The sequence below is a fragment of the Phocoena phocoena genome, chromosome 6 (assembly GCF_963924675.1).
Source record: "Phocoena phocoena chromosome 6, mPhoPho1.1, whole genome shotgun sequence".
Classification (NCBI taxonomy): Eukaryota; Metazoa; Chordata; class Mammalia; order Artiodactyla; family Phocoenidae; genus Phocoena; species Phocoena phocoena.
This window is the reverse complement of record NC_089224.1, coordinates 85,410,459-85,482,547: the sequence shown is the minus strand read 5'-3', so window position 1 is coordinate 85,482,547 and position 72,089 is coordinate 85,410,459.

Sequence of the window (72,089 nt, the reverse complement as noted above, 5' to 3'; positions counted from 1 at the left end):
GAGAGGCAGTCATTTGAATTGTTCTTCCTTTGTTGAGTTGTAACAACTTTTTGTGAAATTAAAACAACATTTACAAAAGTGCATTAAACATGAGCATACAATAATTATTGTAACAATTCTAATGTAAATGCCTTCCAAATTAAGGTACAGCACATTGCTAGAACCCAGAAACTCTGTATGTACATTTTTGATCTACCTTACCTCTTTCCTCTTGTCTGGATATAGCCACTATTTTGTGATGAAAATATATTTTCTTTTTTGTTTTTTTGCATTATCACTTACCTATATCTCCCTAAATAGTACAGTTTAACTCTATGTATTTTTTAATTTTAATAATTAATGAAATCGTACTATATGTATTCTTGTCTTGCTTTATGTGTGTGCATCTATAATCTTCTTTTCCCCTAAACATTATGTTTGTAAGAGTCATCCATATTGTAACTTCTTCTCCTGGTTACTCTAGTTGATGGACATTTGGAATGTTTCTCAGTTTTGGTTACTATAAATTATGCTCTGAACATTCCAGTACATGCCTCTTGGACACACATGTGCATGCATTCCTCTTGTGTATACCTTGAATTGGAATTGTTGGACCATATGATAAACATATTTTCATATTTAGAGGATAATGGAAAATACTTTTTTGAAATAGTTGTAACATTATATTCACATTAGTGGCTTATGAAAAAAAAATTAAAAGAACAGAATTGAAACCTACCAAAATAAACCAGCTAGGGAACCAGATAGGAATTTTTATGATTTATGTGAATGTTTGCTCCCCTGATCACTGCTTTTGTCCAGTATTTAAATATATCATATCAGTACCTTGTATATTTCCAGAGGCTCTTCTCTTTCCTAGACTGGCTGTGACAAAGGAAAAGATGTACTCAGTGCCTTCCTTCCCAGCTGTACTGTTTGTTCAATTATCTCAATTCTTTGAAATAAAATATACAGAAGAGATGTTAAAAAAGGAGGGGGCTTCCCTGGTGGCGCAGTGGTTGAGAGTCCGCCTGCCGATGCAGGGGACGTGGGTTCGTGCCCCGGTCTGGGAAGATCCCACATGCCGCGGAGCGGCTGGGCCCGTGAACCATGGCCGCTGAGCCTGCGCATCCCGAGCCTGTGCTCTGCAACGGGAGAGGCCACAACAGCGAGAGGCCCGCATACCGCAAAAAAAAAAAAAAAAAAAAAAAAGGAGGAATGGGGTAAGGAAGAGACATGAGGACGGAATTCTTTTTGGTTTCAAAGGTTTTCCTGCTAATCACAAGTAGGTAATAAGATATAAGCATGTCCAAAGTTTTCAGTTTTGACAGTTATCTTACCAGGTCTATGGTGTCTTACTTTTTCCACTATAGAAACTTGGAGCCCCATTTGACTTTTAGTGTCCTCATTTATGCCTAAGAGAAAAGCCACTGCTGTAACAAACCAAGCTTCACATTTTAGTGTCTCAGTTATGTGGCTTGCATTTCTGAGAACCTGCAACTGGGTGACATCCATGTCACTAAGTATTTACCCCATTTGAGAAGACCCCAATTTTAATTTCTCACAATTTTCTCCAATATTTTGAGGTCTCTCTTGTATTTAGACCCACTTTTAGAAAATCTAGAAAATTCTAACTAGAGATCTAAGTTTCCAGGCTGCAAAGGTTGTTTATTCTATTCATTGTAATGTACCCTTTGTATACTGAGCAACTTACTCATGCACTTGTTGAAACATGATTGTGTACCTCCTTCACATGTGTATCACCAAGTTCTAGACACTTGGTATATAGAGGGTAAGTTATAATGAATAGAACCAACATCCTCTATTGGCTGAAAGCTCCCACCCCAAACTAAAGCAATAGAGTGGTTTTATTCTTTTCAAAAGAAATAAAAGTATACAGAAATTCAGGCAATAAAAGGTTAGTCAGGGCTTCCCTGGTGGCGCAGTGGTTAGGAATCTGCCTGCCAATGCAGGGGACACAGGTTCGAGCCCTGGTTCAGGAAGATCCCACATGCTGCAGAGCAGCTAGGCCTGTGCGCCACAACTACTGAGCCTGCACTCTAGAGCCCGCACGCCTAGAGCCGGTGCTCCGCGACGAGAGAGGCCACCACAATGAGAGGCCCGCACACGGCAATGAAGAGTAGCCCCCGCTCACTGCAACTAGAAAAAGAAAGCCCATGCGCAGCAACGAAGACCCAAAGCAGCCAAAAATAAATAATTAAAAAAAAAAAAGAAGAAATAGTGTTTGCACGGCAAATGAAACTATAAACAAAATGAAAAGACAACCTAAAGAATAGGAGAAAATATGTGCAAATGATGCAACAAAAAGGGATTGATTTCCAAAATATACAAAAATATACAAAAAGCTCATACAGCTCAATATGAAATAAACCCAATCAAAAAATGGGCAACAGGCCTAAACAGACATTTCTCCAAAGAAGACATACAGATGGCCTCATATCAGAATGGCCATCAGCAAAGAGTCTACAAATAATAAACGCTGGAGAGGTTATGGAGAAAGGGGAAACCTCCTACACTATTGGTGGGAATGCAAACTGGTGTAGCCACTATGGAGAACAGTATGGAGGTTCCTTAAAAAACTAAAAATAAAGTTACCATATGATCCAGCAATCCCACTCCTGGGCATACATTCAGAAAAGATGAAAATTCATATCAAAAAGATACATGCATCCCAATGTTCACAGCAGCACTACTTACAACAGCCAAGACATGGAAGCAACCTAAATGTCTACTGACAGATAAATGGATAAAGAAGATGTGGTATATGTATGTATACAATGGAATATTGCTCAGCCATAAAAGGAAGGAAATAATGCCATCCGCAGGAACATGGATGGACCCAGACATTATCATACTGAGTGAAGTTAGTCAGACAAAGACAAATATCACATGATATCACTTATATGTGGAATCTGAAAAGAAAATGATACAAATGAACTTATTTACAAAACAGAAGTAGACTCACAGACACAGAAAACAAACTATGGTTACCAGAGGGGAAAGTGGGAGAAGGTAGGAGGGATAAATTAGGAGTTTGGTATTAACAGATACACACTACTGTGTATAACATAGATAAACAACAAGGACCTACTGTATAGCACAGGGAACCATATTCAATATCTTATAATAACCTATAATGGAAAAACTCTGAAAAAGAATATATATATATGTATAGCTGAATCTCTTTGCTGTATACCTGAAACTAACACATTGTAAATCAACTACACTTCAATAAAAAAAAAAAAGTAACCCTCTCCGCTTCCCCCCAAAAAAAATGAAATAGTGGAGGGGGAAATTTATCAGTGTCTAGAAAAACTAATGGGAAAAAGTTTGATGAGTAAGAGGATATTTGCATACTCTCAAAGAATCTCTCCACAAGTTATTTATTAGCTACAAAGAGAAATATCGTAAAGCTACAATGGAGAAATCTGGCAGTTACCATCTTAACCAAGTGAACAAAGCTGACACAACCAATTTTAGGATAACTCAATATGATGTGGCTCCTGAATATGATAAACTGAGAAGGATACAATACTGTTTTTGATATCCCTACAAAAAAATGCAGAATCTGAATTTAATCGTGAGAAAACATAAAGATACAAACACACACACACACGCACACACAGGTTTGTATTCTTCAAAAATGTTAAGATGGAGAAAGACTTAGAAAGGTTGAGAAACTGTTTCAGACTAAAGGAGACTAAGGAGAGACAACAAATAAATGTAAGATGTGATCCTGAACTACACGTAGAACCAGGAAAAATGTAGTTATAAAGGACATGACTGAGGCAACTGACAAAATTTGAACATGAACTTCAGATTAGATGACAGTACTGTGTCACTGTTACAATTCTTGATTTTGGTAATTGTACTGCAATTATGTAAGAAAATTTCTTATTCTTATAAATTATTCACTGAAGCATATAGAAAAAAGAATAGATTTGAAAGTTACAACATGAAATATACAAGAAAAAGAGGCATAACTATAGTGAAATTGTTAATATTTAATAGATTAAACAGAAATGTAATTAATTAGGTTTATATAAATAATTAAAAATATCTATATTGCAAACTTCAGGAGAAGAATATTTTTTTTCAGTTGCACATGGGACATTTATAAAAATTAAAATATGTTAAAAGTCATGAGGATCTGAGCAAATTCCAAATGAGAAAAACAGGGACTGTATCTTCTGACAACAATAGGAAAATGCTAGAATTAAAAGCTCTTTAATATATGTACTCAGAGGAGAAGTAATGTGCCTTAAATGCATTACTTACTAGACAGGAAATGAAATATCAGTTAAGTACTAATTTAAAAGTTAGAATCAGAGCAAAATAAACCTTAGGAAGCAGAAGTAAGAAATAGTAAAAGATGAACTTAGAAATGAGTGACAAAATAAAAACAGAAAACAATTCAGAATCATGAAAGAAAAGTTGTATATTTCACTATAAATCTATTTGAAACCTTCAACATTAAAACATTTAGGCGGCTACCTTGGATACTGAGAAACCAAAACAAAAAAATTGTAGTGTAATCCCTAAACAATTACAAAAAATTAGTAAGGATATATAGCATTCACGCACATTGGGAGAAAATAATGGCATCAATTGTGCATAAATGCTAGGAAACATAAAATGAGACACATCAGTCCCAGGGCATGTTCTTCATTAAGCCTATTAGATTTGTCAGATCATTCAATCCAGGAATTTGCCTCCAGTAACAACAAATAGTGGAGCAAGCCATAATCATCAGTACTCTCCCTCTACCCTATGAGAAATGGGACATTTATATGCAACAGCTGATCACGTCAATAGCAGAAACTGTGTAGGAGAGATAATGGGATCTATCCCAGTATCTCTAATTAGTGTTCATATGAGCTTAACTCTGCCAAGAAACCCCAGGAGAGGGCACAGCTGGTAGTACTAATTACAGTTAAGGATCAAGCAATTAAAATAAAATGATCAGGGACTTCCCGGTGGTGCAGTGGTTAAGAATCTGCCTGCCAAGGCAGGGGACACGGGTTCGGCCTCTGGTCCGGGAAGATCCCACATGCCGTGGAGCAACTAAGCCCATACGCCACAATTACTGAGCCTGCGCTCTAGAGCTTGCGAGCCACAACTACTGAGCCCACGTGGCACACCTACAGAAGCCCGCGCACCTAGAGCTCATGCTCTGCAACAAGAGAAGCCACCGCAATGAGAAGCCTGCTCACCGCAACAAAGAGTAGCCCCCGCTCACCGCAAATAGAGAAAGCCCACGCCCAGCAACAAAGACCCAACGCAGCCAAAAATCAATTAATTAATTAATTTTAAAAAATGATCAGACTTGTAGAGGCCAGAGTGTAAAGATAACAGGAAACGAGCAAAGTATCTTTGCTGTAACATTTGAGAGTGTTTCTTGTGAAGAATAGAGGTAGGATCTAGGCATGCTTCTGTTGAGGGCTCAGAGAAGTGATTCATAAAATATTGTTTATTTGATTTTTGAACTTTTTGGGGATGCAACATTTGGGAATTGATCTTGGACAAAGGGATGTAAGCATCTTACAAAGAAATGAGACATATTATATATGTTTTAATAAATTACCTTTTGATAATTTATTTTCTCTCTTTACATTTGGTCTAATACCAGTTTGGGTAAAGGATTCTGTATTAAAATTTGACTAGGAATTTCAGGCTTCAGAGCTAAGGCCCTTGACTTATAATTTGAAGTTCAACTGATTATTTCTGCCCCTCCTAAAATCTCACCCATAAATATAAGATTAAAGTCACAAGATAGCCTATAAAAATCTTGGGATACTCATTTTTACTATTTCTAGATTCAGGCAAATGTACAAGTTCTATAGTGCAATAAGCTAAAACTTATTTATCTTCACTAATATAAAGCATACGAAGCTTTAGTGATGCACACCAATGAGAAGAATATGAGATGCAAAATATGGAAGTCAATGTAGTCCTGGAATACAGTTTGAACATTTTTTTACATGTTTCCTCTCTGGGAGTCCTGAGATGGTGCCGATACACCCGAGAGGTCTTTTGTCACTGGGCAGAGCCTTTGAGAAAAACTACTAAAAAGTATAGCCAAGTTCCTATATATGGAGTAAGATACTCTAAAAAATATAGTAAATTAAATTGACCATTTTACTGAAGAATTGACAGTGAGTCAAGTATTGTTCTGGATGATTTTCATACATTATCAGTAATTCTGATGACAATCCTGCCACATAAGATCCATGTTAATATTTCACAAGCATCAAAATAGGTTAAATGACCTAACTTCAAAAGGCAGCAGAGTAAGATTGGGTCCCAGGTTGATTTGATTCCAGCCATCATACCATGAGAGATCTCTACTGCTGGCCTCATTGGGACCACTTGGAAGAAAAAAAAGTAATCGTGTCCAAGACAAGGGAGAGAGATTGCAGGAAGGGGATGGTCAGTGAGCATGTTCACTGAGTCGTGGCCAGGAAGAGTGTTCTGTAAAAATGTCACTTCCCATTGAATTAGTCTCCATTTCAGACTCCTGAGAACGCGCCTAGTTCCTTAACAGAAGAAGAGGTAACTGTGTAATTGCATTTGTTGTTAACCTTAAGCTGGACTTTAGTTCACTTTTTGTCCTCCCTCAGATAAAGGATTCTCAATCAGAGTGGACTTATAGGAAGCCAAAGTCTTGAGCTGCCAGCAGTGACCACCATCTACAGGAGCTACAGCCTAGAGGCAGAAAGACTGACTCTAGCCCAAGGTATTGACACAAACTCAGGAGTGACACAAACAGAAGGCTACAGTTGCCGACCTGAAGCAGAGGCAGGTTGGGGAGGGGTTAGACTTCAGTAGAGATGAAGCCAAGAACATCTAAAACTAGTGTGAAATTAGCACAGAGGAGGAGGGGTGCATAGACCTTTGAATGGATTTCTCTGCAAAGACACTGCAGCTCCCAGAGCATTGGAGGCAAAGATCTGCCTACGTTAAATAAGCTGAGAATTAAAAAAAGGGGCTTTTCCTCCTGGCTACACGTCACCTAAACACAGGGAGAAAGACACATGGCTGCTGGGAGTTGGGTTTAAATAAAAGTCCCAGGGGATAACATCTCTTTCAAAGCTCGGTTCATGAAAGGCTTCTGCTTCTTGTTGTGCTAATCAATCCTTCAAGTTAGTGTCCATATATCATTATAATAGAGCTTTTCTAAACTGAATTCAATATGGTGACATGTTTACGATAATTTTATTTACTTTAAAGAGCATTATGGAAGATGTGTTTATTTTATACTGCTATTAGCAAACTGTATTGCCACAAATCTTTAGATAATTCTTTCTAAGCAAGACAGGGAACTCACTGGAAGGATTGGCTCAAGATGGTGGAGTAGAAGGATGTGCACTCACTGCCTCTTTTGACAGCACCAGAATCGCAACTAACTGCTGAACAATCATCGACAGGAAGACACTGGAACTCACCAAAAAAGACACACCACATCCAAAGACAAAGGAGAAGCCACAGTGAGATGGCAGGAGGGGTGCAATCACAATAAAATCAAATCCCATAACCGCTGGGTGGACGACTCACAAACAGGAGAACAATTATACCACAGAAGTCCACCCACTGAAATGAAGGTTCTGAGCCCCAGGTCAGGCTTCGCAACCTGGAGGTCAGCAAGAGGAGGAGGAATTCCCAGAGAATCAGACTTTGAAGGCTAGCAGGATTTGATGGCAAGACTTTGACAGGACTGGGGGAAACAGAGACTCCACTCTTGAAGGACACACACAAAGTAGTGTGCACATCAGGATCCAAGGCGAAGGAGCAGTGACCTATAGGAGACTGAACCAGACCTACCTGCTAGTGTTGGAGGGTCTCCTGCATTGGCGAGGGCAGCTGTGGCTCACCAAGAGGACAAGGACACTGGCAGCAGAAGTTCTAGGAAGTACTCCTTGGCATGAGCCCTCCCAGAGTGCACCATTAGCCCCACCAAAGAGCCTGTAGCTTCCAGTGCTGGGTCACCTTAGGCCAAACAACCAACAGGGTGGGAACTCAGACGCACCCATCAGCAGACAAGCTGGTTAAAGGTTTTACTGAGCTCTGCCTTAAAAAACTAAAAATAGAATTACCATATGACCCAGCAATCCCACTACTGGGCATATACCCAGAGAAAACTATAATTCAAAAAGACACATGCACCCCAATGTTCACTGCAGTACTTTTTACAATAGCCAGGTCATGGAAGCAACCTAAATGCCCATCAACAGACAAATGGATAAAGAAGATGTGGTATATACATACAATGGAGAATTACTCAGCCATAAAAAGGAACTAAATTGGGTCATTTGTAGAGATGTGGATAGACCTAGAGACTGTCATACAGGGTGAAGTAAGTCAGAAAGAGAAAAACAAATATCGTATATTAATGGAATATACGTGGAATCTAGAAGAATGGTACAGATGAACCGGTTTGCAAGGCAGAAATAGAGACACAGATGTAGAGAACAAACGTATGGACAGCAAGGGAGGAAAGTGGGGGTGGGGTGTGTGTGATGAATTGGGAGATTGGGATTCACATATATATACCAATAAGTTGAAATAGATAACAAATAAGAACATGCTGTAAAAAAAAAATAAAATAAAATTCAAAAAAAAAAAAGAACTCGAGGGCTTCCCTGGTGGCAAAGTGCTTGAAAGTCCGCCTGCCGATGCAGGAGACACGGGTTCATGCCCCAGTCTGGGAAGATCCCACATGCCACGGAGCAGCTGGGCCCATGAGCCATGGCCGCTGAGCCTGCGTGTCCAGACCCTGTGCTCCGCAACGGGAGAGGCCACAACAGTGAGAGGCCCGCGTACCGCAAAAAAAAAAAAAGAGAACTCGAAAGCTATAAAGGGGGGAAATGAACAAATTTGACTATACTAATATTTTTTATATTCCGTACATCAAAATATACCGTAAACCAAATGAAAGTGGTTACAAGTAGGAAGAAAATATTCATAAAACATATAATAACAATGTCCCTAATAGGCAAGGATATCTGACAAATTTTTAAAAACTCAACCAAAAAATAGACAAAGAATTAAAACAGCTAAATCTCTGAAGAAAATCAAATGGTAAATAGGCATATTAAAGGAAACTCAGAATAATAGTTAAGAACATACAAATTAAAACAACAGTGAGAAGACATGTTTTACCCATTAAGTAGTTTACCCATTACCATTAAGTAGTTTCGACCAATAGAGTACAGTAGAAGAAACACAAAGCCAATTTCTAGCCTAGTCTGTAAGAGGATGGGGTATTAGTCAGGGTTTTCCAGAGAAACAGAACCAGTAAAATATCCTCAAATATAAAGAGATTTATTATGAGGGATTGACTCATGATTATAGAAACAAAGAAGTCCCACAAGATGCCAAGGCTGGTGATACAGATCCAGTCCAAACCTGAAGGCCTGAGAACCAGAGGAGTCAATGGTGTAAGTCCCAGTCTGAAGCCAAAGGTTAGTGAACCTGGAGCACCAATGCCCAAGGACAGGAGAAGATGGATGTCCCATCTCAACCAGAGAGAGCAATTTACCCTTCCTTCATCTTTTTTGTTCTACTCAGGCCCTCAGTGGATTAGATGATGCCCACCCACACCGTGAGGGTGGATGGGCATCCCTGGTGGTGCAGTGGTTAAGAATCCGCCTGCCAATGCAGGGGACGTGGGTTTGAGCTCTGGTCCGGGAGGATCCCACACATCGCAGAGAAACTATGCCTGTGCACCACAACTACTGAGCCTGTGCTCTAGAGTCCGCAAGCCACAACTACTGAGCCTGCGTGTCACAACTACTGAAGCCTAAAGCCCGTGCTCCATTTTTTTAAAATAAATTTTATTTATTCATTTATTTATTTTGGCTGCACTGGGTCTTCGTTGCTGTGCACGGGCCTTCTCTAGTTGCAGTGAGCGGGTGCTACTCTTCATTGCGGTGCGCGGGCTTCTCATTGTGGTAACTTCTCTTGTTACAGAGCACAGGGAAGTGGAGGGTGAATAGGTCATGGTGGCCTTTACTCAGTCTACTGATGCAAATGCTAGTTTCTTCCAGAAACACTCTTACAGACGTACCCAGAAATCATGTTTTACCCCTTACCTGGGCATCCCTTAGCCCAGTCAAGTTGACACATAAAATTAACCATCAATGATGGGCAGATTATACCTTAGTCTCTTTGAACCCTGAGCCACCAGATAAGAAATCCATCCCTCTGCTTGAGAGATCAGGGCTTGATGGGGAAGCCCTGAAGGGGAAAGACCTGACTGAGTCAGCCTTCTGCCATTCCCACCAAAAAGTCAGGCATTTGAGTAAAGAAGGCCCACCAGACTCAGTCAGTCACTACCAAGTGACCCCAGCCAATGTGCTGCAGAAAAATTACCCAGTCAAGCACCGCCTAAAATTTTTGATCAACAAAACAAATCTATATATACAATGGAATAATACTGAGCCATAAAACAATGAAGTCTTGCCATCTGTGACAATATGGATGGATCTTGAGGGCTAAGTGAAATAAGTCAGACAGAAAAAGACAACTACTGCATGATCTCACTTATATGTGGAATCTAAAACAAAACAAAACAAGCAAAACAAAACGAAAACAAACTCACAGATACAGAGAACAGGTGGTTACCAGAAGGAGGGAGGGTGGGGGTGTTGGTGAAATAGGTGAAGGGGATTAAGAAGTACAAACCTCCAGTTATATAAGTAAGTCCCAGGGATACAGTATACCACATAAGAAGTATGGTCAATAACTTTACAATAATTTTGTATGGGGACAGATGGTTACTAGGCTTATCATGGTGACCATTTCATAATGTATGCAAATGTCAAATCACTATGTAGTACATCTGAAACTAACCTAATACTGTATGTTAACTATATTTCAATAAAAAATAAAATTAAAAATCTATCTATATAGCTTCATATATAGATATATTCACACATATACATATATATTTATATATAAAATATATAACTGGAGATAGAAAATATATCTCCAAGTTACTATAAACATATATGTGTTTGTGTGTGTGTGTGTATATACATATCGCCATTCAGTTTTCGGAAAAATTTGTTACACAACAATAAATAACCAGAGTAGATGCTGACCACTAAATAGCAGGACAGCTCTCTAAATTAAGAAAGCCTTTTAAGATATCTGAGATTCTGAGATAAAACAGGCAAGAGAGGTCAAAGGAAAATCAAGAACAAATGATACCAAAGTCAAGAAAGTAAAGAATATCAAGAAGGAGAGAGGGCCAATAATATCCGTAATATGAGACATAGAGGAAAAAATGCCCATTGCATATTGTAATTAGAAACTCATGAGCAACTTTAGTGAGAAGAGTTTTACTGGAGGAATAGTAGCCAGCTTATGAGTGCATAAAATCCCAGCAATTCCATTCCTAGGTATGTATCAAAGACAAATTGTCTACACACAGAATGTACATAGTAGTGATGTTTGTGGACATAGGAGGAAAACAACAGAAACAACTCACATGTCCATTGCCAGAAGAGTAGATATATAATTAGCAAAATGGAATAACTAGCCACATGCAACACTGTGGATGAATCTCAAGCACTCAGGCAAGTCTCAGAAGACTGTGCATGATAAAATCTTTTTATAAAGCTAAGAAACAAAACTAAACATATCATACATATGTGTGTATGTGTGTATATAATATATATGTTTGAATGTATGTATGTATGTATGAATGTATGTATATAATTTAAAAAGCCAAAGAATGAAACTGAAGTTGCTAACAGTGAATGGTTATTCTTTGGCTACTATTTTTTACTATTTTCCTATATCAACTTTTGGTTTAATAAATTTGCAGATTCTTTAAAAAGAAAAGGCATTTTGCCATTCTGCTATACCTGATAGGAAAATACTAAGCATGCACTATTTACAAATCCATATTTAACTTCTGATGAACAGGCAGAAATTTTCTGAATATATATCAAATGAAACAGTATGTGGAAAAGAAAATGGATTGTTTTGCATATAGAATTTCATTCAAATATTTACTAAGGAGACTCACTGTTGTCAATCCACATGAGTACCCTTCAGCTTTTAAGAGTACTCCAAAGTTTTCCACCTTCAGGAACAGCTGGAAAAGCTCTTTAGCAGAAATCAAGACTTTCCCCCAAAATCTGATGTGAAAATGTATCTGATATCTATCTTGATCTTTATGGCAGTATGTGGACCAAAAATAATTTGCCTGGCTTTTGGGGACTGAGCCATCATCCTTGCAGCAACTCTTATTACCCTGGAATTGAAAGCAAAACTTTAGAAGCAATTATATGTATTTTAATGAACCTTAGCATCAGTATATTTTAGAATTTGTTCAGTGTCTGTCCTGTCCTTTGTGCTTTGCTAGATACAGAGCAACATGTCCTTAAATAGGGCATTCATATTCAAGGAGAGATGGCTCTAACAATGTAACCAGCAATTGAAGCAACAGCTGAAGAGGAGGTCAACACTCAGAAGCCTGAGGTTAGGAATTCTCTTTTATCTGCACTTTCTATTATCTACCTATTCCTTTTTTCTTTTGAAAAGGATAGATTTTTTTTCTCCTGAGGTTTGAAATAATGGGAAAGGGCAGCTTATGCCTTGATAATAGACCAGCGAGAAAAATTTCATTTATTTCTACTCATTCCCTTGAGTCTAAGACCAAAAGAGAGCTGCTGCTTCTATTTGGGGGCATGAAGCATACTGGGTTATCTGCTGAGATGCCTGGGTGTGTGACTGGCCAGGAAAAAGGCAGGCAACGTCAATATGACAATTATAATGAAGTAAACCATGGGTACAGTATCAGTAGGTCAAAAGGCACAAAATCAAGGCTAATAACATATGAACAAGAATCTAAGAAGAGTTTTTCTCACAAAACCATAATTCAGGTTAATTTTTTTTAAATGAAGATTTACAAACACGCACTCAAGAATAAAAATGCCAGGCTGCAAAATCAGCAGTGAGGTGAGTTGACTATGTGCCAGAGTGATGTTCCTGCACTCTTGGATTCTCATGCTGTTGGGATTCAAACATAAGTGAGTCATAAAAAGCCTCCTGTTTCTTATATCAGGGTTTTTCCTATATTATTTTTAATTGCATATATGTCGATGATAGCATCAAGACTTAATCCAATTTGAGTTCAGGAGTTTGCAGGGGCATAAGCTTTCAGCTATTTTTTCTTTTTTTTTTTTTTTTTTTTTTTTTTTGCGATACGCGGGCCTCTCACTGTTGTGGCCTCTTCCGTTGCGGAGCACAGGCTCCGGATGCGCAGGCTCAGCGGTCATGGCTCACGGGCCCAGCCGCTCCATGGCATGTGGGATCTTCCCGGACCAGGGCACAAACCCGTGTCCCCTGCATCGGCACGTGGGCTCTCAACCACTGCGCCACCAGGGAAGCCCGCTTTCAGCTTTCTTAATCAGCCACAATATTGTTGGCAAGACAAAAATAACTGCCTGCATCTCTGCTCGAGCAATATCCAGAGAACGTAGAGATATGAACCACAGCCTAAGAAGATGCTCTACTTTATTAGCAACTTTATGTCATACCTAGCATTTGTAAACCATTCATAACATATACCAGAAAAAAGAACTCATTCTTCAAGATTTAAGATCTGTGCCTGAAATTGGAATAAATAGCTCTCTAGCATGCTCCCAAACATGTCCTTACATTTATAACAAAATTATTCGAGTTGGTTCAACCTCCTGGGAGCTCACCTCTGTATGGAGCAGCTCCTGATCCTCCTCTCCTTCAGCTTCCATTCCTGTCACTTTAGTGGAGAGAAGGACCCTAAGAATAGCAAGGGCTTTACTCAGACTTGAAGTCTGATTGTAAACAAGGTCTGTCTTCAGTTGACTTGTTTAATAAGCTTGGAACTACTACCTTTCTCAGAAATGTTCTAAAGCCTAATTTTTGTAACTGAAAAGATAACATCTAAACAAGCATAGCTCATCAATTTTAAAGTATAATTTCTACTTCCACATCTTAATATAGGATATGACCTAAAGATTGAAAAGCAGCCCTAGATTTATGATGCGGGAGTGGAGAGAAGTACAAGATTCATCCAGGGAGAAAACAGGTCTATTGTGATTAAAACCTAATCAGGTTCATGCCCTTTTAAAAATATAGAAATTTAGTATACAGGAAAAACTATTTTTTTCTTCCATCCAGAGTAAGAAATTTTTTTACCATGATTTAGAAAGTAATTTTTAAAAAGAGAAAAAATAAGAGATCTTTCAAAAACATCTGCACCTCAAGAATTAGCCTGACTTTCTAGAATTTAAGAAATGTCCTACTAAGAAAATTCTCTTTATTTTGATATTATTTTCATTTTCTTTGTCTTTTCCCCATAGCAGTAAAAAACTGCACAATTCATATAGATGACTAAAGTCTCTTCAGGTCTGTTTTCAACCACAAAGTCTCATCCAAAGTCCTGTCTTATTCAACATTGTATCACCATGTGGCAGCAGTGTGTCAGGTATCGATTCACTGCCTCTCTGCTATGAATGCACTCTTTATTATATTCTCTGTGATAAGCAATGGGATTCCTCTAAGCATTTCTCCTTCAAAGTGAGCATGATGTTAAGCTCATATAGAAGGTTCTTGAGGGACTTTGAAAACAATATGATTGATAAGGGGTTAATATCCAAAATATATAAACAGCACATACAACTCAATATAAAAAAAAAACCCGATTAAAAAATGAGCAGAAGACCTGAACAGACATTTTTCCAAAGAAGACATAAAGATGGCCAACAAGCACATGAAAAGATCCTCAATATCACTAATCATCAGGGAAACACAAATTGAAACCACAAGATATCACCTCACCATTGTCAAATGGCTATGATCAGAAAGACAACAAAGAACAACTGTTGGTGAGGATATAAAGAAAAGGGATCCCTCAAAACTGTTAGTGGGATTGTAAAGTGGTACAGGCACTATGGAAAACAGTATGGAGGTTCCTAAAAAAATAAAATAAAACTGCCTTATGATGCAGCAATTCCACTTCTGGGTATTTTTCAGAAGAAAGCAAAAACACTAATTTGAAGAGCTATATACACTCTACTGGAGGACATTAGGAATGAAATGTATCCACCAAACTGAGAAAGCACCTGGAGACTGAAAAACAAGGCAGACAGCTCCATACAATCAATGGATCAGTTTATCATAGGATAACTTACCCACAGGGTGGGATCGGGATCGGGTGGACAATAATCTGGAAGCATTAAGAGCTGCACTCCACACCACCGAGGGGCCACTGGGACAATTTTACTGTTAACCTAGGGTAGGGGGTAAGTGCTTGGAAACATGCTTAGGACATGCATTCCTAAGTCAAGATTTATAAATGGGTAAGTCTTGTGGGCTCCAGGAACACATCAAGGAAGGTCTTCATCATTGTTTGGGGACTAACAGAGCATAGAGAATATCTGGTCCTAATGATTATTAAACAATATCTATTAACTACAAAGCCCCTGACAAAAGAGAAGTGATTTACTGTACAGTACAGTCCTAGATAGAGCCAGAGAAAGGACAGGAGAAATTGTAAGGGACCAAGATGGTGTCAGTTATGCTAACAGCCATACACACACCTATGTTCACTGCAACATCATTTTCAATAGTTGAGATATGGAAGCAACCTAAGTGTCTATTGATAGATGAATGAATTAAGAAAATGTGGTGTATATATATATATATATATTACTCATCCATGAAAAATAATATAAATTTTGTCATTTGTGGCAACATGGATGGATCCAGAGGATATTAGGCTAACTGAAATAAGCCAAAGACAGACAAATACTGTATGATCTCGCTTATATGTGAAATCTAAGAAACAAAACAAATGAAAACAGACCCACAGATACAGAGAAAAATTGGGTGATTGCCAGAGGGGAGGGATGGAGAGAGTTGGGCAAAAATAGGGGAAGGTGATTAAGAGGTACAAACTTTCACTTATAAATGCCATGAGGATGTATATATATAGCATATGTATATATATATATGTATATATATAGCATAAGGAACATGATCAATAATATTATAATAACTTTGTATGAGGACAGATGATTACTAGATCTATTGTGGTAATCATTTCATAATGTATTTTATTGTCAAATCACTATGTAGTATGCCTGAAAATAACATGATTTTGTACATCAACTATACTTCATTAAAATGTTATAAACAAACAAACTTCCCCTGCTAAACTTACTGTGTGGTTTCTATCTTCCAATTGGACCCTGACCTCTACATGCATAATACATAAGACTCTTATATGTGAAATTGTATAATATCACTCAAAGATAGACTATACTATAAAATATAAAACAAACAGTGATATAGCAGAAAGTAATTATAAGTAATAAAGTCAAATACAGAGATAAAATTGAATCATTAAAAAATACTCAGTACAGGGCTTCCCTGGTGGCGCAGTGGTTGAGAGTCTGCCTGCCGATGCAGGGGACATGGGTTCATGCCCCGGTCCAGGAAGATCCCATATGCCGCAGAGCGGCTGGGCCTGTGAGCCATGGCAGCTGAGCCTGCGTGTCTGGAGCCTGTGCTCCGCAATGGGAGAGGCCACAACAGTGAGAGGCTTGCGTACCGCAAAAAACAAAACAAAAAAAATAGTACAAAATAAGGCAGAGAAAGAAGAAAAAAGAAACAAAAAACAGAAGAGAAAGATAGAAACCCAGAACAAATTCATTGGTTTAAACTTAACCATTGCTGACTCTTTAAGACCAGGAACAAGTAGTTTGTTCTAAACACTTCTATTCAACATTGTACTGGAAATTCTAGCCAATGCAATACAGCAGGAAAATGAAATAAAACCCATCCATATTGCAATTGCTTTTAATGACTGAAAACATGATCATTTTTGTGTAAAATCTGATTAATATATAAAAAGTTAACTAGAACTAATAAATAAGTTAGCAAGGTTGAAGGATATAAGATCAATATGCAAAAATAAATTGTATTTCTATACAATAGCAATTTAGAATTGGAAAATGATAATAATACAATACCATTTATAATAGAATCAAAACTATGAAATACTAAGGATAGATCTGACAAAATATGTGAATTACTTGTATACTGGATATAGAACAAAAATCAAAGGAAGACTTAAAAATTATAGAGAGATATACTGTGTTCATGGATCAGAAGACTTAAAACTGTGAAGATGTCAATTTTCCTCAAATTGATCTATAGACTCAATAAGTGCTAAATCAAAATCTCAGCCTGCTTTTTAAAAATTACTAGCTGATCCTAAATTGAATATAGAAATGTAAAGACTAAGAGTAATCTAAACAACTTCGTAAAGAAAAAAGTTGGAGGACAAACACTACCTGACTTCAAGTCTTATTATAAAACTACATTAATCAAGACAGTGTAGTATGAACAAAAATATAGAAAAAAACTATCAATGACATAGAATATAGATTCAAGAAATACACTCACACTGTATAGATAACTGATTTTCAACAAGGGTGCAGAGGCAATTCAGCAGAGAAGATGGTCTTTTTCAACAAAAGTTGCTGAAACAATTGGATATTCATATGCAAATGCATGAACTTTGAACCATACCTCACACCATGCCCCTAAATTAACACAAAATAGAGCATAGAGCTAAATGAAAAATCTAAAACTATGGAAGTTCTAGAAAAAATATACAAGAAAAATCTATGAGCATGGGTTCAACAAAGATTTCATAGATATGACACCAAAAACACAATTCATAAAATAAAAACACAGTTCATAAGATAAAAATTAAATTTGACTTCAATGAAATTAAAAACTTCTGCTCGTATTGTATGTAAATTAAATCTCAGTAAAGCTGTTTAAAATAATTTAGAAAAATAGCATAAGATTACCAACTTTTTATTATATCAAATAAAGGTATGAAAAGAAAATAACTATTGGGTTGGCCAAAACGTTCATTCAGGTTTTTTTGTAAGATAGATACGACAGAAAAACCCAAACGAACTTTTTGGCCATCCCAATATTACGCTACTACTATTACTTCATAACAGAGGATATGTAAAACAAAAAAGTAAGAATAATCTCATAGTAATAAATAAAAGTCCTTCATTTACTTGCTACCTTGTATGTATTTTTCTCAGTTTTCAAGGACTAGTGAAAAGCATTTCATTAAATAGTAAATTTCCCTGGCATTGGCAAACTACTGCCCTTCAAAATAAGTTACATAGCATAACCCTTAGCCTACCTTTATTAAACATCATTTGTTGTAACAAGAGATTTTACATTGGCTGGAAAATAAACATTTCAAGGTTTTTGTTGTTTTTTTTTTTTTTTTTTTGAGAACCTTAATGCTGACACTAGTATTGTTCCTTGCTATAATAGATGCTTAACATTTACAAATTGTTGAATCAAATTGTTGGTAAAAAAGCAAACCATCCCACAAAAGAGGCCAATATAAATTGTTCTAAAGAAATAAAATATCTTTCTATAATCTATACCCTTGGTAATGCATTCCCGATATACTTTTTCTAGCATTGCTTAGTGTGTGTCAATTAAAAAGATAAAAAATGACCTTCTGCTGATTGAAACTTAAGTATAATCCTATGGACAAGAGACATGCTAGGAACAATTTGTCATTATATATCCCAAAATAAACTTGTTGGTTTGCCATTTAGAAAAACTTATGAATAAGCTTGACAAGATTCCAAGTCTGCACACTGTTACCTTGCTCTGATTTTCCTATTAAAATTTAAAAGCCTAAAAATAGAGCCTTCGGCTGATTTCTTTTTGGTGAAACCATGGTAACTGGATATCTAACGCAGCAGCTTAAACCATGACGATGATAAAATTTGAATATTTTCTTTATGTTCTCTAGACACAGATTTTTCCAAAAAATTGCCCCAGGGGTGCTTCGGGTGAGTCTTTGAGATCTCACTTTAAGAAAGCACTTTTAGGGACTTCCCTGGTGGTGCAGTGGATAAGACTCCGTGCTCCCAATGCAGGGGGCCCGGTTCGATCCTTGGTCAGGGAACTAGATCCCACATGCATGCCGCAACTAAGAGTTCTCACACCAAAACTGAGGAACCCGCCTGCAGCAACTAAGACCCAGCACAACCAAATAAATAAATAAATGTTAAAAAAGAAAGCACTTTTAAAGTGGTCTCTGGGAAACACATATCAGAACCAAGCTGAAAACTCTACAGAGCTATCTCAGCTCCCAGTTACATGGTCAAGGCTTCTCCATAAACTTAAAGAACTAAAAGCAGCTTTTGAGCAATGGAGCAGAGACCTGAGTCAACTTGCAGTTTTAAAACAGACGAATAGAGTGAAGAGAAAACTAATAAAGAAAAATCTAAGTTCAGCAAAGCTCCTGATTTACTCCCAATGTGATGCATATGGGCTGTGAGAATAACAGCAGTAATTCATTAATAGTCTGTAGCTTCAAGTTTATATGCTACATTCCGAAAGAAAAGTGAAGAGAAAAAAAATTTCCTTGAAGGATGAGGACATTCTGATTAGAATTGGAGAACTAGAAGAACAGAACATTATTCTAGATTTTGTTAATTCTCTGTGGACATGAATACACGTCATGGATTGAAGCACAGCTAATTAAAATGTAAGTTAAGTTTTATCATAAAAAATAGGCCCAATTTAGCACTCTTTTACTGAACCAAGATTTAAGTTTCTGAAGACAAATTCTGAGATTGTGAAAGTATATTTGAATACTCTGCTCATTACAATGACTACTCTTCTCACAAAATCACATGAATATTTACACTTAAGGAGAATAAATCCACTATACAAGAAGATGTATGTGTAACATACCATATACTCTTTGAGGAACACAATGACTCCTAGAGGTCCCTTCTTATGGCTCTTTTCGTCTGTGCCCTTTTCTCTGTTATCAACTACCAGTAGAAAATGCCACTTGTTTCAATAATTTAGCCAACTCTAAAATTCATGATTGGCCAGCATGAAGCACTAAGGTAGTAGAGACTACAGCAACACTGCGTGTGAATATGAATTTTTAAATATTTAACATACAATATAAATGTTTATAATGAAATATTCATATACCAAAACAGCAATTCTAAGATTTAAAGAGAAAAAATACATAATCTCAATTTGTTTTACATTGTGCTACTCTTGTATATATGTTCAAAGCTATATTTTAAGAATTTTCATTATAAAAACATATTTACTAATTGCTTTATTGTGGACTTATTCCTATTTTATTCGTTGTAAGGGACATGATCTATACAGTTCAAATGTTTGCATGAATATCCATATTCTTATTTTTGCGGGGAGGGGGAACAAGAAAAAAAGGACCTACACAGTAAATAACAGACGACATAGTACTCAGGGTGTAGAAAAAGAACTATTTTGCATTCAGAATACATTTCCAAAAAATTATGGCATGAAAGACAACAGATATGGAAGTCAGAGTATGGTGATACAACATTCAGATGTGTTCCTAAAATGATGTCTGATAAATACATCAGAGTCAAAGATACGATAGCTATTCCACAGAGTATGAAAAGAAATATATTCTATGCAGGGCAAATATTAGGAATTTATCAACTAATCAACTTTATCGTAATACAGAAATTTACTTGAAATTTTAACAGAAGTGTCAAAACTTCCAACAGCAATTTTGCACTTGTCCACTTCTAACAGTCTTATATTGATTTTGCTTTATGGTTTTGATGTTATAATAATTGTGTAATAGTTTAACAACAATACAATATTTCTTTATCTTTTATCACTCTAAAATAAACTTCATTTTGTCGACTTCATGTAATGACTTCACTTTTCATACATGTTTGATTTCATCCAAATAGAAAAATAAAACACTAAATACCATGCAAAATACCATTTGACTATAAGATCATTTTCTACCTTTACGTTCTTTTTAAATTTAATTGCCATAAATAGATGCATATATGTGAAACACATAAAAATAAAATACAGTACAAAATTACAAGAGTGTTAAAACAGAAAAAAGTCTTAAGAGTCTGACGATAGCTACAGTGATTAGAAAACGTAACATAAGAAAGAAAAGACTCAAGTGTAGATTTGAAATAGAGACGAGTGGAGAAGCATTCTAAGAGAGAAGCACAATAATAAAAGCCTGGGTATGGAAAAAACTGTCCATCATCAAACATCTATTGAGAACCTATTATGTGACAAGCACTGTACTTACAAGGTGGAAAAACAGGAATCATTAAGACAAAGTTCTTGCTCTATAGGAACCTATAATCTATTAGTAGTGAAAATCTGATATTTTTACCTTCTGCCTTTTCTGAGTATAGAACCTCAGTTTTGGAGAGGGATCCATTTTCTGCTGCTTTCAGATCATGTGATTCAAGCTGGTTTGAAATCCCTTCACCTCCAATTCCTGGGATAACCATGACCAAGTCAAGAATTTTCATTATAAATCATGGGATTGTTGTTAAAACACTGGAAAGAAAGAACTCTCCTACAGGAATTGCTAAGTTGGGAGGATATAAATTCCTAGTGGCCAGTTTTCCTATGTGAAGAGGGAATTGGCCTGTAAACAAAGCCTACAAAGAAAAAAGCAGAGCCAAAACACAACAGAAGATTTTTTATATCACTTGAAGACCTAGATCCATCTGTGCCTGAAAATCTACCCTTGATTTTTTTCATCATATGATCTATTATTACAGTTCCTTGTTTTCCCCTTTGCAAAATTTAAATTGGAAAGTCTGGTTTCTGATACTGAAAAGTTCTGATAACTTACTATCATATTAGTCTAAGGAACAGAAGGAAATGGGTCTGGCTGGAACAGGTTTGTGTTAGAGAAAAAAGGAAATTTACCTTGGAAAGGCAGACAGCAAACAGAGGTATTAAGAAATTATCCTTCATGAGTTTGGACCCACTGAAAATTTAACAGAATTAAAGGATCATTTTAATAACACAGCCTAATAACAGTGTGTAAAAATAATTGAAGAGGAAGAAATCAACAAGGATGCTTAAGCTATATTCAGGAAGGAATCAACAGTTACTTTGCCAGCTGATTGTAACTGGAGGTGGTGGAGAGGGAGGACTCAAAGATGATTCCAAACTTTAATAACAGAGAGAATAGTACAGCATTCACAGAAACAGGGAGGTCAAAAAGGAAGACATATTAGGGGAAAAGGTAAAGTATGATAGGAAAATAAAATGTCTGATTGGAAACATCTACATGAAAGATATACGTGTAGCACTGCAGCTTTGTTAAAAGTCATTTATGAAAGATATATTTGAAGTGATATTTGAAGCAAAGATTATGTTTATATTCCCGGCAGGAAATGTGGAGAGAGATGAGCAGTATAATAGGGTTATAGCATAATTTATTTTCAAACTAGGGTACTTTTGAGGGTAAAGTGAGGCTCTCAAAAACTATACCAGGAAAATAGAAATAAATCAGAGTGTCCCTGAAAAACTGGGACATACAGTAATTCTAACTTTAGTAGAATTAAAGTGGATGGACACTTCTGTTTCCTGCAAAGATAGAACAGTTCCACTTCTCCCAGGTATTCTTTCTTAAAACCAAAAGCCCATAGATACAACAGACCGAACAAACATAGAAAGACTGAAAGGCAGAAAGAAGACAATCAGCCTAGTAACCTCAGGATCTGAAGAATCAACATGGCAGTGAGCCTCTTGGTTTCCTTATTACATCCCATACGTCTGTGACAGAGTACCAGGCACAAATCAAAACAAAACAAACAAACAAACCAAACTTCAAGAAAAGCCTGCTTCCCTAGAAAGGACGTGGGAAAGGATGAACCTAACAACAGAAGAACTTCTTGGAAATTCTTGTCCAAATCCAGCCAACACAATGGATAAAATCATGCTGTCCCAGTGCTGTGATCAGGGAACTTAGCTTCCACTCCATCCTCCTGCCCCACAGGAGCAAGCAACGTGCCCTGATTCCCCAGCCCAGTGTCTGAGCAGAGAGCTAATCTCCCATCCTCTGCCTGGAAGAACCAGTCTGTGCTCCAGTTCTCTGCCTGGATGGTGTCCACAACCTGAGTAAAGAGCTGAGGACAGAGCTCACCCATTCCCTGCTTGGTGAACGCAGGCAACTCTGATTCTCTGCCAGGGAAGTATTGGTGGTCTGAGCCGGGACTGACCTCCCATCCCCCATTCATCAAAAGTAGGCAGTGATTAGACTTTCCTGCCAGGTTGGTGGCAGCAGGGTCCAGCAACATGGTCACTGTAAAATTCTACTAATGGAAGACAAAAAAGGAAACCACAGAGTCAGAAAACCTGTTTTCTTCAAGATGAAGACATATGCAAGAATAAACACAGAAATGAAAAAGTTAGGCAATATGAAAATAATGAAGGCAGCATAGAAAAGCATGACCACCAAATAGCCATATAGGTGAGGAATGGTGAAATCCAAGGTGCAGGCCAGTGGGGGCTCCTCTGAGAAGAGAAAGGTGACCTTTCATCTCAATCTGTGAGAAGGTGAACAGAATAAAAGACAAAGGGAGCGAGGGCAGAGAACTATATTCTGGATGGTTTCGCTCCCCTAATTAAGTAAAATATCCTGACAACACATGCCTCATTTGGTGAGGAGTACAGAATAAGCATTTTTTTCCTCTGCTCCAGTGTGAGCAGCACTTCTTTGGGGACTATATGTTCTTCATGGTTTGCTGATGGCTGACTCTCTGATTGCTCTTTCCCCAAAGGGAAAAAAAATGAGTAAAGTGAGGCTCTTGGGAAAATCCTAATAGTGGATCAGAACTGCCCTTTAATGTTCCCATAATTAGGAGTAATTATTTCTGCATAGTTTCGGCCTGGGAACTCTGCCTTTCTGGCTGTCAGAAGCAGCAGCCTAATTAGTCTCAAGAAGTAGTGCTAGTGGCAAAAAAAAAATTCTAAGTGAAGAATACATGTTTTCTCTGAAGAAGGCAGAGTCACTTGGAGGCATCATATAGGCTCTCCTCACCGGAAAAGCCATTTAGCTACCTGTCAGGCTCACAGTTTCAAGCTGTTGTTTTGATCTAGGCTATTTGGGACAAGGATAAAGTATTTGTATCTATTTCCTTCTTCCCTATAATTACATTTCATTATGGTACAAAGGCTTTGAAGGCAGACTTACCCATTGGGTCAAAATTGTCAAACTAATCTGACTAAAATTTTATTTACTATTGCTATTCAAGAAAAGGTTTTCAATCTCCACGTTTTGTACTAAGCAATGTTATAGCCAGCAGTCTTTTCTTTTCAAACTGGATTATCCAGTGATAATCTGGTTTCCCTTATTTTTTTATAAAGCATTTCATCTTTCCTCTAGGTAATATTAAAGATCTCCATAATTTTGGTACTCAACTGATCTCGCAATGCTGGAAATAAAAGAAGATGCAGACCATATATATACACCCATGGTTACTCAAGAATATTTTTTTCACTGATTCCTCTTAAGTCACTAGTTAATGTCCTGTTTCCATTCCCTATCAATCTATATGGAATTTTACATAGTGAAGAGGGGATGAAAAGGGAAGACTTTGAAACATTTTAAAGAGATGATTTTTTAATTAATTACAAAATTTTGGGTCAAGATGTAGCTCTTTGAGTCGAGTTCAACTGAAGTATCTCATTGCAATTTTTAATGAAGCTCCTTGACCTCAGGAGAACAACACTTCCCTAGCTACTACGATTCATATTACTTTTTTCTCCCTAGTTCAGTATCAACTGTCGACACATATGCCAAAAGCCACATAGTAATTTTAAGAAGGAAAGGTTAATATGAAGAATTATTAACTTTTTACAAGGAATTAAGAGGGAACAAAAGAATCCTCCCCAAAATACTCTAGGGCTGAGAAAATATACAGTACCAAAAAAGGAACAAACTTGGAAGTGGCGAGGGTGGGATTTCTCCCTAAGGTGGGGATTCAGACCTCACTGAAGAAGGTAAGGTTGCAGCTCACTGGATGATAGAAAATATTTCTGCATTGCCCTTGACTAGAGCTTATTTAAAGTCAGTAGGCCAAGGGTAGAAACAGAACCATCTTCCAGGATACCCTCAAAATTTTCCAGGAAGCTGCAGGCTAAGGTTTCTGTTGAACTTGTTGGGAAGCCAGTTGGAGCATCAGCTGGCCTAACCAGAAAGCTACTAGGAAACTGCTCACAGGGAACTCACCAAAAGGCCATCACTGGGAAGACTTCAGGGAGCCAGCTGGGGTGCTCCTGAAACCTGCCATGTAGAAGCTAGCTGCAGTATCCACAGAGCTCATGCAGAAGCTGAGGTTCCAGTGACCTTGCTTCCAGGAAGTCAGAGCTGTAGTGTCTATGAAACTCACAAAGTCACCTGCTGAACTCATCAAGGAGATCCAATGATCTCCACCAGATGCTCTACATGTCAGCCTAGCCCTTCACAAGCAGGAAGAAGCAAAGCACACCAGACCCAAGAAGAAAAGCCCCTTCCTTCTTCAGTGCCTTTACTCACAAAGATTAGCATTGTGCCAGCGGGTGAGAAAGAAGTGTTCTAGTATCACAAACAGGACAATGAAGGGTAGATTTGAAGCTAAGAGGCAATACATTTATAACAGACACAATTTAATAAATCAATACCCAAATGAACAAACTAGTAATACATTCACCTTTACTGAAGTCATCAAGATTCCACCATGTACTATATGAAAGAATATGAGCCTCCTGGAGAATGTATAAATTTCACAGCATTAAAATGATGCTATTTTCCAAAAGAACTGTAGCATTTAGCTCATCTTGGATGTTAAAGTAAAAGACAAAAATAATGTCCCTTCCAAACCACAACTTTTTTTTCTTAATTTATTTATTTTACTTATTATTTTTGGCTGCATTGGGTCTTCGTTGCAGTGCACGGGCTTCTCATTGTGGTGGCTTGTCTTACTGCGGAGCACAGGCTCTAGGTGCACAGGCTTCAGTAGTTGTGGCTTGCGGGTTCTAGAGCGCAGGCTCAGCAGTTGTGGTGCACAGGCTTAGTGGCTCCACAGCATGTGGGATCTTCCTGGACCAGGGCTCAAACCTGTGTCCCCTGCATTAGGCAGGCGGATTCTTAACCACTGCACCACCAGGATAGCCCAAACCACAACTCTTAAAACAGCTGTTGTTTTATACAATTAGCATACTGGAAATTCTAACACATCACTACATATAATAACATTCCAATTATCTAGCAAGAAATTAACATTTTACTGTGACTTCCTGAAATGTTCCTGTAGGCAAGTAAGTCTTATAGCTATTTGCAAGTGTGAAGTCTAGCAAAACTGGAATTGACCTGAATTGTTTTGCTACAGTAGCTGCAAGGCACAATCCCTAGCCAAAGCACAAAATATACTGATTAATAGTGTTGCATTGTAACCACGGATTCTGAGGAGTTACAGGGTCATTATAGCATCTTGTCAGCTTTGTTTATTGGTAATAGTGAAACTGGCGATTTACAACTGATCTTGGCTAGATCCCTACAGCTGAGGAATGGATGTGGGGAGAGTTGTGCTTTCCTGTCAGGTTGCATAATAAGAATACGCCTACCTGACCAACAGACTATAAGAAATCCTGGCTCAGACTCCATTTGGGGCTCCCTGGTTCCAAGGTATTCTGTGCACATGTCAGTGCTTCCTGATCCAAGAGAAAAAGTGTTCCCCAAATGGCCCTTACAAAGGGATGGCAGTTAGAAGCCACATCTGGCCTCTCTGGACCCCTTGCTACCAGATAACTCTGGCTGCCATGCATGTCCTTACTTTAATGATACTGTGTATTGTATCCTTTCTTGAAACGATGATTTACAATCATTGTCATCTGAGTCCTAATTCTTCTTTAGCAATCCTTCCCTATCTAACCGCCATTGTTAGTGCAGCAAGACAGGTATAAAGTATAACAATTTCCGGGCCTCGCAAGGCGAGTGGGAAAATATTCCAAATGTAGAATATGTTTTACCCCAGAAAGAACCACAGGGAAACAGTTTTGTAAAGACTATCTTTGAAGAGCCTCAGAAACTTTCCATTTGACACTTTTCCTCTTCCATTGCTTGAAATTTCTCTAGACTTGACAACTATTAACAGGATCCTACAGCCCATCATGTTGCCTTTAATATTTCCAAGCCAGTAAGTTTTTGTCATTTTTATAATGAAACTCAAATGATGATATGTGTTGGCTCTGGGCTGCATTTTTCCTTTTTCTGGAAAGCCAAATATTGAGAATAGTTTGCAACAAATGATACTTATACTTCTCATCTCAATTTTTCATCTAGTAGAGGACAGTACCATCACCTCACCTCTTTGCTGAATATCTGAGGAGTCCATTAAATTTGCTTGGTTTTTGTGGAGGACCATCCCCTCCAATAAAAGCCATTAATTCCTCCTGCATAAAAAAATATGTCTTTCATTTTACAGACGTTATTTCTTAAAGCTCTGATTGTGAATATTTAATGTAATTAGGATAAAAAGTAAAGTACTAGACATTGTTCAACGTATTATTTTAATAACATTCAAATAATGTTATTTATCTTTAAAAAGTAGAAGTACAAAGTAAGATTTTTTTGTCCATGTCTTAAATAGTAGTTATGTTTAGATTTTATGTGACTAATGTATTGGATGTAATTTTTTACTTGTTATTATAATCTAGCCAAAGGCATGTTTTAATTTCTAAAATTGCCAAATATTAAATTCACTGGTGAAACAAAGTATCAAGCCACTCTACCCTACCCATCATTTCTGATATGATAGCCTTAAGGAACAATGTGGTTAAGACCTAGCCCTACTTTAAGGAACATCATCTGCGGGGAGAAGAAGCACGATTAAAGAAAGGAGAAGCGGCTACAGCACACACGTTCCTTGTCCAGATGATTTGAGACCCAATCCAATGCCTCTCAATTTCCTCAATAAAATCAAACCGAGCAACCTAAGATGGGGGTCCCCAATCAGCATAGGTCCAAGACAGACAGTAGCATCACCTCCATCTCCAGCCCATGTCATTTACTTTTGGGACTTGAGGTGGAACATTAGAATGAGGGCAATAGGGGCTACCTACTTTTTCCCATTGTGTCCAGCAAATAGCCCCACTTCCTCTTTTCAATTTTTAAAGCTTATTTAATTTAGTTGAACCATGAGGGTGTAAGCTAGAGAAAATTGAAACAGGTTGTCTGTAAATTAAGTGAGCCCAGAAGGCATACCCAGAACATTTCAAACTGTTCCTTTAAATGAAGTTGTTACTGTAAAATATTTCTATTTTATTAAATTTTAAAGGATGGTGTTGACCTTGCAGAATGTAAACTTGTCCTGACAGAGAGTTTAGAATCTGCAAACATATGGCAAAATCATTAAGGTTGTCCTAATTATAGGTAACTATAAATAATTGTATAAAAATGCCTTTAAAATAGCTGCAAAAAATCTTTCATTTGTAACTCCATCTTTGTTAAACATAAATAGCAGCTCAGCAAATAGCTCTTCTCTATGACTTTCCTGCAGTGTAGCAGGAAGACAAAGCTTAATTGATTGGCTTAGCAGTCATTTAACACAGATATTCTCAGTGGAAGATATTTCTACAATTACCATATGCAGCTTGCTACCCTTGGTGACTGGGCATGAATGTAAAAGAAAAGAGGGGATGAATTAATAAACTGAAAAATTAGCCAAGTTTAGACTGGACCAATCTTCGTGTAAATCCTAGCTCCCAGCTGCACCACTGATTGTTTGTATGAAATGAGTAAGTTACTTTGAATGTGTTTTCTCGCTTAAAAAATGAAAATAATATTGTGGATATTTTAAGAATTTAAGTTATGTCTCACATAGAGCCTATAACATTAAACATTTTCAAATCATTGCTGATACATTATATTTATCATTATGGTTTATCTGATTTTCAGACATCGCTTTGCATTTTTGACTCACTCGGCCACAGTTTGCTTATCTATCAGCTGTTGAGATGATTTAGACCTATGATCATGGCCCTAAGCAGAACTGGCATTACTTGAATCAGTGACATTTTTCTCATTAAAATTTGATAGGACAGGGGCCTCCCTCGTGGCACAGTGGTTGGGAGTCCGCCTGCTAATGCAGGGGACACGGGTTCGAGCCCTGGTCCGGGAGGATCCCACATGCCGCGGAGCAACTGGGCCCGTGCGCCGCAACTGCTGAGCCTGCGCTCTAGAGCCTGCAGCCACAACTGCAGAAGCCCGTGCGCCTAGAGCCCGTGCTCCGCAGCAAGAGGGGCCACCGCGATGAGAGGCCCGCACACCACAATGAAGAGTGGCGCCCGCTCGCCGCAGCTAGAGGAAGCCCGCGCACAGCCACGAAGACCCAACGCAGCCAAATAAATAAATAAATTTATTTAAAAAAAAAAAAAATTTTGATAGGACAGACATCATTGTCTTTTGCAAAAAATTATGACTTGGGATTATCTGTGCTATATGAAGGTAACATTGGGATGTTACTTCCCTGAGTGTACAAGCAAGCTCCCTTAATCCATATCTTAGAATACCTACAATTAAGAAAGGCTAAAGTGGTCAGCATGATGGCAAAAAAAAAAAAACATTCACATTTGAGAATCAACAGGGAAGAGATAAATATGCTCAATTATACATCAAACATTAGTATTTATCATGGTTCCAAAAGAACATATACACATTTTGCACATTTTTGTGTAAAGAAATATGACTGTTTAAAGCAAGCAAATTATGTTGGAGTGTATTAAGTTGTAGATAGGAATTAAAAAGGCAAGTAGTGAATTTATTATAGTTGGAATTTCAAAACTAGTAAAATTAATCAATGACGTTGGAAAATAACAAACATCGAAACATTGGGTGGACCTAAGAATTAAGTTACCATACAAAAATAAATTACAGACAGACCAATGATTTAAAATTTTAAGAAACAGTTAAAAAACTAAATAACAATAATAACATAGAAGTATATTTTTTTAGGTTTCAGTGGGAAATGCTTTTCTTAACCTATTACCAAAGTCAGAAATAATATAGGAAAAGACTAACAAATTTGACTACCATCCCCCAAAAAGTTTCTCTGTAACAGAAGACGCTCTAAAAAAAGTTTAAAAAGACAAATTCTGAATATACATTTCAACATAATACCAAAGGGTCACTATCATTTTGCATGAAGTTGTAATAGCATTTTGAAGGCACTGCTGCCATGAATCCAGAGATATCCTAACCCAGGGCCAACCCAAGCCACTTCTACTACCTCCATATGGGGTTCTCAGAGGAGACTTACATAAGAAATCAAAGCAACTTGAATCAAACTACCATTTCCTAACAGTTGACATCTATGCAAGCAACTAATACTATGAATGCATTAAAAGTTGATTCAAAACACAAGCCTTGGTCTCATTCAATCCTCCAATTCTCACCTCTCATTATTCCCCATTCTTGTATAAATTATGAACATTCTCAAGAATGCCTACATAGAGCAAGCAAGGTAACCAGGCCTTAATAGTTGCCTTAACTTGGTTTATCTATTCTACTACATGGAATACAGGCAGGAATGGCAAGAAATTGGCTGCTTTGGCCTTGATGCCTAAAATCAGAAGTCTAAAGAGAAAAGGGAGCATGGATCTCTATGATTTTAAGATACAATAATCTTACTTATATAAACTGTAGTCCAATCAATGACTCAAGCTCTAACTAGATATATTAACAAATGTTTCTCCCTTGGAGAGGAGTGGATGGCCAAAAATGACAACACTTGTGTGGGGAAGACATGTAAATTTTTTGTATTGTCAGAAAAACTAAGTGGAAATTCAAGAATCCATTTTGAGAAAATTATAAATACCTCTGTTCTCAGTTAATTCTGAGGCTACCCCTCATCACAAAGGGTAAGAGAGTTATTAAGAAAATGGCCCTAGAATTAAAAGCCTGTCTCCACCATGATTGTGTGGCCATGAGTACATGTCTTAAATTCTTAAGCTCATTCCTTCACTTGTTAATTTGAAATAATACTTACCTCCTTGGATCTGCAGCAAACATTAAATGAGATGCACTAAGAAAACTCTAATTTATACTAATTCACACTATTGTTTTTCTCACTGAGAAATAATCCAAATTGTAGGTTTAATGTGCCTAGGACATAGTAAAAAGTGAATAAATGTTGTATATTTTAGTCCTCAACCATTCTTAAGAAAACACCAAATTTCTCACTAATATCTTTTAACTACCACAACATTAGCCAAACCGGCATATCCAGCTTTTGTACTAGCAAGGAATCTGCCCCTATATAGTGGTTGCTCAATACATTCTTATTTCATCAATGAACTTTATGCTCAAATCTTGCACAAGTGACTGTCAGAGGGAAAATAATTTAGCAAATGTCCTGAAAAAAAGTCTTTGACCCTACTGACATCTCTTTTGATGTAATGACTTGTTTCCAAGGAATAAAGCATTTTCTTTGGAACTTAGTACATTGGCTTTTAGTCCAAGTCCTAAGGAAACTTTTACAACGATTTCAATGACTGTTGGATGGATTGGACCCTCTGTTTTGGTCCTACTATTCATTCACAGGTCTGTCCCGGAAGTGTTACAAACTACCCAAAGTTGAAAGCTAATATGAAAACATCACTGCAGGCCACTGAACCTAAGCTGAAGTCTTAGAGAAAACTGGATTCGCAGATTTTATTTAGACAAGATCATTTTCAAATAATTTCCAGCTGTTCACCCTAAGGGCTCCATAAGAGTTTTTCCTTGTCTTCTATTTCCTATACTGATATTAAACAGGAAAGGTATAATTACTTCTAATTTAACTTGTAGGTGTGTTTTCATAGAACAAAATTTGAGTCCCTACAGCTTCAGCCTGCCTCACAATATAAAGTCTGCTATTATTGGCTAACGGTTTTACAGAGAGGGGGATGTAAGGGATATAAGACTGGCTTAATCAATTCACCTGTCCACACTTCACTACCAGACATGATCAAAGCTATGTAAAATGATCATCTAAAGTCACCTTAGAATTCCCCTTGTGCTCCTGAGATTTCTAACCCATTATTTGAGAAAAAACTGCCTTGTTAGCATATTTAAATATATCTTTATGTTGAAACCTTGATCATGGTTACAGCTCAACCATGGAGTTGACGAACCCTGGTAGAACAAAGAGAAGTCATTCTCTGTTATAACTCTCGTTATACTGCATTCTCACAAGTAACAAAAAAATATGGCAGCTCCCTTATTTAATGTGTAACCGCACATCTGAGTCAAACAAGAATACAGCAGTTCCTCACACAGCAATAAGGGCTAAGGTATGCTTCATTATATGTACATAGCTCTATTTTAATTTAGAAGGAAAATAAAGATGGCGGACTCACATAGGTTTCTGAGCTTCAAACATTTCATTCCTTTTTAGTTACCACAGAAACTTAAAATCTGAAAAGTTGAACTGTCAGTGAAGCAACACATTCTTTTCTTACTCTTTCATAACCATTTCATATTAAATGCATCTCACGTAGCAAAGCTCTTTTTCTCCCGCAGAGAATCTGGCAGCCACAAGTCTTAGCTTTACCAGCGTCTGTGGGTGTCTCTCAGTAGCAGTCAAGTACTCCGAGAGAATAACAGAGAAGTCATTGATATTTTCTAGAAAATCACTCCAGCAGCTCATCAAAAATTTGGCATAAAGAAAATTATTTCTGAAATCTTTAAAGACTTTATTTAAACTCATTTTTTTGAGACCAAAGGGAAATCATATTTTTAAAGTCTCATATAAATGAGTTCCATGGGCCATTAAAATCTTTTTGCAGTTGTGTGATTTATTTTTTGGTAGCAAAATACTTTGCTCATGAATACATTTTCAGTCTATAGGGGCCTTAAATAAAATAGCAGAAAAAAAATGGAGGGGGGGGAAGGAAACTGACATTTGCCAGGCACAGATGTTTTGCCAGGAAGATTATAATTCTGTTTTAAATCGTAGCAAAAATATATATTTATTCATATGTCAAAAAAACAAACAAATCCATTAAAGAAAATCTGTGCATTTTTGTAGTATGTAATCCCAGTGGCATTTCAAAAATTAGGCTGTTCTAGCCCACACTGTTTCCAGAAAGTGTCCAATCAATGACTGTATTATATGAAGCTTTTCTTATTTTTATTTAAAAAGAAACATCTCAAATAGCAATGATTATGATTCCCTGTATCCCAGAACATATCAGAATGTTTTGTGTTTCTTGCCTTTACACATGGGAGGGCCACTTCCTGGAATATCTTCTATCCTTCTTACTTGCCTGCCTGTCAAACGTGTTGTTACCATTTTAAATGTCAGTTCAGATGTAGTTTCCTCCAGAAAACTTTCCCTGGCCAACACCAGTGCATTATAAATTGTTCCATTCTCTAGGAAATATGTGTTCCCTGTATATACTTACACTGTAATTATCACATAGTAGAATCATTTATTAAAGTGTCTATCTTCCCTAATAGACTAGAAACTTGTTGCACATAAGCACCGTCTTAGACATTTTGAATGCACCACATTTATCACAGAATCTAGAACATGAGAGGCAACCAATAATTTTACTCAACTGAGTTACAGAAAAACTGGAACATTAACATCATATTGAAGATTACTTGAAAAGACATAATTCCTTGATGGGAAGTCATGAGATAAATCTCTGCATACATTCTACTCTTTTACAATGATAGCAATAATATCTTATGGTTTTAAGATTTATAGATGTAGTTTCTCCAGTTACAACTTTCATTCTATAATTGGATTCTTATGCCTAAAGTTAGCCAATTATAAATGAAAATGCTACAATAAATACTTTGAACCTATTCATATTGATTGCTTTAAAGAAATCATAACGTTAAATCTGTGGCTCTACTCATATTCTCTAAACTTCTGATAATTCTCAAGTGACTAGTCTAAAAGTAGAGTTATTCAAATCCAGATTACTTTTTAAATTACATTTAATAGTTTCTAACTAATAACCATTCTACCAGGACAGGAATAGTTATGCAAGGTAATTCTCTTCCCCTGCTTCTTCATATTTTTGGTTTGTACATTGGATTTGAAAAGCACTTTTGACAAAGATCCCTGACTATACATGCAAATTAGTATTGCCTTTAAGCTTAACTGCACCCCTCAGCCCATGCTTCGCAGGCAAATAACAAAAGACAGCCGAATCATCCACAAAGCTAACATGAAACATTCCTCAGCCCATCTGACATTTCAGTACAACCACTGCTTAGAAAACCAAAAATACATCTGTGCAAACTGCAGAAAATTTGGAACTAGCAGGGCTTTCTTTCAAGACTTTCATTTTATAGTTAGTTCTGAGTCCCTTAAAAACATACATCAGCCTTTATTCTCCTGTGAAAGCATCGTTATATTAGACGTCTGCTTAAGAAGATCCTTGGCACTGTCTGGAAGGTTTTTCACTTTAACTGAATTGCACTTCACTGACCTCCCAGTGGTTCTGCTTTTTCACAGAGCTGACTCTACCTTCCCCCTTCCCTTAGAGTGTGGAAATGGAAAGCTATAATGGTCATTCAGATACAGCAGTCTCACTGAAAATTCTGATTGTTCGCACAGTATTCATCAAGACAATTTGGTTTTCTGGTACACCATTCTTGAAAGTAGACATCAGTATAGTTGCTGGTATGTTTGGGGTAATTTTCAGTACATTCTCATCTGTTTTGACTCTTCCTTGATTGGCAAGTTCTGTCAGTTTTGTTTATTAACCATATGTGGTTTTAGAAATAGAAGAGTCATTTCTTAGTTTCCTTTGATTTATAAACTCCTTAGTTAAAACTTTACTTCCCTAATGTTGCCGATTATGTTTTTGACTCACTGGTATACTTTACCATTGACTGCATATTTTAAGAAACTCATTGGCTCTTGTCTCTGTTATGAAATCTAGTTGAAACTGGGCAACTTCAGTGTTGACTTTTTTCACATCCATTCATTTACTCATTCTCAGCATTTTCGAAACAACATTTTCTTCAAAGTACATGTTAGAAGCTGGACATAGATACAATTTTATCCACAAAAACATAAAGGTATGGTGATTCCAGCTGAGAGTGACTATTCTTTGAAATTTTCATCCTCTAATTGGCTTAACTAGACTAAAATATATCATTCTTTAGGGTTTAGTTCAAAGTTAATTACTGACATATGCTACGTGGGTGAACCTTGAAAACATTATGCTAAATGGAAACCAGTTTAAAAGGACCATATATTATGTGATCTCATTTATATGAAACGTCCAGAATAGGAAAATCTATTAATACACAAATAGTAGATTAGTGTTTGACGAGAGCTGGGGGGAAAGGGGAATGGGGAGCAACCACTAATTGGCAGGAGTTTCATTCAGGGTGATAAAAATATTCTAGAATTAAACTATTAAGATGTTGTACAACTCTGCATATACTAAAAAAATTATTGAATTGTACACTTTAAATGGGTGAATTGTATGGTATGCTAATTCTATCTCTATAAAGTTGTTATATTAAAATACAACTATACATACTAACATACACCAATGAATTTTTCTAAATGTTTTAATTCTACATTGTGACACTTTAAAAGTTTTTGAAGAATATCTATGTGGTTAACTAGTGGCAACTGACAAGTCTATAATTCAGATAATGAAATAACAGAAAATAAGGTTAAATAGTTTGGTTAAGGTTAGCTACGTCACATGCTTTAGGTATCCTAATTAGGCTAGTGTTTAATTATATAATTATGAATAGTGTCTTTCCTATCTGAAAATTTAATAAGGTGCTAATCCTCACTGCTTGACAAATTATAAGATGCCTCTTTCACTTTTTCCTGCTTTGGTAGCTTCTCAAAGCTATTTAAATTAATTTGTAATCACTGATTATAATGCCAGGAATTGTCTAGAAAAGCAAAACTGTCTAGAAAAGTAAAACAATAAAAATGCACATACTATTTCTGTTTTTTAAAGTGAAAAAAAAAGGCTGTATTTCATGCAGGTTTGGTTTCGTTTTGTGGAGAAAATGTGCATCTAGATACACAAATAGCCCATTCATTTATTCCGATATTTATTCACATACACATGCTTTCTGCCAACTGATTAAGTACTATGTCTCACACATTGTCTACCACACTAAGGAATTCAAGGTCAAATCACCATCCTCAAGGTACTTACAATCCAGTGAAATTACTGCTACTAAATGAATCAGTAGAGATGAGAACACAAATATCAATGCTACTCTGAGAAAAAGATGTGTGAATATGTCACACTATTGTCTATCATCTCCAAGGGACATTTCTAAGAACAGTATTTCAATCTCCATACATAAAAGAGACAAAGCCACATCAGAAAGGACTGGTTAATCAGGATACAAGTAATCTGTTATCACAAAAAGTTCAGCTTACTTTTGTCTTTGCCCACTGCTTTTCAGTAGTTCTCTGAGGTAAAGCATCCACATGACTAAAACAAAGAAAAAGGTAAAAACCAGTATTTTAATCATCCAACTGAATCACTCCTCTCGTTCTGACTTCCAGAATCCTACCTCTTCTCATTTATATCTTGTCTAGGATTGTAAACAACCTCCCAAATTTTTAATCTTCATAGAAATATAAACATCTGGACATCCGTAGATAAGAATCCTGGCTAACTGCTTTAAGCCAGGCCTTCAACATCTTGAGTCTGGATTATCAAAATTGCTGCTGCCTTTCTCACTGTTTTTCCTCTATAACTAAGGTATTGTTTTCTCTGGTTACTTTCAATATTTTTTCTTTGTTTTTAGTTTCTAGGAGTTCAATTATTATGTGTCTTGGCAAGGATTTCTTTAGATTTATCCTATTTGTCATTTGCTCAGAGCAGCTTCTTGATCCTGTAGGTTTATATCCTACCAAATTTGGGAAGTTTTCAACCATTATATTTTAGAGTACTTTTTCATCTTGCCTTCTTTCTTCTCTCCTTCTGGGACTCTGATGGTAACAGTGTTAGATCTTTTGTTATGGTCCCACATATCTGAGGCTCTGTTAATTTTTTCACTGTATTTTTAATTTTTCAGATTGGGTAATTTCTATTGTTGTATCTTCCAGGTCACTGATTTCTTTCCTCTGTCCCCTCCACTCTGCTGTTGAGCCTTACCCACTGAACATTATTTTTTAGTGTTTTTATCAATTCTAAAAATTCCATTTAGTTCTTCATTATATCTTTTATTTCTTTCCTGGCAAAGTGTTGGGGCACCTTATTATAACTTCTCAAGTATGGAAATCTAAGCTCCCCACCCAGCCTTTGTTAACATGACTAGAGATGGGGCCCAGGTTTATGTTTTAGGGTTTTTTGATTGTTGTTTTGTTTTGCTTGAAGTACAGTGGTTATTGTCTGAAAGTTTTCTGTTTTGCTAGGCCACCACTTTCCCAGTCCTCTGGCTTGAAAGAGCAGACTTTGTTGGGGCCCTTTTTTTACCTGCACCCTTGGCATTTCTAGGTTGCCAGCTATTTCAGCTCCAAGTCTGGGATATATGAAGCAAAAGAAAGTCAAGAGACCTCACCACTGTTTTGTTCCTCAGGCTCTGATATCACTAGGCAGTCTGACTTCTCTTCTCCTTTTTTTTTTTTTTTAAGCGGTACACGGGCCTCTCACTGTTGTGGCCTCTCCCACTGTGGAGCACAGGCTCTGGACGGGCAGGCTCAGCGGCCATGGCTCACAGGCCCAGCCGCTCTGCGGCATGTGGGATCTTCCCAGACCGGGGCACGAACCCATGTCCCCTGCATCAGCAGGCGGACTCTCAACCACTGCACCACCAGGGAAGCCCTCTTCTCCTTTTTTAAGAGTCTTTTAATTAGTCTTTTAATGTCTAGACCATGCTCCCAGAAGTACAAGTCTGAATTCTGAAAATATTGTTAAAAAAAAGAAAAGCTTAAGAAATATACAGAAATAAAATGCGATTGTTTGAAATTATAGGGGAAGATAAACTTTATTTTGATGTAGTATTTTAAAATCTTTCTAAAAACTACACCAAAGCTGCTGGGTATAGTGAAAAATATGCCAGACAAGGACAAAATGGTACAAACTTGGCTCAGCATTTCCGCTCATAAAACCACTGTATGGATAATAACCCAAAGGTATCACTCCAAATAACATGATCTAAATAATACATTACATAAATGTTCTATGAAGAATTGCAAAAACAAAGAGGAAAAGGGGATAGACAAGCCAACCACAGCTGCAACAGTTTCAAACATGGTGACAAAAAAGCTTTGTAATAGAGAATTTCATTACCCCATCAAACAACAATAGCAGAAAACTAAACTAGATGAATGCTAAATTTTAATATTCTAGAAAATTTTAATATACATTATCACTACCATTCTCCAATTTTAAGCCTTGTGCTTGTGTTCAATGACTGCAAATGGGGTGATTAAAATGAAATTGGTCAAAATGTTAGGTCAGTTAAAAATAAATTTTCCACATCACTGGTTTTTAGGTAATTGTAATGTTAAAGTAAGATGAGACACTTGTGCAATAATTTTCCCATTTTTCAGACATTTGGGAGATTCCTTTTCTTTCTGAATTTCTAAATAAATTATGTGTTCCTTGATTAGCAGTTCTCTAATGAATTGGTCAATTTGCCTACAGTTCTATGTCAATTATCCTAAAACAATTTTATTTTCAGTAAACAGCAGTGTTTATTAAATTTTTTGTGCTTTAATGCGATTTTGTCAAGTTGGTAAATATTGGCCTTTTTCTAAGTTATTTTGTTAAAATTAATTTTAAGTTAATTTTCAAACAAGGCTAATACTACTTATTGGGCTATATTTTTTAAGTATATTTTTATTTTGCATTTACATTTAAGCAGTTTTTACATGAAACAATCATTGCCACTTCAAGAGTAGGCATCTTCACTATTTGATACTTTTTTGTCTTGTAAGACTTGAATCCACAATAAAAAGCATGTGCAATCTCAATATGACTCCTGGAAGAAAACGGTGCTGGGCTTGGATTGCACAGTGAAGTGGGAATGCTGTTTTATCTGCCAGCATCCCTCCCTTGGTGGGGTTGTCAATACATGAGCACACCATAACTCTCACAATAGATGCATATAAACATACAAGGGCCAAGCATAAATTCTTCCATGAGCCACAATGCTACGTATTTTTAGCTTATGCTTATAATGAGCTCAAGAACTTGCAACTGAAAGTCCTGACAAATACTTCAGTATATGTGAAAGAAAACAAATTATAAAATGCCAACAAGAAAAGGGTCTGTCAAGTAGCCATCATGTCCACATAGAAGGGTGAAAGAATCTAAAAACCACTGAAGATAATCAATCAAGCTGAATGGCTGGAGAAAAATGTAATTCATTTGTGCTTTCACATAAATTATTAAAATTCAAAAACACTGCCAATAATCAGGGCATACCTAACTAGCTAAAGTAAAATTAAGAAAATAGCCTGAAGTATTTTTAATAAAACAGAAAAATATATTTAAAGATGAAGAAACATACCACACTACTCTAAAATTACTAGTATGTTAAAAAACAATAAATAGAAAAAGACATAGATATAGATATGGATGGATTTAGGTTTATAGATATTTCTCAATTTATTTTGGGGGCCTGCTCTTTTGACTAAATTTTTTTTATCCCTTTCATGTTGCTATCGTTCTAAAATGCCGGCCTCAGTATTGTCTTTTAAGACAAAGTTATACTTATGGATGTGGGTATTATTTTCCATCTCACAAAACTAAAATTAACTGTTAGCACAGGAACAATTTCCTACTCAACTATTTGAAATAGTGGTATAGTCCCATGTAAGTACAAAAACAACCAAGGGAAGAAATGGCTTTATCTTATCTCATCAGACTCATACTATCTGCATCTCTTGAGTAGGCCTAGCTAAAACAATTTAATCTTCCCCAAGGGTTTGAGACAAAAACAAACCACACAAACAACAAAAACAAAACCTGACTGGCTCTAAACAGACAATACGCTAATAAGAAACAGAGAATAAAGAAAAAGAAACTGGGAGAAAAGATTTCCATTTGAATCTCTGCTTTTACATATCTTTCCATCTCTCCCATTACAAAATACACTTAATATGATGTTTACTTTCTTCTCCTTGTTTTCTCATGGAAGCAGGACCAGCTACATAATTTGTACAAAATGAAAATGAGGGTCTCTTCTTTAAAAATCATTAAGAATTTCAGCAAGGAGCATTAAGCCACATATTGGGTCCTTCTAAGCATGGATCCCTTAAAAACTGCATAAGTCACATGCTCATGAAGCCAGCCATGCAAGGAAGTATAAATCATAAAACATATAAAGCAATTTGGCAATAATCATCAAGATCACTATATATGCACATGCTCTTTTACCCTCCCCCCGGCCATTTCCAGGGCTCTATACAAAAGAATAATCAGTTTTGTATATTTACATATAAAATAAAATATATTTGTCCCAGTGTTATTGTAATAATGGAAAATTGGAAAATTTAATAGTAGAATAATTTGTAACCTTTTAAAAAGATGTTAGTAAAAATATTTTCTTAATGACATTATAAAATGCTCTTAAGTGAGAAAAATATGACACAAAGCTAGAAACATAGCCTGTTCCATCTCTCTCCTTCTCCCTAACTCTACTATTTTCTTCTCCATACATTCTCAAAACTGAAAGGGCATTTGGTAAAATATTAATAGTGGTTAACTATGGGATATGGAATTAGGCATGATTATTATTTTCTTCTTTATGGTTTTATGAGTATTTTACATTTTCTAATGAACATTTGTTATTTTTCTAACTAGGGAGAAAGAAGAAGAAAATAATAATAAAGTAAACCTTTCACCTAAAACTGACAGTTCCTAAGCAAACAGTTGGGAGCAATAAACTCTTTGAACAGTAATACAAGTAGACCTACTGCAAACACGTCACATTCTCACTCTCTCCAGTAAGCCCTCTAGAGAAGCAAAATTTAGTGCAGAAAGCAGTGTTTCTGCTCAGCGTTTATAGTTTCTTGGTCTACTTGCCCTGCTAGCTTTTTCCATTTACTACATCACTGAACAGACTTGGTGCCATTATTTTTAATGTACTGGTTAACACATTCTGGACATGAAACTATTTCAAATGGTTTTATATAGAGTACATGCCAATGACTTAGTCCCAGAACAAAGGTTATCCTGTTGTCAAAGCAATAATGATCATGTGCTGACTGAGGCTACAGATGGTGGTTAGACAAAGAGTTCAGGGTTTTGAAATGTCCTAGCTTGGGTCCACAGCAAAGCCTGAGACAAGGGTTTGGGGATAGGTAGTTTATTTGGGAGGAGGTCATAGGGATCACCTGCAGTAAGGGAGCAGAGTGAAAAGCAGGGGACAAACAAGGAACAATAGCAGGATCATTATTGAACTGTTTATTGCTATGGGCAACTGGGATTCAATTGTTCTGGGAACTATATGAGGTACTGTACAGAATGCTTCTTGGAATTCTGCCACCAAAAGATAAGAAGCTGAGGCATTAAACTTCTGAATTGTTTGAGGGTTTTCCTGGAGGCATTAACTTCCCTACACTTCCATGATACCTGCACACGAGCTGGGAAAGACTCCCCAAGGCCTTAGAGAAAGGCACAGAGGATGTTTGAGATGAAATGCTATCAAGGTGCTTAGAACTGTTCACCATAACTGTAGCTGAAATCAGAGGCGGGCTGAAGAAATCTGACATGGGGCTCCAAAAATGCCCACAATTGGAGAATAAAAATGAGGGAAAATGGAAGTGCAGGAGTGAATGTTTTGCAATGTGACCTTAGTGCAGATAAAGAAAACTGAAGAGAAGTATATCTAGTTCGATCTGCCTGCATTTGTTAGTGAGGAGGTAGAGGAGACCAGAGGAAAGGAGGCTCATAGGTCAGGGCATAGTTCTTTCACGTGATCTATGCTCTAGGAAAAAAAATCATGGGCAAATTGAAGATGTTGGACATTGCATCTTGGAGAGGCAAACTGAAAAACTACTCCCAGATGCATGTGGGAATCCTCCACTTGCCATCCTGTTAAAGTGAAATATATTTTCCCTATAATTTTTTCCTTTGTCAAACATCCAAATAGTTCTGCATCTCTGTATACATATTGGAGCCTATTTTTAGGAATCATTCTTTCAGTGCTTCTTAAACAATCAATTCAAAAGCAATCATTAACCACAGGTTTATTCACTATAATGGAACTAGAAACACCTTGGACAGTCAGGTCATTTCTGTCAAGTACAGAGTAGGTTATGTGACATATCCCCTCTCACCACAGCTGCCTTGAAAGAAATGTTCAGTGACTTGTAGGGACATGACAAATGCACAGCAATAAACTGTTTGGTGAGTCCCCCTCAGTGATTTCTCAGCATTTTATCCATGTCCCTGTTGTAGCACTTAACACGGTCTACAGTGATGCATCCTGTTACATGTCTAACTCCCCAGAAACAGCAAGCTTCACGGTGAGACCTCATCTTATCCACCTCTGCAAACACAATGCCCAGAACATTGCCCGATGCAGAGTAGGTGACCAATTCAAATTTGCTGACTGAGTAGGCAAAGCATTTTCCAGGTTAACATTCCCTGATTTGTATCAAACAGATCAACACTGACATGGCTTAATCCACCTGAGATCTGAACTTGGTTCTGCCACTACCAAGCAGGGTAACCTTGGATAAGTCAACAACATTTCCTCAATCTCATTTTTTCTCATCTTTATAATTAAGCGGGTTGAGACGCTAATCCCTATGGTGCCTTCAAGCTCCTACAGTTGATCTATGTGTCACAGCTGTTAGCTCATTAGAACGCACTGAAGGAATTCTGTCCCCAAGTCCCTACCTAGCTCTCTAAAGTACCTTCATAATACCCTTTGACTAATGTGTTTACGTGTGTGTAGATATGATAAAAGGGAAATTAGACTTTTAAAAGAGGAGGCTAATAAGGAGGTTTGTACCTTTGTTTTCTTAAAGTTTTGAAAGCCGGTGCCTGTGTTTCCTTCAGAAGATTTTCTGTCATCTCCTTTACGTTCCATTTCAATTAATAATCTTGGTTATGATGGTCTGGGGATGCCTGTTAACCTGCCAACAGCAAGAAGCAGCATTTGTGTCAATCAATGCACACTTTATTTTTGCAACTCTAACTTCTGGTTAAGCAATAAACAACAACAACAAGAATAAAAAACCTAGAAATTTAATTCACTCTTCCAACACATTTTAACGTAATGTCAGGCTCTGTGCTAACTCTAGAAATTGGGAAACAAATTAGAGATGTCTTAATGAGCTAAGAAATAAAGTGAATGCAAAACAATATTTCTGTTATTTATGAATACCTCAGGAACTATAGAATTGTATTTTAATAAATAAATGTTTATCTTTAGTACTGTTTTACTCAGGTATTCAAAAGAAACAAGATAGCAACTGAAAAAGAAAATGCAAATAAAAATCATGGAATCTATGTTCAAAGAAAGGCAGTTAATTGAAAACTATAGTTTAATGAACTGAAATCTTTGAGGAGGAAGAAACAGAAAAACATATTTTATAATAGCAATTACATTAATCAGGTAACCTTAACCTATTTTGAGGGATTTTTTTTAGATGCTTTTTCCAAATTTTCATTCCAAAAGTATACCTGAATGACCTTGCCTTAAAGGGCATTCACTAAACCCAAATTAGATTCTCAGTCTTCCAGGTCACTAACAGAAAGTGATACACACATATGTGTGACAGTATCTCAAAGTGTTGTGACTTAGGCAAGAGGGTAAATATATATTCACTGTACCCCGAGGGCAAACAGGGTATATGTAAACTGGCAATGGTTCCAAGTGGTGGTATTGGAAAAATAAAATGTTGAATCACAAAGAAGAAAATTCAGAAGGGAATGCCACAGACTCATGAGTACATTTGTATTAAAAGAAATGATCAAACAACTTGGATGAATCTCCAGGGAATTAGGCTGAGTGAAAAAAAGCCAATCCCAGAAGGTTACATCCTATATTATTCCATTTATATAACATCCTTGAGATGACAAAATTATAGATATAGAGTACAAATTAGAGTTGACCCTTAAACAATGCAGGGTTTAGGGATGCTGACATAATCAAAAATCCATCATATAATTTATAGTAGACTCTCCGTGTTCCAGGTTCCTAGTACCCACAGTTTCTCCATATCTGAGGTTCCTCCATACCTGTGGTTCCCCATCCATGGATTCAACCAACAGTGGATCATGCAGTACTGTGGTATTTACCATTAAATAAAAAACTGGTGTATAAGTGGACCCGCATAGTTCAAACCCATGTTGTTCAAGGGTCAGCTGTAGTGGTTTTCAGAGAAAGTGTGTGTGGAGGAGAGGGGAGTGGGGGAGTGGGAAGTTGGGCGTGGATATAAAAGGACAACAGTAGGAATCCTTGTGATGACAGAACTGTTCAGTACCTTGACTGTGGTGGTAGAAACACAAACTTTACATGTGACAAAATTGTAGAGAACTAAATATACACACACAAGCACACACACACAGATACAAGTACATATAATCAGTGAAATTTATCAATGTCAATTTACTGATTGCAATATTAATAGTTAAGCAAGATGTTATCATCAGAGAAAATGCTTAATGAGCAAATAGGATTTCTTCATACTATTTCTTACAACTGCATGTGAATCTACAATCATCTTAAAATAAAAAAAATAATTACAAAATTCAATAAAAGGATTTCCCTGGTGGTGCAGTGGTTAAGAATAGGCCTGCCAGTGCAGGGGACATGAGTTCGAGCCCTGGTCCAGGAAGATCCCACATGCCGCAGAGCAACTAAGCCTGTGCACCACAACTGCTGAGCCTGCACTCTAGAGCCCAAGAGCCACAACTACTGAGCCCACGTGCTACAACTACTGAAGCCCACGGGCCTAGAGCCCGTGCTCCGCCACAACAGAAGCCACCGCAGTGAGAAGCCTGCACACTGCAACAAAGAGTAGCCCCTGCTCACTGCAGCTAGAGAAAGCCCACACGCAGCAATGAAGACCCAATGTGGCAAAAATAAATTAATTAATTTTTTAAAAAATCAATAAGAAAAGTACAGACAATACATTAGAAAAATGACTGAAAGACTTGAAGTCACTGAACAAGAATGAAACTCAAATGACAAATCTATGAAAGGTTATTAGGTTCAATTGGCAAATAGGAAAGTTCAAATGAAAATGACTTAGATATGATTATAGAGATTGACTGAAAATTAGAACATCTGATAAAACTAAATGTTGGTAAGATGGAAATAATCAGAAATTTGATCCACTACTGGTAGGGGTATAAATAACTATAACAACTTTGGAAAACATTTTCTGATAAAATTGAAATGTTCATACACTTCAACCCAGAAATTCTACTCCAAGGCATGAGAGAAATGCTTATATGGATGTGCCAGAATACATGCTCATTAGAATATTCACAGCTACATACTTTGTTTTGGACAAAAGCTGGAAACAACTTAAGTGTCCATTCACAGTAGGAGGGTTAAATAAATTGGAGTATATAAATACAATGGAATTACATGTAGCAAAATATATATATATATAATACATATACATATGATACGTATACTTGTATGATATATAGCCACACATTAGAACATGTATGAATCTAGGAAGATATCTTATTAAGCTAAATATACAGGAAACAAAATAATAACTACTATATTGTTCCACTAATATAAAGTTCTAAAGCAGCTATCTTGTTTAAGAAGAGATATACAGGTGGTATGTACATATGCAAAGGTGGAAAGAAAAGAGCAACTTAAAAGTTAACATAGAGGGGCTTCCCTGGTGGCACAGTGGTTACGAATCCACCTGCCAATGCAGAGGACACGGGTTCGAGCCCTGGTCTGGGAAAATCCCACATGCCGCGGAGCAACTAAGCCCATGTGCCACGACTACTGAGCCCGCGTGCCACAACTACTGAAGCCCACGTGCCTAGAGCCCATGCTCCGCGACAAGAGAAGCCACTGCAATGAGAAGTCCATACACTGCAATGAAGAGTAGCCCCCTCTTGCCACAGCGAAAACCCAACGCAGCCAAAAATAAAATAAATTTATATATAATAAAAAGAAGACATTCGTGTCTTCTTAAAAAAAATTTTTTTAATAAATAAATAAAATAAAAGTTAACATAGAGATTACCCATAGAGGAGGGGTTTGGATAGGATAAGAAGCAAAAGGGGAGGAGTTCTGAAGTCCTCCAGTGTCTGGTAGAACACTGTTTCTTGACCTGAGGGGTGATAACACGTGCTTGCTTCATAATCATTAGGCTATCTATAAATATATTTTCACAATAAAAATATGTTAAAATGTTGCAAGCTTAAAAAACATGATAGAACACTTGCCATTTGGTCTGATTGTCTGCTTTACTGAGTAACAGTAGACCCAGTTTAAAAGACAGTAACACAAAGTCAAATATACAAAGTCAGCTGAAAGTTACAGCATCTCTAAATATTAAGCTCTTCACTGATTAAAAGCTCTTTCTCTTCCATAGACTTTAGCTGAAGCCCAGTAGGAAAGAGAAATGGGAAGGGGAAAACGATTTCCATCCTTCTTCCAAGGACCTTGACTTCTCCTTTGCATTGGGCCAAGGTTTGTACCTACCACACCATGCATGACCCAGATGCCATCAGGTCCCTTTCTCTATGGTATGTATCTTGTGTGTGTTTGGGTTGAAGCACTACCTGACATTAAAGGAAAGATTTGGAGAGAAAAAAAATTTTTTTGATATTTTCTTACACTCTAAGAAAATATCAAGTGCACATGGAAACAATTAGGTGTCCAAAATACAAGAATTTTTATTAAATGGTGCATGGAGATTGAACAGGCATAAATAATTTTTCCCTTGGTTGGAGCAATCTACACTGAGTACCTTAGTCTTTGTTTCTCCTCATCCAGAACATTTATTTCTGATCTTGAACTTTCTTCTGGTACCATAGTAAGTACTTCATAAATATTTGTAGAATAAGTATGTTTTTATTTAATAAAATCATATTTTAATTATGACTTTAAATGAAAACAAATTTTATGCTTTCACATGCATAGAAAAAAAAGACTAGAATAAAATAGACCAGAAATACTTTCTTCTTTTTTTGCACTGTGGTATACTTTACATTTTCTCATTTCCTTTTCATGATTAGAGGAATAAACAACTGAAAAAAGTGATTTGAAAAATAAAACTGAAAGTCATAATTTAATGATCAATTTAAGTCATTGAAAATATAAACCAGAATAGTCAAGCTTACCATTATTTTGATGAATGTTTATTACCAGAGTCTCAGGAAATGTGACCTCACTGACTTTAGATTTGTTTTGTTTAGTAACTGTGATGTTGCCTCATAAAATGAGAGGTATCAGTGGGAATAGATACTCCTTATTCAATTACAGTTTTAGCCTTTGCAATTCAATTTGGAAGTCAAGATTGATTACCGTATTGAAGTGTTTATAATTCCTTTTTCCCTCCTCCTCCCTTAATCCAGAATTTAAGTTCTGCATATAATTCTTCATGTGATACTTATTTGTGCATTAAATCTGCATAACTCTGTAGAATAAGGACATGTGATTTCTCTGAAAGTTTCCATTTCCCAAACAAGAAAAAATAATATAGTAGCAGTAAGGCCTGTATCTCCTGAGTTGTCATAATCAAATTGTACACAGCCTCCCATGGCCAGTCTCTGATTTCACCCTACATCCCTCTTGAAGCAAGACTCATTTCTAAAAAGCAAATCATTTCCCAAGACATTAGAGAGCTAACAGGTTTTACTAGAGATTACATAGAAGACATGAGTGTTTATGTATCTGTGGCAAAACACAGCATTTTTACTTCAGTGTAAGTAATCTGCACTGGCCATCTCTTCCCAAGTCTGCTTTCTTCCCTACTGACTTCCAAATCTTTTGTCTCCAACCCCCGCTCCTACCCAGCCCTCCTTCAACCTCTCTGACTGCACTCTCTTTCATTACTTTCCCTTTTTTAGCCAGAGAAATGTATGTGTCTGATCTTCCAAATTCACATCATCACACCCATCATGTAAAGTTGTTTTCAAGTATGCAAAAGACCAATAAACTGAGGACAAAGATTATTTGTGTATGTGAGTGTGTGTGTGTGCACGTGTGCACATAGGCATATTTACCCGTGCAAGCATTTAAGAAATATATGGTCTTTAACAGAGGCACCTTCCTCAGAAAGGGGAAAGGAAGTAGGGCAAAGGGATATAACTAATATTTTTCTCTGAAAAATGTTTTTCTGTCACATTAAAAAGAATTTTTTCTTCAACCTTTGTAATGTTTCTGAAATTGTGGCACCTTGCAACTGATATGCACATTTACTGTGGTAGTGTTCTATTTTTCTCCAAAACTTTTACCGAGACTGCGAGCCATCTCACAATATCTAGCACCTACCAATTGAAGAATATGCTGTATATCTTTCTCAGAATTTTCTCTATTGCTTTTTAAATTATGGTTTCACAAAAGTCATACTTCCTCACTGCATCTGGTGATATAACTGCAAAGATAAACACGTGCAATGACATATAAAGAAAAAAATTAATACTCTCTTCCTAACTCCCCCTCCTGAGGTTACCAACATTAGCAATGTACTGATATTCTCTCACGTAACCAGGGGAGCTCAGACATAGTATAGTGCAGGCTTTCTGGCTGTGATAATTTTAACAAAAATAAAATCATATTACCTTATGTAATTTTCTTATTTAAAATACATCATGGATATCACTTATAGTTAATAAATCTCTAACTTATTTTCAATATCTATATGGTACCTATCTATGGTAAGCCATAGCATAGATGTGTCAGAATTTATTCAACCATTCCCCCCACTCAGGTAGTTTCCAGTTTTTCTCTATGCCAACTTTCAGCAATTCTTCAATACATATTGTCATACCTATATCCTCATGTACCAGTGCCTTTATTTTTACAAGGTTGAGCCCCACAGGTGGGACTGCTGGATTAAATAATATGTGCATAATAATTTTAACATATATTTCTAGATAAATTTCCCCAGATGTTGAGAGATTCTCACTGCCATCAGCAGCATTATGATGCGGCCCATTCCCCTACAGTCTCACCAGCATTCTTGTAATTGCTCATTTCAATTTTTTTCAGTCTAATGGATGAAAATGTCTCATACTCTAATTTTCATTTTCCTTACTAATAGTAAGATGACGCATTTTTTCACACGTCTTAGCCATTTGGGTGTCATCTTCTTTCTCTAGGCTACTTTTCTACTGTGCCATCTTTTTCACATAAAACACTCTGTAAGATCTCATTACTCATTAGGGATATTTACTTTTTGTCAGTAACATATGTTGCAAACATTCTTTTGCAGTTTACCATTTTCTGTCAGTCTCATTCTGCAATATATTTGAAAAAAATTTTTATGTAGGCAAATATGTCTGTCTTTTACTCTTTTGTTTAGGATGTTATCCCTCACCCTGAGACTAGAATCTTGTAGATTTTCATCTAATGTTTTCAGTTTTATTTTTATTTACTTTTTTGCTTGAATGAGGTATAATTTACATACAACACAATTCACTCATTTTAAGCACACAGGTTGATGAATTTTGGTAATTGTATATAGTCATGTAACCTCCACCAAAATCAAGCTGTTGAAGAGATCCATCATCCTGAAATGTTTTCTCATACCACTTCACAACTGATGCCCTCTCCTGACCCTTGACCACAGTCGCTTCCTGTCACTACAGCTTTACCTCTTCTAGAATTTTGTATTAATGGACTCATAAAGTACATAGTCTTTCGTGTTTGTCTTCTCTCGTATGTTTGAGTTGCATCCACATTTTCATATATATTAATATTTACCTCATTTTCATTGCTGAGCAATGTTCCATAGTGTGGGTAATTCATAACTTCAATATCTAACTACCAGTTAATTGATACTTGAAATTATTCTAGTTTTTGGTTAGGTCAAAAATCCAGAAATAGCAAAATTAAAACCATTATATCAATAAATATTATTTAGTAAGAGTTTATTGTGTATATAAAAACAGTTCACAAGCTAAGGGCTTCCAAATTTGAAGACTGATATGAAGCTCAGGGGCATGAAGTTACAGGATGGCTTATAAAGTGAAAAATGAGGAAACTGTTAGCCTTTATGACAACTGGTTATGACAATGGGGGTTTCCAGATGGCAAAGGATTGATTGAAAGTGATTATCTCATACCATTTTCAGGAAGATGACCTGTTTCTTTTGATTGTCAGAGGCATTTACAAGAAATAACCTTAAGTTAAGCTTTGTTTATGCTCATGAAATGAGCTAGATTTAGTTTTGCTTACATGGCTTAATGGTTTTGCCGGCTCAGGGAATTCTCAAGTCTGGTCTCTATTTTGTGTTTAATTTTAACAGTTATTATGCATAATGTTATAACATTATTGTAGTATTATTACATATAAAAATATTATTATTTACTAAAATGTAAAAGTCTTTGTGTAAAAGACTTTATATGGACATACCCATTTCATTTCTCTTGAATAAATATCTAGACTTAAGATTGCTGGGTTATATGTTAAGTGTATGTTTAACTTTATAAAATACTGCCATATTGTCTTCCAAAGTGGCTGGGCCATTTTGCATTCTCAACCGAAATGTATAGTTTCCAGTTCCACATTCTGTCCAGCACTTGGTATTGTCAAGCTTTTTCATTTTAGCCATTCAAATGGTGTCCAGTGGTCTCTCATTGTGGTTTTCATTTGAATTTACATGATAATAATGATGTTGAGCATCTGTCAAGTGTCTGTTCAAATCTTTTCCCCTTTTTAAAAAAACTGGGTTGTTTTCCTTATTAAGTTGTGTTCTTCATATATTCTGGATGCAAGTCCCCTGTCAGAAATATGTTTTGCAAGTATTTTCTTACAATCTATGGCTAGTCTTTTCATTTTCTTAACTGTCTTTCATAGAACACAGGTTTTTATTTTGATGAAGACGTTTTATCCAATTTTCAATTTTTTCTTTTTTCATCATGTTTAGGAAATCTTTGTCTAGTCCAATGTCACAAATGTTATTATGTTTTCTTCTAAATATTTAATAGTTTAAGGCCTTTTTTTTTAACATCTTCATCGGAGTATAATTGCTTTACAATGGTGTGTTAGTTTCTGCTGTATAACAAAGGGAATCAGCTATACATATACATATATCCCCATATCTCCTGCCTCTTGTGTCTCCCTTCCACCCTCCCTATCCCATCCCTCTACGTGGTCACAAAGCACCGAGCTGATCCCCCTGTGCTATGCAGAGCTTCCCACTATCTATTTTACATTTGGTAGTGTATATATGTCCATGCCACTCTCTCACTTCGCCCCCCGCTTACCCATAGTTTAAGGTTTTATGGCTAGATCTCTGACCCATCTTAACTGTTGTATATGGCATGAGGTAAGAGTTGAGGTACCTTTTTCTATACAGATAAATCTAGTTGTCCCAGCTATATATTTTAAATTGAGAATTCATCTGGAATTAATTTTATGTGTTATGAGGCAAAATATTCTAGCTGAATATTTTTCCTGATGGATAATCATACCAATATTTTCTATTATCTAAGGCATCCTATTCCTACAGTATTGAAATATTATACTTATTATTTCTTAAATTCCTATTCAAAATTGTAACTATTTCAAGACTTTATTCTGTTCTACTGATTTGATTATTTCTGTAATTATAATCTGAAACAGAATTCTTGGTTCCCAGCCTCTTAACCTGTCTCTCTTTCCACTTTTTCTCATTTCATTAGGTGGCACTACCATCTACCTACGTACTAGCCTTTATTTCTCTCCTTTCCTCGTCCTTATAATCAATCCACCACTTTTCCTGCTACACTATAAATATTTCATTCCATCTCCATTGCTAAGAGTCATCCAGGCTCCCATGATCTTATCTTGCACCTGTCTTTTCCATGGCCACTAACTGTACCCACACTGGCCATCTTTCTGTTCTCTGTCCATCCAAGTTTGTACCTGGCCCAGCACCTTTGAATGTGCCAGTCCCTCTGTCTGGGATAATCTTCCTTCATCCTAACTACCACTTTTGCATGATAATTCAGATCTTTGGAAATATCTCATATGTAATGTCCCCCTGATTATAATCCTACTATTGCTGGTTTGCGTATGAGGTGGGTATTCACCCAGGAATTTGCATAATTAATAAGCTGCACATGGGCAACATCTACTGCGATCAGGCACTGGATCTTTGCACTCTTGAAAGACCTCTCCCCATCTTTGTAAAGTGTGAGCCAGCAGCCAGCACCAGGATTGCTGCTCAGGGATAAAGAACAGCAAAGGATTAGCCTTGATCAAACTGATTACTACCCATCAGGGTGCTCATAAAAATGCCTTCTGGGATGTCACAGACTCTGAGTATGAGAATAGCTCTGGGCTCGCCGTCAGATGAGGAGCAGAAGGTTCTGTGACCACACGACATGTTCCTAAATAGCAGTCCACTCTAGAGGAATATTCACTTAAGTCCTGGACAAAGTGTACCTGGAGAAGTTAATACTGCTGACAAATAGGCCCTCCACACTTGGGGAGGGGCCCTTCAGGAGGCCTTGGGCATCATCCATAGAGAAGGGTCACACTGGGCTTGCTTGCCCACTCTACAGAATTCCTCTGTGTGTGTGTGTGTGTGTGTGTGTGTGTGTGTGTGTGTGTTGCTTCACTCATTCTGGCTCCACTTCTCCAGGTACTGTGTATTCAGAATGTTCAGTGCTGCAGCTGCAGCTGCCACTGTACTTGTTGCTGTGACAATTCTTGACAGTTTGTTATTGTTCTAGGTGAGAGTGAGCCCTGGGGTACACCTTCCCCACTAAACTCCTCCCTTAAGCTCCAAATACCATTTGACTCATTTTCCATTATAATCATCAGAGGACCTTTAGCAATTCTAAGGGAGTTATTACTTCCTTTCACATCTTTTCTCAAATATCTGATTGCAATTCAGCTCTCCAGGGAAAATCCAAGCTGCCTCTTTAATCCTTATGAAGAGAAAGTGTGAATTTTATCCCAGATTCATAATTATAAAGCTGAAAGGGAGCTTGAATATATTCTAATTATGTCCCCACATTTTACACATGAAAAAAAAAGTTTCTGATGTGCCTAGGACAAGATCTGATATGCATGGCAATCACTAAAAAGTGTATTCAATGAAAGAATGAAGTTTAGAGAATCATGACTTCTCTAATATCACACAATAAATGTGTAGCAGAACAAAGATTAGAATAAGATTTTCTCATTCCAAAACTGAGCCCATTTATAAAAACAAATGGATTATATTTATTGAAATAATCTAAAGAAAATACTTGTATACTTAAAGATTTGCCATAAAGGTCTTAGAATAATACCATTATTGAAAGCTAAAGATAGCCTTAAAAACAAAGTAGTCTATTTCTCAACCTAGTAAAATAAATACATAGAATGTACCTAATTCAATTTTTAAACATCTTTATTCAGGTATAATTGATATATAAAAAAACTGGACATATTTAACGTATACAACTTGATAAGTTTGGAGATCTGCATACACCTCTGAAACCATTACCACAACCAAGGTAATAAACATCACCTCCAAAACGTCCCTCTTGCTTCTTAGTCATTTTTTCTTTGTTTGGCTGGTTTGTCTTGGTTTGTTTTAAAAACACATGAGACCTACCCTATTAGCAAATGTTTAACTGTACAATACAGTATTGTTAACTATAGGCGCTACACTGTACATTAGATCTCTAGGACTTACTCTCGTATAACTGAAACTTTGTACCATTTGACTAATACTTCCCTGTTTCCCCCTCCATCCCAACCACCATTCTACTCTCTGCTTCTATGTGTTTGACTATTTTAGATTCCTCATATAAGTGCTGTCATGTAGTATCTGTCCTGTGTCTGGTTATCTCACTTTTCATAATGTCCTCTATGTTCAGACATGCTGTTGCATATGGCAGGGTTTTCTTCTTTTTTAAGAGTGAATCATATTTCATTCTATGTATATAACACATTTTCTTTATCCATCATCTGTTGATGAACACTTAGGTTGCTTCCATGTCTCGGCTACTGTGAATAATGCTGCAGTGAACATAGAAGTGCAGGTATCTCTTCTCGATCCTGATTTCAATTCTTTTGGATATATATCCAGAAATGGGATTGTTGGATCACATGTTAGTTCTATTTTAATTTTTTGAGGAACCTCCATACTCTCTTCATAGTGGCAGTTCCAATTTATATTCCCACCAACAGTGCACAAGTTTCCCATTTCTTCTCATCCTCACCAGCACTTGTTATCTCTTGTCTTTTTGATGCTAATCATTCTAACAGGTGTGAAGTAATAGCTCATTGTGGTTTTGATTTGCATTTCCCTCATGGTTAGTGATGTCAAGCTCCTTTTCACGTGCCTATTGGCCATTTTCATATCCTCTTTGGGAAAATGTCTATTCAGTTTCTCTGACCATTTTTTAATCAGGTTGGCTTTTTACTATTGAGTTGTGTAAGTTCTTTATATATTTTAGATATTAATACCTTATCAGATATATGATTTCCAAATGTTTTCTTCCATTCTGTGGGTTACCTTTTCATTTTGTTTGATTGTTTCTTTTGCTTTGCAAAGGCTTTGCTATGCAAAGTTTGATGTAGTCCCACGTAATAATTTTTGTTTTTGTTGTTTGTGCTTTGGTGTCATATCTAAAAAATTATTGCCAAGATTAATGTTAAGAAGACTTCTTCCTATGTTTTTACAATTTCAGGACCAAAGTTTTATTTTGTTGTATTATCTGTTTGGTCCAATGATGAAGTTACATTCCCATTTTTTACTAAGTTGCACCAATAATGTATCATCTAAAATTTCAACATTTTTTAAAGTGAATGAAGAACTTAAAGATACTTTTGAAGCAGCTCAAGAAAAAACTTTCTAGAGTTATATGATTTTTCCAATATTTTACAGCTGCATTGTCCACACCTAATTTTTTAAAGAGCTGACTTTATTACTTCCACAACTTTTAATTTGATTTTTTAAATATTTTAAGTATTTTTAAGCTTTCTGAAGGTTGACCTAATATACAAAAAATTGCACATATTTAATGCATACATTTGGATGAGTTTGAACATGTGCATATACTCAAGATACTATTACCACAATAATTTGATTTTAATAGAATCTCTAATTTTCCTTGTGTATCTGTATATCATTAGTTAATACAATATTTAATTATATTATAGAATTACAATAAGAAAATGACTGGAATAAATAGGTTTATGAACATACACAACTTTATCTTGATCAGTAAGCAACTTCAATGCTGGAAGCAATAGGACTGAGCACACAGCCTACTGTATTTATATCTGGGGCATCCATCAGTATATTTTGCAGATGGAATGGATAGGTGGGTTAATCTAACAATTTGATTAAGTGGAGATCAGTTAAGAAATCTAGAGGCAGAGATATTTGTCTGACTTTCCCACAGTGCAGTGCATTTGATCAGGTGGGTCCTTTAGACTTGAAAGGAAGGCCTACATTGAACAGTTAAAAGGATTTTCTAAGGCGCTGATATGGGAAAGAATCCTCTTATTTAGGCCACCTGCCATCAACCAGGCTGTTCCATTGTTTTGACCTTTTCGTTTCCCTGTAAACCACCAATAAAATGTAACACAAATGAAAAAGCTAAAATATAAAATATTAAAATGCTCACATAGTAAATGTTTCACTGAAGGTCAAGTAAAGTTAGACTTCTAAACTGAAAGTGTTGAAAAACATCAAGATAAATGGAGTCAGAGTGCATGCAATATGACCTGTTTTGCATTAAGGTGCTTGAAAGGATTCAACAGAAAATAAAATTTAAAAAGGATGTGTCCCAGGCAGAAGCCTCAAGTGGAGATTCAGGTTTCTCACAAAAGACCCAGGCCAGAGGCCGATAAGTAACATACTTTTCTGAATCATAACAATTTTGAACTACCTACTATGTGTGTTTGGGACATAGTGATAAGAAAAATAAAAATGATCTGTGCCCTCAAGGATTTACAACCTGGTGGAAAAAGAAGACAAATTTAAATCAGTAGTTGAAAAGGAGTGGTGTAGGGCCTGCCTTAGGGCTAATGCCAAACTGGTCCCTTTATATCCAAGGTTGAATGCCTACATGAATAATTGATGTGCAGAGTATTTTAAAAGAATTATCCAAAATCATATACATAAATCATCTCGAGGAAAGATTAAAAACCAAAAATAAGAGTATTTATTTCTAGATGCCTAACTCTAGAACTCTAATTTGCCAGAATTAGTGGAACTTATCTCAAGGACTCCTGACTTCTAAAAATGTCTTTGAGCTATTTTTCTCATAACACAAGCTTTATGAAATTACATACTTACCCTCAATAACAGAGAAAAATTAAAACCTTGCCTTCAATTGAAATTTCCTTAATTAGGGATACAATTTAACCAGAAACTGACTGGCATTGATGGTTTTTATTAATAACAAATAGAAAGATAGGCTCATTATCACTTAAAAATTGAATTGGGGGGTAAATAATGCTTTATAAAACATGAGGTTTATAGAGTAAATAATAAAAAAGATTGGGAAATGCTACAGTAGACTAAGTGTGTCTTTACTCAGAATCAGTCTAGGAAACCTTTTTTTTTTTTTTAATTTTTCTCAGTAGTAGACTTCTAAAGAACACCCTGTTCACTCAATTAACTTTACTTTTTGCATATTAAAACACTTGGTCTTTCAGCCTGTTATTCATAACAAAACAGCCCAGGAACAAAAAGTCCTCAAATGTTAATTGTGATCCCCCATACAGAGAAGATGAAAAAGAAGAACAAAAGAAACTTACCCTGGCTAACCTATCCAAAGCTACCTGCCCCATCCTGTCCACCCTTTTACTTTCTCTCACATAACCTTCTTTATTTACTACATGGCTCATAACACAGCTTATAAACATTTGCATAATTTATTTGCTTATTTGTATATTATCTGATTCTGTATGCAATGTAAGCCCTGTGAGAAGGACATTGTGTGCCTTATTCCCCTATCTACTCCCAAAACCTAGTGGGCACTCAAATATCTATTGAATCAGTAAATAGACAAAAGCCAAAATCTTGAGGTCCACTGCTACTCTGCCAGACACGTTTCACATGTCATCTTCATAAGAGCTCTGCTAAGTAGACATTAATTACCTTGATTTTCTTCAAAAAAAAAGGAAACTGAGGCAAGAGAGACTGAAACTGGCTTTGCCAATTCCAGTTACTGCTGGGTCGGTGACGCAAATACCTTTCTGTCTGCCCCTAAGTCTGTGTTTAAATACAGCCTTTTAGCTTAGAATCTCAACGTGAAATTACCTCATCTGTATTGGCCATATTTGTGTGACAAGAAAACACAATCGCCCTTAATGATTTGTTCCTCATCCGCTATGGTATTTTTCATGCTGAATTATAATGGGTCTTGTTACCTGGATGCCTCCTCCCTCAGTCTGAGCTCCTCAAGGGCAATGTATTATTCTTTGTACTGAAGAGCTTCCACAATATTAAACCACAAGTTTGTGAGCAAATAGAATGGGCTGAACACTTATCCTTCTCAAACTCTTCTAAAATATAGCAGAGGGAGGAACACTCCCAAACTCATTCTACGAGGCCACCATCACCCTGATACCAAAACCAGACAAAGATGTAAAAAAGAAAGAAAACTACAGGCCAATATCACTGACGAACATAGATGCAAAAATCCTCAACAAAATACTAGCAAATAGAATCCAACAACAAAAGGATCATACACCATGATCAAGTGGGGTTTATCCCAGGAATGCAAGGATTCTTCAATATATGCAAATCAAACAATGTGATACACCATATTAACAAACTGAAGGAGAAAAACCATATGATCATCTCAAGAGATGCAGAAAAAGCTTATGACAAAATTCAACAATCATTTATGATAAAAACCCTCCAGAAAGTAGGCATAGAGGGAACTTACCTCAACATAATAAAGACCATATATGACCAACCCACAGTCAACATCATTCTCAAGGTGAAAAACTGAAACCACTTCCTCTAACATCAGGAACAAGACAAGGTTGCCCACTCTCACCACTATTATTCAACATAATTTTGGAAGTTCTGGCCACAGCAATCAGAGAAGAAAAAATTTAAAAAAGGAATCAAAATCGGAAAAAAAGAAGTAAAACTGTCACTGTTTGCAGATGACATGATACTATACACAGAGAATCCTAAAGATGATACCAGAAAACTACTAGAGCTAATCAATGAATTTGGTAAAGTAGCAGGATACAAAATTAATGCACAGAAATCTCTGGCATTCCTATACACTAATGATGAAAAATCTGAGGGAAAAATTAAGGAAACACTCCCATTTACCATTGCAACAAAAAGAATAAAATACCTAGGAATAAACCTACCTAAGGAGACAAAAGACCTGTATGCAGAAAATTATAAGACACTGATGAAAGAAATTAAAGATGATACAAACAGATCAAGAGATATACCATGTTCTTGAATTGGAAGAGCCAACATTGTGAAAATGACTACTACCCAAAGCAATCTACAAATTCAATGTAATCCCTATACAACTACCAATGGCATTTTTCACAGAACTAGAACAAAAATTTCACAATTTGTATGGAAACACAAAAGACCCCGAAGAGCCAAAGCAATCTTGAGAAGGAAAAATGGAGCTGGAGGAATCAAGCTCCCTGACTTGAGACTATACTACAAAGCTACAGAAATCAAGACAGTATGGTACAGCACAAAAACAGAAATATAGATCAATGGAACAGGATAGAAAGCCCAGAGAGAAATCCACGCACATATGGTTACCTTATTTTTGATAAAGGAGGCAAGAATATACAAGGAGAAAAGACAGTCTCTTTAATAAGTGGTGCTGGGAAAACTGGACAGCTACATGTAAAAAAATGAAATTAGAACACTCCCTAACACCATGCACAAAAATAAACTCAAAATGGATTAAAGACCTAAATGTAAGGCCAGACACTATAAAACTCTTAGAGGAAAACATAGGAAGAACACTCTATGACATAAATCACAGCAAGATCCTTTTTGACCCACCTCCTAGAGAAATGGAAATAAAAACAAAAATAAACAAATGGGACCCCATGAAACTTAAAAGTTTTTCCACAGCAAAGGAAAACATAAACAAGGTGAAAAGACAACCCTCAGAATGGGAGAAAATATTTCCAAATGAAGCAACTGACAGATGATTAATCTCCAAAATTTACAAGCAGCTCATGCAGCTCAATATCAGAAAATCAAACGACCCAATCCAAAAATGGTCAGAAAACCTAAATAGACATTTCTCCATAGAAGATATACCGATTGCCAAGAAACACATGAAAGGATGCTCAACATCACTAATCATTAGAGAAATGCAAACCAAAACTACAATGAGGTATCACCTCACACCAGTCAGAATGGCCATCATCAAAAAATCTACAAACAATAAATGCTGGAGAGGGTGTGGAGAAAAGGGAACCCTCTTACACTGTTGGTAGGAATGTCAATTGATACAGCCTCTATGGAGAACAGGATGGATGTTCTGTAAAAAACTAAAAATAGAATTCCAATATGACCCAGCAACCCCACTACTGGACATATACCCTGAGAAAACCATAATTCAAAAAGAGTCATGTACCACAATGTTCATTGCAGCTTTGTTTACAATAGTCAGGACATGGAAACAATCTAAATGTCCATCGACAGATGAATGGATAAAGAAGATGTGGCACATATATGCAATGGAATATTACTCAGCCATAAAAAGAAATGAAATTGAGTTATTTGTAGTGATGTAGACAGACCTGGAGTCTGTCATACAGAGTGAATTAAGTCAGAAAGAGAAAAACAAATACCACATGCTAACACATATATATGGAACCTACAAAAAAAAAATGGTTCTGAAGGACCTAGGGGCAGGACAGGAATAAAGACATAGACATAGAGAATGGACTTGAGGACACAGGGAATGGGAAGGGTAAGCTGGGATGAAGTGAGAGAGTGGCATGGACATATATACACTACCAAATGTAAAATAGCTAGCTAGTGGGAAGCAGCCACATAGCACAGGCAGATTAGCTCAGTGCTTTGTGACCACCTAGAGGAGTGGGATAAGGAGGGTGGCAGGGAGATGCAAGAGGGAGGGGTTATGGGGATATATATATACGTATAGTTGATTCACTTTGTTATAAAGCAGAAACTAACACACCATTGTAAAGCAATTATACTCCAATAAAGATGTTAAAAAAAAAATCTATGCAAGAAAACCTTAACCTCAGAGATCATTAGCATCTGACTCCAACATTTTTGTACAGTAACCATACATACATTTAGCATTCTAAACTTTATGAACTGTGAAGGTTTATTACATTGAATGTAAAACTCAACTGATTTCTGCTATGTTCATTTATTAGAACTAATAAGTGGTCTTCAGTTCTTTTAGATTTTCTACATGCAAAATCATGTTACCTTTGAATAATGACAGTTTTATTTCCAAACTACTATGCCTTTTATTTCTTGCCCTGTTGTGCTGGTTAGGTTTTCTAGTACAATGTTGAAGAGAATTGGTCAGAGCACACCTCCTTGTCTCATTCCCAATCTCAGGGGAAATCTTGTAATATTCCACTATTAAGTATGAAGAGTGCTGTAGATGTTTTGTAGATACTCTTTACTAGATTAAGGAAAGGTTCTGTTATTATCATGAATGGTTACTAGATTTTTTCTAATGCTATGTCTGCATTTATTAAAGTGAGCATATGATTTTTCTCATTTGCACTCAGTGCAGTGACTTAACATTGATTGATTTTTCAATTGATAAACCAACATTATTTTCTTAAGATAAGCCCAAGTTAGTTGTGATATATTTTCCCTTTTATATATTATTCAACTTGCTAACACTTTTTTAGAAATTTTGCATCATTGTCCAAGAGATAAATTGGTCTGTAATGTTCTTACCAAGTTTATGTTGGCCTCACAGTGGGTTGGGAAATATCCCATTTTTTTCCTATTGTTCTAAAGAATTGATGTAAGATTGGTTTTATTTCTTCTTTAAACAGTTGATAGACTTCACCCAAAAGCCATTTGGACCTAGATCTTTGTGTGAGACTGTTTTCAACTATATATTTAAGTTCTATAATAGATCTAGTATTATTCAGATTTTAAAATTTCTTCTTGTGTCAGTTTTGGTAACTTGGTAACTGTGTTGTTCAAGGAAACTTTCCATTTTAGCTGTATTTTAAAAGTCCTTTGCCTAAAGCTCCTTCCTCCTCCACGTGGGCACATGGAGTTCAGGGAATCTAGCCAATCACAAACCTGCAGCTTGAAGCAGAGAAACCCAGAAACTGTAATCTAAAACGGAGTTGCCTTATATGAGCTTCAGACCAATGAACAAAATGAATGTTTAATGTGTTTTTTGGTTGTTTATTATGAAATAAATAACCAATGCATAACTTATGTTCCCACTGATTAATCCTCTCCTCTGATTTGTCTAATCATCTGTTAAAACTAACCCTTGAGTTATTAATTTTAGAAAATATATTTATCAGTTTTTAGATTTCTCCTTGGTACTTTATTTATATTCCATTTCTCCAGTGAAAATCTCTATTATGTCATCTATTTTCTTGAATAAATTAATCATAGATTTTTTAAATGTCTCTGTCTAATTATAGTAATTACAATTAGACTACCTCTAGGTATGTAACTATATTTACAATCTTTTTATTAAGATATAATTGACATATAAAAAGTACATATCTTTAAAATGTACTATTTGATAAGCTTTGCCATCTATATACTCCTGAAAAACCATTGCTATGACCAAGTGAATGAATGTATCCATCACTCCCAAGTTTCCTCATGCCCTTTTATAATCCTTCCCTTCTACCCCTACCCATACCCACCCCAATCCCCAGAAACCATTCATCTGATTTCTGTCACTAGAGATTAGTTTGCATTTTTAAGAATCATTTAGTACTCTTTTTGTCTGACGTTTTAAACCTACTGATGGATAATCAATGTTAATAATAGTGTCCTCCAAAGAGCAGGAGTCATTTTCCTTGTTCTTGTTGTTTTGATAAAGTCCAATTTATCAATTTGTTCTTTTGTGAATCATGCTTTTGGTATTCTAAGAAATTCTGTTCTAAACCAAGGTCACAAAGATTTTCTTCTAGAACTTTTATAGTTTTATGGTTTACATTATCTATTTGGAGTTAATATTTGCATATGTTGTGGTATATGGATCAAAGTTCTTTTTTTCTGCATATGAATATTACATCACCATTTGACTATCCTTTTCCACCGAATTCCCTGTGTACCTTTGTCAAAAACTATGTGTCCATATGTATATAGGTCTATTTCTTGACTATCTATTCTGTTCCATTGATTGTTTTGTCTATCCCTACCCCAGGGGTCAGCAAACAATGGCCTCCAGGTCAAGCCTGGCACACTGCCTATTCATGTACAGCCTCAAGCTAAGAATGATAGTCACATTTCAGAATGGTTGGAAAAAAATCAAAAGAATGTTTTTTTATGACATGTAAAAATTATATAAATTTAAATGCTGGTGTCTTTAAATAAAAGTTAATTGCAACACACACACAAAAAAAATGGATGGGCTGAGGATCAAGGTCATAGTAGCTTTCCAAAGCAAAAGAAAAAACCAGGCTCTTTCTAACAGGAAGTATTTGGGATAGATGGTGGCTTTATACAGTTATATATATATTCAGCAACATGTAGACTTCTGGATTGTCTTACAACTTTAGTGAACTTCTTATCAGAACTTTCAGCTGATAAATAAGAAATCTGAGTAAAAGAAAAGGTAGGTGATTTACTGAAAGTTACACTGCACTTTTGCATTTAGCAATGAGCCTTTTAATTGTTGACTCGTAGTCACATAATAAGTAAAGACCTCAGGTCAAAACTAAGGACTTTATTTTTCAATTACTGCCACCTAAAAGCAACATTTGAATATTGTTTACACTGGTGGGAGACTTAGGAGAAGATGTATATGTGAGTTCAGCATTATCTCTCAGACTGCCATTTAACCTTACTGTGAAATGGAAATGTGAAAAAACCCAGTTTACCACAGGAATCAGGGAAAGGTATCATCTAAATGTTACCAACTTAGAAGAAATGCTTCCTGCTATCACGCATATAAAGCCAATGTCATGCTCTAGAGAGGGATAAAATACACTTGGACTCTATTTTCTTTCTGTGGCTCAACAACATTTGAAAATAAGAGTGATAGAAGACTGCAGAGTACACGTAGCAGCTTTGCCTAACAAAAAACCAGAGTCTTGTCTCAGAGGTGACGTAGGTTGGACAAGTAGGCTGGTCTGGAACCTGACCAACAGGAAGTTCAAAGTGGGTGATAGGTCTTGGTGCAGCAGCTTGAAGTAAAGCACAGAAACAAGCATGTTGGGCATGTCCTGATAGGGCTGTCCCAGGCCCAAATCCATCTCCTGTCCCCTGAAGCTTCTAGCACTAGATAGATAATACACAGTATATTTACACCGGCCAGCTCTCCAAGATACAATTAACTCACAGGAAGAATTCTAATAGCAAACCGTTTCTCAGTGAGGAAAATCCAGAACTTATACTCTGTGTTTAAGGTCAAACACTAGATAGAGGAGCACATGAATTTGAGTAGGAATATGTTCATTACTGCACTCTTTATATCAAAAAATTAGAATTAGCCTAATGCCCACCAGAAAAAATATTTTTATAGCGAATTATGGTTCATCCATACAGTGTAATTCAATGTAGTTATTAAAAATAATTTTAGAAGAATAATTAACAAAATGGGGAAATGTTGATGCTATATTTTAAATTAAAAATATGGTTAAAAAGTACTGTTTGCACAATGATCACAATTTTTTTAAATACATGTGTAAATATGTACATACATCCATAAATTTAAAACTAGACTGATTAATATTAATATGCAATCATTGGTCACATCACCCCTCTGCTTAAAGACGTCAATAGCTTCCTGTTACATTTAGGAAAAGCTGGCCTTCTCAACGTGGCTCTCAAGGCCTTCCCTGTGAAGCACTCTCCTTATATCAGCAGCCCCACTCACATTACTTTCCCCCACTACTCTCTAAGTTTTGGAAATTTTTCTTCAGTGCTTCAAATATGCCCTGATTCTTGCTACTCAGGTTGCTGGTAATGGTCTCCCAATCCAGCCTCCTTTTGTAAGCCACCCCTACCCTTTACCCCCTCCTTTTGTAAGCCACCCCTACACACATACAATGCTCCTCCCTCACCTTAGGAATTGCTACTCAGTACTCAGAGCTCAGATCAAATCATCACGTATTCAAAGAAACATTCTCTGATAACCACACCAGTTCCCTCTGATAGCTCTACATTCTTCTCACTCATATTTCTCAGTACATTTAAATAATATTTACTTGTTGAAAGCATGACACTAAGTGGTCTGTAAGTTATCATGAGAAGAGAGATTTGATCTTTCTTGTTTCCTTTATATGTAGCATGGCTTCCTGTATACTGTAAGCACTCAAAATATATTTAAATGAATAATATAACTGGCATCTCTTAGGTGCTTACTTGTTTTATATGTTTTATCTATATCAACTCATTTAATCTTCACCACAATCCAAGAAGTGGCTCCTGTTCCAACCCCTGTTTTAAAAAAAGTATGAAGCCATAACACTGATATATTGAACTTACTCAAAATTGCATCATAACTAGGGAAAGGATTCACATTCAGGCAGTTTGACTTAAGAGCCCATGTTCTTCACCACTAATAATAACGAACAATACTTACATAACATATATAATTAACCAGATATTCTTCTAAATGCTTTACATATTGAAGCCTCATAACAAACCCAGGAAGTAGGCACTATTACCATCTGTATTTTACAGATGAAAAAACCGGGGCACAGAGACGTTAAAGCAATTTGCCCTGGTCGTGTGATTAATAAGTGGCAGAATGAGAATCTGAACTCCGACACTCCACTGTGAATACTACTCTATGCTCCTTTTATATGGTAGCAAAGAAAGGGAGAGAGGAGGGAGCTTTCCTTGGTGTAGGAATTATGAGTGATTTCTTTATTTTTCTTTTATTGTCTAACAATTATGTGACAAATGCATTTTCATATTGAGAAAAAAGTTATTTTTAAAAATTATAATGTAAAATCAATAACCCTTGGTGTAAAACTATTCATAAAATCATAATCATATGGCTTGGAAATTTGCCTGAGTGCTTCTCTAATCCAACTTGCTCTCTGATACTTGTGTATCCTCCACAATACTGACAAGTAGACTTCCAGCCTCTTGTAGATCAGCCTCCTGTGTTGGCTGATAATTAACATGCACCTCAAGAAACTGTGGCTAGTCTACCTATGAACTGAGGGATATCATCTCCCCAGCATTTCAATAGCAGATGACTGCAACAAAATCAAGTGATTCATTTTTAAAATAATTTCACACTATGCAGATGCTGTGAGATACTGGAGACACTAAGCTTTCTCAAAGAAAATTATTTTTTTTAAATAACACTTCAGCTTCATATGGATTACTTTCTGAACCCCTAAAGAGCAGATGGAATAAAATATTTTAACAACAATAATTAAGATCATTGAAGGGTTTATATGATCTTTCTCTTCAACACTGAAAACAAAAAAAGGTTTTTGTGTATTTTACTTTTTAAAACTGGTCTTGTGATGGCTCCCTTAATTGTCCCTTTTCCTACAGAAATGGAGACTCCTTCCCCACTGCCCACAAAGTACTCTCTGTATGTATTTCTAGTGTAGCAGCTTTCACGATTTATGCTCCTCATTATTTATGTGCCTGCTCCTCTTTCTTATTCTTATTTTTACTTTGCTTTCGTGGCATCTAACTCATTTTAAGAATATTAGGCTCCTAGGGCTTCCCTGATGGCACAGTGATTAAGAATCCTCCTGCCAATGCAGGGGACACGGGTTCGAGTTCTGGTCTGTTAAGATCCCACATGCCGTGGAGCAACTAAGCCCACGTGCCACAACTACTGAGCCTGTGCTCTACAGCCCGCTAGCCACAACTACTGAGCCCTCAAGCCACAACTACTGAAGTCCATGTGCCTAGAGCCCGTGCTCCACAACAAGAGAAGCCACAGCAATGAGAAGCCCGCGCACCGCAACGAAGAGTAGCCCTCGCTCACCGCAACTAGAGAAAGCCAGTGCACAGCAATGAAGACCCAAAGCAGCCAAAAATAAAAAATTATAAATTTATTTTTAAAAAAACAGAATATTAGGCTCCTAAAAAAGAAACTTACCATCACTCAAGAAAAAAAGTTTCTAAATGAAAAAGTAATTTTATAATAGCTCAAATTCTTTACTTGATTTTTAACCCATTAAAATAGATATATGTGAATAATTTCATTTAAAAAAAATATTTCCCCTCCTTAGCACTTTCTCCACTCACCTCATCTACTTTGTTGTTTCTAATACCCATAAACTACCCTGGAAAAAAAATCCATCCCTCAGTCCCTTCCCCAGATCACCTCTACTTCTCTCCTTTCCCCTTTTCTCCCATTCTGTTTTCTTTCCCCTTTTCTCCCGCCAAAGAACTGATCTGGCAAAGACGGAAGGAAAAAAAAAAAAAACAGTATATCAGGGCTTCCCTGGTGGCGCAGTGGTTGAGAGTCCGCCTGCCAATGCAGGGGACACGGGTTCGTGCCCTGGTCCAGGAAGATCCCACGTGCCGCGGAGCTGCTGGGTCTGTGAGCCATGGCCGCTGAGCCTGCGCATCCAGAGCCTGTGCTCCGCAACTGGAGAGGCCCCAACAGTGAGGGGCCCGCGTACCGCAAAAAAAAAAAAAAAAACCAGTATATTTGATAGGTAACTTTTACCATGACCTAGCCAGCTTTTGTGTCAAAAGCTTAACAACTTTCTTCTGCAGTTTCCTTTTTCTTTCCCTGTCCCCAAACACTACCTATTAGTTACTTAAAGGTATGGTCTGTAGCTACTGTCCTTCCATGTCATTGGCTTGAAACAGACTCAAAAACTTTAATGAGGGGTTATCATTAAACTATTTTAAGACTAATTCTAAGTGAAGAATAAAGGTCATAATACCACTGTAGCAGCTAAAAGCACTTTTGCTGCCATTGTCTAATTTTCACAGAACCCTAGAGACATAGGCAATTATTTCCACTATGCTTCTACAGATAAGGTGTTTTAGGCACAATAATTAGGATAATGGGGGTCAATCATTGTTTGTGCCAAAAATAGACTTATATCTACAAGTATTCATGGGAGATCTATTTGTTTGACAAGACTTGGCCTTCACAAAAGAATATTTTATCATCCTTCTCTTGCCTAATACAGAAAAACCCAAAGACTTAGATATTTTCATTAGTAAGTTGGAGTTGCACTCTTTAAGTCACACGTACTAATAATTAAAGACCCCTCCCCCAATTCTGCAAAAAAAAAAGTGCTATCTTTAAACATAAGCAGTTGATAGCCAACATTTGTATAACAGCTTTATTTAAAAGAAATCCTGTATAATAAAAAAAAGATTTATTTTCTTTGGGGAAAAAACCTTCAAATTGTTGATTAATCCAAATAATTGGAAGATTATACTACTCACAATGTTATTTACATACGTTTTTTTACGTATTCCATTTTATTTTAAAAGTTGATATCTGAATCACATACTCTTTTTTGGGGGGGAGAGTATAGTTGTTTTACAATGTTGTGTTTGTTTCTACTGTACAGTGAAGTGGAGTTCCCTGTGCTATAGAGCAGGTTCTTATTAGTTATCTATTTTATACATATTTGTGTATATATGTCAATCCCAATCTCCCAATTCAGCCCACCCCTCACCCCCCGCTTTCCCCTCTTGGCTGAATCACATACTCTTATAACAACTCTCACTGGAACACATTCTAGAAGTGTGTAACAGCCTATACTTAAAATTCATCTAGACTACTTTCCTTGAAGTCACACTTCAGAATCTGCTACTCCTCCATTTAGCTTCATATTTTTGTCCTAGTTACCCTTCACTAGAACTTCTGCCCTATTGACTCATTCTGACACACTGCCCAGTTTAAACTTGAATGAAGAAAAAGGTGCCAATCGTTCATTTGGGAGGTGGAAACACAGGACGGCATGGGTAAGAGAAAAAGAGAAGTGAAGCAAGGAAGAGGAGGGTGTAATGTGATGCTATGTGCTTTCACACATGCTTTCCCGTCACAATAGCCTGCAAAAAGGCACAGCAGATCATTCAACAGACATGTCCACACAACCTCCAGGAGTTCTCCAGAAGGGCTTCAAAGGGGAAGAGAATCTTGGAATAGCTGACAGAAGGAAAAAAGATAAGAATTTTGCCTAGCTCCTTCCTGTCTCACATTTCATTGTTCTTACCATGGAGAACTAACTTCCCTGCACTTTCATGTTCCATTATCCTGTCCCCGAGACAGTTCAGGAAACCAAAACCCCTTGCCTCTAGTGTGGTGCTTTAACCAAGTTCAGGAATCCAAGGGTGATCTAATATAAGTGCAGTGATAACCAAAAGATAAAGGAAGAAAGAAGTAATTCAGTGAGGAATACAGTGTTATTATTGCAATACAGACACCTAGGACATAAGTATGATATATACCCATTTGCTGAAGACGCCACAACGCTTGAGCAAGAAATACTCTGGCCTTTCTCTGCTGGGCAATCAATATGTTTAGGGATCAAACAGGGATCAGGCAAGATGTACTGGAGTTCGGGTCCTGACCCGTAGCTAAGCCAAGGTAATAAACCTGAGAGAGCCAGAAATAGAAACAGTCAGAGGTTGAGTACAAACCAAAGGCCTTAGAGAGTACTAAACACTGAAGTTGAGAAAACCAGAAGCAAACACCAAAGCTGAGGTCACAGATGGCTTCAAAGTTGGTTGGTGAAGTCCAAGACTAAAAGCAGAAAGAAACAAAAGTAGAGCCAAAACAGAAATGAAGTAATGTAAGCAGAATCCCACGCAACTGCTTTAAACGTGCCGAAAAGATGGGACTTAGCTTTATGTGCCATTAGGCCTGTGGCAAGTGGGTAAGCAAGTCTCTCTTAAAAGTATGGCATCATTACACACAGAGAAAATATAATGGGAACAGAAGACTGATAAAAAAAATTTTTAGAAATAAGCTTTATGTAACCTAATTGTCCTTTGACCATGCCAGCTTGACAACCAAAATGAAGTCACATTTTTATCAAGCACACTATTCACATAGGAAAAATGTTGTATCAAGGGCTTACTCTGATCAAAGAGCTACAGTTAGGACCTCATCATGCAGTTCTTATTTAAATAGTCTGAGCCCCTTCCTTCATGGATTTTGTAGCCTGATGGGGTATAGAGATAATTAATAAATAAGTATATACTTACAATTGTTAAGTGCTGTGAATTAAAAGAACAAGACGCCGTGACAGAAAAAAGCAGGGAAAGAGAAGAGATAATACACTCAAATACTGCTGTCAGGGAGGACCATTTTAAGGAGTTGCCAATTAAGCTGAGATCTGAAGCATGAGAGAAAGAAAACAGTGCTAGTGAAAGAGCCTCCTATGCAAAGCTGACAGCATAGCCAAGTCCCCAAAGCTAGAGAGAGACTGGCTTCACCAAGAAATGGAGAGAAGCCAGGATGGCTAAAACATAACAAAAAGGAGTAACCTGAGATGAAGATGGAGAGGGCCTGCTAGGCTTTGATTAGGATTTGAATTTTATTTTAACTCCAGTGTGAAGCCGTTGATGGGTTTAATTATTTCAGTTTAATGATTTAAAGCCTTCATCCTACTTAACTGCTGGAAGTCAGCAGGTTGCACAAATATGACCAAGAATTCCTGAAGGGCAATTAGATGCTCCACAGATATGTCCTGTTTTCACCTGCTGCTGCCTCAACCCCATGTCCTGCTGTAGATCGCTGCCTGAAGGGCTGGGATTACTGTCTCCTTTCAGTGTATACTACTCTCCATTATACTACTTTGCCCCATGCATGAACAGCATTGCTAAAACAGGCTGCAATTTTAATGGATTTTACTGAAATGAGGGAAATGAAAGAGAAGTAGAACCCAAAGAGTAACTTATAACCACTGGTAGGTATATCTATTATTAGAACTCATAGGTCTAGATCCATCCTTGGGTTTGGACAGTACCACATGGTCCCAGACCATCCCAGACAGTCTCTATGATACAGAGAGGCTTCAATCTCTCCCACCCTTACCCTGCTTCTTGTTTCCTATCCCCAGATCAGTCTCTTCCAAGGATGATTGATAACACAAATGAATTACCTTCAAAGGAAAAGTTAACCCCCAAAGTCTTCTTACCCACATGCGTGAGATCCACCCCTGTGATACTTAGCTACACTAGAACCCAACAACCCATCATCAATAAAGGTTGAACTCATACAGTGTTTGAGATATTAACAGGCCAGTCTAGTCTGAGCTTATCCAAACCGAGTCTAATTCTTTTCCATAATTCAAGGTAAAGATGAGGCCGCCTATACATCCTTCCTGCAGGATCTCTGTTCATATGATGAAGCAGCAAGTTTTAGGCATAGTTCATTCTAGGTCCATATTTAAAATAGACTTAATTCTCTCAAGGACAGAGCTACAGCTATGCAACCCTGTCTATCATATAGACCATCTCTAGTAATGTCACAGAGTAGTTTACTTCCTTCAGATTACAGTGCCTCACAAAATCTTCAAGTTTGGAGTATGTCTTTTTACTTTTGCATAAAAAAGAATTTACTTTGGTTCCTCCAACACAAAGATATAACTTGCACCAAACGTGTATTCAAGTCTCCACTCTCAGCAAAACAGAAAATGATTAAAGCTTGAAAATAGACATGTAATCTTCTTCCTTTCTAGCTTAAAAGAACTATTGCATTTGCCTTCACCAAGAATATAAGCTTGTTTTAATTGTAAGTCATTGCAGTAAAACAGCTCTCTTCTTCAAACTCTAGCTCCAAGGATTCTCTTCAGTCTGCTACCTTTTCACTGGATCATTATTGCAGACCCTTCACTTTGATTCAAGTTCTTGTCCTTCTCCCACCCATGGGTACAATTTTTGCACTGTAAGGAGGGCACCCTACCTGGCTCTCACGCAAATCCTACTTGTCAGCCTGATCCCATCCTGTGATTCAGCTCCTGAGATCCCAGTCTAGTTCAGAATTCTATTCACACACCACACCAGCCTCCAGCATCACCTGAAAGAGAAATTGGAACTGTTATTCTCAAACAGTTGAGAACTTCAAGGACTCCTCTGTGAACTGATGTTGTGATGCACACACAACAGCATCTCAGAAGCCAACATAGCTCAACCTCACCTCCACTGGAATTCAGTGGATTGCAGGGAATCTGCAAACTTCTTTCAACATGGGAAAAAATACGCTCAAAGGTTTCAATGCCAATAGCCTTCAGTATTGCCCCACTACCCCACCCCCTCACCAACCCTAACCCTTGCCCAGTGGCCAGTGATGGCTAGTGTTTTGTTCCAGAGCTATCTTTTCCCATAGCTATTCTAACAGTGCCCTCCAGTGGCAGGTGATTCAAATGCAATTAAAGAAGCCTGATGAGGGAATTCCCTGGCAGTCCAGCGGTTAGGACTCCACGCTTCCACTGCAGGGGGTCCAGGTTATCCCTGGCGGGGGAACTAAGACCCTGCGTCCCACAAGCCACATGGTGCAGCCAGAAAGGAAAAAAAAAAAGCCTGGTGAAGAATCATACCATAAAGGGATAAAGAGTCAATTTAATCCAATATCTACCCAGTGCCTAGGGATGATCCAAGAGCTATTCACCTATGACCTGGATGATTTCTAGTTCTCTGTCTTGTACAGATATCTGGGTACATGAAATAAGGGTCAGACAGACTTCTTCTTCCAACTGGGAATCCACTGATCAAAGACCAACTAGTCTGTCAGATAGTACTAGGAAAGCCATATCATCAACAATAGCACCACCATTAGCCACAGACATTAAGAAGGGGGTGGAAGGAAGGGCCTGTAGCTCTACATATAGAGTTACATGTAACTATGTCTTACAGTTACGGTTTCTCACAGAGCATCTGAAATAAAATAGTCTAATTCTATGGTCTCAGTTTTGGAAAGCAGTTAAATATGAGCTCTCTAATAGCTCTTCATTATTTCAACCCTAGAAAGTGTTTAATGTTCACATTTTCTAGGCTGAATTCTAT